The 72089-nt window shown below is 32.8% G+C and overlaps 7 protein-coding genes and 2 long non-coding RNA genes across 10 annotated transcripts in view; 4 read left to right on the forward strand and 5 right to left on the reverse strand.

Moving 5' to 3' along the window:
- Positions 1 to 1376, forward strand: part of LOC112800544 (uncharacterized) — a 2042-nt gene extending 666 nt beyond the window's left edge. The window contains exon 2 of the long non-coding RNA XR_011861890.1: positions 753 to 1376. This is a non-coding gene — a long non-coding RNA (uncharacterized lncRNA). The remainder of the gene's footprint in view (positions 1 to 752) is intronic.
- A 4468-nt stretch (positions 1377 to 5844) lies between these two features.
- Positions 5845 to 14429, reverse strand: LOC112800543 (uncharacterized). The gene is made up of 7 exons (XR_003201416.3): positions 14155 to 14429; positions 13970 to 14065; positions 12704 to 12782; positions 11926 to 12016; positions 8187 to 8465; positions 6749 to 6856; positions 5845 to 6652 (listed from the first exon to the last, which is right to left on the reverse strand). It is a non-coding gene; the product is annotated as an uncharacterized lncRNA (long non-coding RNA).
- A 5548-nt stretch (positions 14430 to 19977) lies between these two features.
- LOC112800545 (transcription factor MYB44) lies at positions 19978 to 22924 on the reverse strand. The gene has a single exon (XM_025842871.3). The coding sequence runs from the start codon at positions 21405 to 21407 to the stop codon at positions 20349 to 20351; it is 1059 nt and encodes a 352-aa protein (XP_025698656.1). The 5' UTR covers positions 21408 to 22924; the 3' UTR covers positions 19978 to 20348.
- Positions 22925 to 35406: 12482 nt separating this feature from the next.
- On the forward strand, positions 35407 to 36782 carry LOC112803200 (uncharacterized). Its single transcript, XM_025846713.1, has 4 exons — positions 35407 to 35923; positions 36067 to 36230; positions 36315 to 36386; positions 36561 to 36782. Exons 1-4 carry the CDS (start codon positions 35407 to 35409, stop codon positions 36780 to 36782), a joined length of 975 nt encoding a protein of 324 aa, XP_025702498.1.
- A 5940-nt stretch (positions 36783 to 42722) lies between these two features.
- Positions 42723 to 45603, reverse strand: LOC112800546 (cyclin-D3-2). Of its 2 annotated transcripts, XR_003201420.2 has the most exons (6): positions 44818 to 45603; positions 44548 to 44737; positions 44334 to 44464; positions 43782 to 44110; positions 43410 to 43561; positions 42723 to 42974 (listed from the first exon to the last, which is right to left on the reverse strand). XR_003201420.2 is itself a non-coding variant. In XM_025842872.2 (4 exons), the coding sequence occupies exons 1-4, from the start codon at positions 45514 to 45516 to the stop codon at positions 43817 to 43819; spliced, it is 1314 nt and encodes a 437-aa protein (XP_025698657.1). In that variant the 5' UTR covers positions 45517 to 45603; the 3' UTR covers positions 43618 to 43816. The 2 variants fall into 2 exon arrangements, 1 of the variants encoding a protein (XP_025698657.1); XM_025842872.2 differs by lacking the exons at positions 42723 to 42974; positions 43410 to 43561 and having other exon boundaries at positions 43618 to 44110.
- A 12103-nt stretch (positions 45604 to 57706) lies between these two features.
- Positions 57707 to 59644, forward strand: LOC112800548 (F-box protein SKIP2). The gene has a single exon (XM_025842874.3). It carries the CDS (start codon positions 57707 to 57709, stop codon positions 59270 to 59272), a length of 1566 nt encoding a protein of 521 aa, XP_025698659.1. The 3' UTR covers positions 59273 to 59644.
- Positions 59645 to 59807: 163 nt separating this feature from the next.
- On the reverse strand, positions 59808 to 65085 carry LOC112800547 (phosphatidylinositol 3,4,5-trisphosphate 3-phosphatase and protein-tyrosine-phosphatase PTEN2A). The gene is made up of 13 exons (XM_025842873.3): positions 64639 to 65085; positions 63875 to 64355; positions 63651 to 63752; positions 63512 to 63568; positions 63100 to 63165; positions 62287 to 62463; positions 62102 to 62188; positions 61948 to 62012; positions 61803 to 61879; positions 61237 to 61283; positions 60998 to 61128; positions 60746 to 60815; positions 59808 to 60513 (listed from the first exon to the last, which is right to left on the reverse strand). Exons 2-13 carry the CDS (start codon positions 64301 to 64303, stop codon positions 60019 to 60021), a joined length of 1803 nt encoding a protein of 600 aa, XP_025698658.1. The 5' UTR covers positions 64304 to 64355; positions 64639 to 65085; the 3' UTR covers positions 59808 to 60018.
- Positions 65086 to 65959: 874 nt separating this feature from the next.
- LOC112800550 (protein RER1A) lies at positions 65960 to 67942 on the forward strand. Its single transcript, XM_025842876.3, has 3 exons — positions 65960 to 66653; positions 67207 to 67387; positions 67519 to 67942. Exons 1-3 carry the CDS (start codon positions 66286 to 66288, stop codon positions 67570 to 67572), a joined length of 603 nt encoding a protein of 200 aa, XP_025698661.1. The 5' UTR covers positions 65960 to 66285; the 3' UTR covers positions 67573 to 67942.
- Positions 67943 to 67980: 38 nt separating this feature from the next.
- On the reverse strand, positions 67981 to 69831 carry LOC112800549 (UPF0481 protein At3g47200). Its single transcript, XM_025842875.3, has one exon. The coding sequence runs from the start codon at positions 69829 to 69831 to the stop codon at positions 68266 to 68268; it is 1566 nt and encodes a 521-aa protein (XP_025698660.1). The 3' UTR covers positions 67981 to 68265.
- Positions 69832 to 72089: the final 2258 nt, after the last annotated feature.

Here is a 72089-nt window from a genome sequence, read left to right on the forward strand (position 1 = left end):
TTGTGGTCCACATGAAGACTTTGGCTCTCTACGAACTTTTTCAGTCTCAAATTAAGCTCCATATAATTCTATTTGATTTCGACAATTTGTTTAAGACATTGTATGTTGATGCAGTTGAAAACTCTCCATCTTTCGTGTGCTTTCAGCCTCTTTTAGTATTATCGCCATCCAAATGTGGGAGGGGCATAGCTAAAATTTTTTGGACAATTGCATTAGGTGAGCTGACTCTGAGTTCTTCTCTGTTCCATTCTCCTAAGGTTGATCTAATCTTTCACCTTACTGTGGTTGTCAATGTTCTGGTTCAAGGCTTGGTCCCTGAGTAATCCTTTTTCACTCATCCAATTGTCATTCCAAAAGTTGGCTACTTTCGCGTTTTCTATAAATTATGTTGAATTCTCTTGGAAAATAGGTCATAATTTGATAAGTTTCTTTCAAAGATTTGAATCTGAATTTCTTACAGTTGTGCTGCTGCCAATTTGATTCCTTCTATAGTACTTATGTTTTAGGACCTTTACCCATAAATTGTCAAGTTCTTGTTTTATTTGCTATAGAATTTTAATTAGGAAAGCGTTGTTTATTTTTTAGAGCTTCCTAAATCCTATTCCCCCTTCATGTTTCGGAAGGCAAAACATTTTTTCAGTTGATCAAACATATTTTCTTTTGATTGACCTCTTTTTTCCATATGAATTATCTTTGAAGCTTCTCAATTTCTTAACAAAATATTTTTTGGCACTCTATCCTGTTGCATGCAGGGACGGACTTACACGCGCGCGCGCGAACGCGGGGGAGAGGGATTAATAGTAATGAGTTATTAAGTATGATTTAATTTTTTAAAAAATTTATTTAGTATTTAGTCTAATATAAATAAAAGTCCAGCCTAATCTAAATATTAATGATTTCTAATATTTAAAAAGTAAGTAACAATTTTAAAAAAAATATGAAAAAATATTATTCCTAATATTTTTAATTAAATAAAATTTTATAAATTTCATAAAGTAGATTTTTTTCTTCTCGTGAAACTTCTTATTGATTCATTTGATATTAATTTTTTCTGTTTCAACTACTACAACTGAGAGTTCTTTTTCAGCTATAAATATTGTGAAGAATAATTTACAAACAAAACAAAAGATAAATTTCTTACTAATTGTCTTTTAATTATATTGAAAAAAATTGCTGAAAAATTTGACACAAATTCTATTATCGATAAATTTTATGAAACGAAGAATCGACTACTTCGTTAATAAAAAGTACATACATATTTTTTATACTTTAAAATATATTCTCTATCAGTATATTTTTGTAATGTATTTTACATTATATAATTTTTTGCATAATTTTTTAATATTATATATGTTATTGGCCCCCCCATGATATTATTTCTGGATCCGTCCCTGGTTGCATGTGATAGTTTAAGGTCGGACTGATGGTGGCTTGGGCTAGGGTCAATATCCCTGGTTGCATGTGATAGTTTAAGGTCGGACTGATGGTGGCTTGGGCTAGGGTCAATATCCCTGCAAGGAAGAGACACTTATTCTTCTAGTCTTTTAGTTTACTATTGACTCTTCCCATCTTCTTTCCTCGGGTCGACCGATCTGTCGGCCAGAAATCTGTCACGTCGGCCATCTCTGACCAACTTTTCTATGACATTCTTCAAGTCGTAACATTCATTGGTAGAATGTCCATACAGCTTATGATACTCGCAATATTCTCCCCTACTTCCAGCCTTCAGGTGTTTAATTGGACGAGGGGGTGGAAGCTTCTCCATGTGGCATATTTCTTTGTACACATCCACCAGAGAGACCATTAAAGGAGTGTAATTATGGTACTTTCTGGGTTTTTTCATGTTCTGTTCTTCTCTCTTTTTGGGCTCTTTTACCTTTTTCCGAGGATAGTAGGGCAGGTTTGTTTGCAAAAAAAGTTTACTGAGTCGAAAATTTTTCTCTATGTTGATATATTTCTCTGCCCTTTCTTAAACCTCGTTCAAAGAAGTCAAGTGTCGTTTGGATGTTGACTGGGAGAAGGGCTCCTCTCTAAGACATTGACTAAGCCCGTGATTACGGCTTTAGTGGGCAAATTTTGAATTTTCAAGTAGGCGTTGTTGAACATTTTCATATAGTCGCGAAGGGTCTCGCTGAGTAACTGACTTCTTGCTTAACTCCCAACAAGCTCGGAGTGTGTTTGGTTTTGTCTGGGTGGTAGGTTATCGAAGCACCTCTGTTTTGTCGATGGTGGTTCGATATCTAGTGATCTGGGAGCGAAACCTACTCTTCTGTGCAAGTACCAGTTTTTTAGAAGTGTATCAAAGCGTCTTCGATTAGACCAATGTTGAAAATAAAGATAAAGAAAATTCATAAATTAATAAATAAAACATAGAAATTAAAGTTTTCAAAAACTAATTACATGGTAAATGAAAATGTTTGCATCAGAATTGAAAGAAAACAATAAAAATGCCTTTAATTAAATCAAAGAACTTTTAACATAAGCGATAAAATGTAGAAGGATAAATTAAACAGAGAAAGTAGAGAACACTTAGTAAATGAGATTAATTGAAATGTTAAATTTAGAGAAAAAAAAACAAATTGAAAGAGGAAGAAGGTGGAAAGAACCCTACAGAAAATGTAACTCGAATGCAAACTCAGGAATTTCCTGGGATGTGAGAGTGCTAGAGTGTTTTTTCTGAGTAAAAGTTCCAACTCTTATTCCCTAACACTTCCTACTTTCCTAGTATTTATAGGCTATCTTACATAACGGTCAATTAAATCACAATTAATTACAATTAAATAAAATTACAAATTTTGAAATGCAATTCCTCTTGGTAACCGTTTTCACTGCGTGATTGTTGATATTTCCCATATTTTTCTCATGTGATAGAAGCCACTAGCCTTCTCGCTTCCACAACTATTCGACCAGCACTTCGAAGGCCTTACTCGATTTCTTGAATCGAGTCTCCTACTCAATTTAGCTTACTCGATCAACAAAACAATCGAAACCCAAATCCACGCTGATTACTTTCAATCTTCATACTCGTACGCGTGTCTTCTCCAAAAATCACACTTGACTTATTACGATTAAACTTACTCTTATCGAAAATATTTTCGGTCAACAACTTCATAGCCTCCTTCGTTAGAGTAGTCAGGAAGGCTTTACAACAGGTGGCGTCGAAAGCATCGGCCAGGTACGTCTGCTTTTGAAATTACTGAGGTGGTAGCTTGGGTCTGATATTCCGTCATAGAGGTTCATGTCGGGAGATTTGAAATTCCTGGGAACTTTGGCCCTCATGATCTCTTCCGTGAACGGGTCTTCTCCACCTAGGGGGCTTTCTTTCCGATCTGTTCGATTACTCCTGTTTTGAAGATCGGCTTCTTGCTTTCGAAGCTTGTCTTCTAGCTCATTCCGTCATCTCACTTCTCTTTGTAACTCCCGGTCTACTTTTCATTGTCGTTCAGCCTCATGTTCGAGCTATTGCAGTCGATCCCCCTGGCCATGAACCAGGTCCAGGATCTCGATTGTATGAGGGCGGTCCTCATCTTCGGGATGGTGGACTTCATAATGGATTCTCCTTGGATGAGGATTTTCTGAGGTGCCTTCCCTGTGAGGCCCTTGGTGTTGTGGTGGAGGAGGAAGCACGAGGGCCCAGCCTTCTGGCTGAGCTTCTTGCTCAAATTCAGATGTCGTGTGGCCTTCTTTATGCTCATGGTCCACCATTTGTCAGAGAGAGAATTCCAGGTCCCCGACAACGGCGCCAATGTTACGAGGGTTACCTAAAACGTTAATTTGGGCCTGAACGTGAGATCTAGATCGCTTAGTATGGCAGCGTCCGACCTCTTTGGTGTCGAGGTGCCGCTTGTCTGAATTCCTCGTGAGGAGGTGGCGGGTGGTACCTGCAAGAGACTCCGATGTTTAAGTTAGCAAGGGTTTTAAGCAGATTTTTAGTAGATTAGAACGTGAATTATACCTATGGGATGCCAGTGTACTTATAGTAGAATTGATAACCACCTTTGTTGGAGTAGTTCCATCTTTTCTTGATGAATAACCGTTCCTTTTATCTTGGGAGTTTGTTGGGATCTTATCTTTTAGAGAAGATAGAGATAGTTTAAGAGATTCGGAGAGACAGTTACTTACTTATATAAGCATTAGCTGTCCTTTCTCATCGTAAAAAGGTCGGATATGTGGTAGAGGTCATCTTTTTAAGTGGATCTTTCATCTTTATTGAGCTTGGTTTTTATCTATTGGTTCAGAGTATGAACAATTATATTATTTTTAGATAAATGATATATGTTTATTTTATTTTTATTATTTTAATGTTATCATTGACTATTTTATAAAATTATTTTAATTTTAATATAAAAACTAAAAATTTATTAAATTACTCAACTTTTTAATAATAAAATAAGCGATTGAGCAGACTGAAAAAATAAAAATCAACAATAATGCAAAAAATATTGTCAAACGAGCATCGAAACTTTTCATGTGATTATCTTTAATTAGACAAGAGGATTTTGTACAAGAACGGAGTTGACTGATTTAAAATTCGAAATTTGAATCCAAATCTTGGCATGCTCAATTAACATATGACGAATGTATAGGTGACACATGTCATTCATGTTGCGATAGAGTTTGTTTATCTGTCAACTGTAGAATAGTCACCTAACACACAAACCAATTAGTTTCTTCGACTAAGAATTTACAACTTGATTGTTTGAGTACTGTTCTTTCTACCATCATTCCGATATCATTTCAATTCAATTATGTATTGGCTAATTTTATGATGTCTATGAGTTTTTGTCTAAATATTATTTAATTTATTTTTTATAATAAATTTTAATTTTTTAAAAATTATTTATTTTTATATTTTTTAAATAAAATAATAACTTTTAATTTTTTTTAATAAATAAGCACCATCTTATAGACACCATAGTATTTACCGTATGTATTTTACATTTCAGTTACATATTAATGTCTTGAAATTCTTATTTCGTTTCTTTATTTCTCATTTAAGTTTGATCTATATAATGTAAATAAATTAGTCTTGGTTTTTTAGAATTTTGTATGAGTTGTGATTTGATCACCATAATTCGGCGGTTATAATTTATATTTTAGATATTAGGCTAAAAGAATATTAAAATTTTTATGACTCATAAACAATCATTTTAATGTTGTTATGCATAAATCGACCATTATACCATAATTTTAGTCCTAAGAAAAAGTTAAAATAGACGTTAGGACGCTGCAAATAACAACCACATATATGTTTATTAAAGTTTGGTTTAGTTAATGTATAGAATGAGATATAGACATACACTACAAGAAACGTCGTTAAAATCGACGGTCAAATCGACGGCTTAGCCGTCGATAATATTGAAATTCGACGGCAAAATAGACGGTGCAGTTGGTCGCTATAAAGCCTGTCGATTTTTCAAAATGCTAATAAAATCGACGGCTTCCGTGGCCGTCGATAATAATTTAATAAAATCGACGTTAGTTCCGTCTGTAATATGGGTGTGAGAATTTTACGTTCTTAATAAAATCGACAACATTGCCGTCGATATTTCTATTTAAAATCGACGTCCACTTTGTCGATAATTGATTCAATAAAATCGACGGCCTTTTTGTCGATATTTAACTCAATAAAATCAACGTCACTTTTGTCTATAATATGTTTAATAAAATCGACGTCAGGGCCGTCGATATGTGCTTGAATAAAATCGACATCTTTGCCGTCGATTTAATTATTCAGATTTGTCTATTTTAACTTTTAAAAGCGACAACTTTGCCGTCGATTTTAATAGTTATATGTTTTATTTTTTTTATTTTAAAAATAGTAAACCATTAATACAAATAAACTTTTAAATATAAAAATAAAATTTATACTAAATATTAGATAATGAGTTTACAAACTTATCAAAATAATAAATAACCCTCTAAAAGACTCAAGACAAGATAAATAACTAAACTTAGAGTTATATTCGTTTAAATTGCAATCTACTAATAATATAAAATATTCAAAGTAAAGTAATTAAATAACCTACTCATACTCGTCTAAATAATCATCTGAGTCATCAAAATCATCAGAATCATCCTTCCTTTGAGAACTCTGTGGTTGTCCTGGTCGCTACAGAATAGGTGGGAGTTTTCTACCTGGGGTTGGGGCTGTGCTTTTCTGAGAGCTTGGGAAAGTAAAAGGAGGAGGTGGGGGAACACGTGATCCAGAACTACTAGGACCCATGGCTCTCACATACTCAGTCAAACTGCTCAACTGATGACTAAATTGATCCATCTGTGAGTTACTGGTGTTGAGATCCTCACGCAAGGATTCAACAGTCTGTTGCCACTCTCTTTTCTCCCTTTGGTAGCGGTCTTCAAGCTCTCTATATTTAGCGGCATGTTGTTCAACTTCCCTATTGAGTATTATGATTCGTTCTCTAAGATCCAAAACATCAGCACTAGTGGTCGTGGTTGGCCCATCAACTCGAGGCCGCACCATGGAAGAGTTCTTTACCTCACCCATGCCATATACCCTACCTCTTCGTTTTCCACCCACTGTCTCAATCCATATGCTTTCTTCAGAGACAGGCGGTTGATCAGTTACACCAGCCTCTATAGCAGCCTGCCGCTCTTGCTCAGCCTGAAACATACGCTCTTGAAATATATCCTACAATGAACAAAAATGATTGATAAACTACTATAAGTATCAATAATGCATAACAATTAGATAACAAAATAGTTACAATTAATAAAGGTAAGTTACCTTTGTCTTTCGGGAGTGTTCATCAACCCATTAAGTCCTATCCTCTTTGCGAGTATGAGTGTGCTCAAAAAACTCATCCATACGTGATGGTCTTCCAAGCGAATGATTCTACATAATGTAACCAAATTATCAACAAATATGGGATGTATTCATATAGATTTATTCAGTTTGTATGGGGCTAATAAGGTTGGTTGGTAGCTGGGTGGTAGTTGGGAATAATATATATGTATAGATCTGATGAATCATGAGTAGATAGATGCCACTATTCAATTGCTCACAACTACACACTCATCAATTACATGCATATTATTCATTGATCTTTGACATCAAGAAAACATCACGCAACAGAGAATTGATGTGGCTGAAAGCAAATAAACAATTGAATTCACATAACATGACTATAACTGGTGCTCACGGGACACTCATTTTAAAAGCCTAGTCCACTTCCAACCCAACTATGGGACGTGCTTTTCAGAGTTTATATATTAGATTCTCTTTCTCTTTCTCTAATTAGTCCTTTTAATGTGAGTCAAATCAATTTACTCATATCTGAGTCGCATTTGTTACATACATTGACTACTTTAACTCGTTAAAACCTACAAGTATCAAAATGATTTATGCGTATGCGTACAGAAACCAGAATAACTATTACATATCAAATTACCAAATAAAATGAAAATCGATAACATTATTTTTCAGCCAAGGTGTATTAATAAAGATGGTAAGTGATTTAACCAGAGCTTTTACGTTTGCATTTTAAAAATCAAAATATTTCTCCCTCACTTTAACCAACATGTTTACTTTTCTAATAAAAGGATTTCATTTATGTGTATATTTTGTTTGTGTGATTATTGAAATAAATCTATTAAGAACAAAAACAAATATGCTTAACTCCCTTAAATATAATTAAGAATAGCCATTGAGTGAGAGGAAGATATCACTATGTATATTAGCATTGTGCAGCAATAAAATACAAGGAAATAACAATCAAGAACTTAATATTACTGCTATGTAACTTGAATCATAGTAAGTACAACAGTACTTAATAAACTCTAATAATATCTATTAATGCAAACAAAAAACACGTTTCAGTTTGATTGCCCTGTTATTTTGACAGTATATAATATCTAAATCCCAAGCTGTTTCAGGTCTATCCTACAAAGGCCAGGCGAATGCATATCTAAACACCCTATTATGTCCAAATAACTGGATTCATTTCATAGTAATAAACATGGTAAGACCAGCCAATGCTTTATGGGAGCTTAATGATGATAGTCCAGGGAATCAGTGGAATCAGTTCATCACATCATTTGCATCCCCAATTATGCAAAGACAGGCAATACGTGTGTTTATTAGTATCATGGAACATAACATTTGCAACTATCACCATTCACAGAACAGCAAATATCATAATAAAGATTGTCTATAAACAACTTACCAAGCGTAACTTCGCTTCTGGAAAGGTGGTGCCTCCTGCAGTGTGAAGGAAAGTACCTCGAGTCGATTTCCTGGCAGCTGTATTTCTCGCCTGTAATTGTCTATAGGCATCAGTGTCCCAACGTCTCATCAATTCACCAAGAACTTCTGGTGGGATCCAATATGGACGGGCACCTTTTTTGCGAATGGCATGGAGCATACCTCGCAAGCGCTTGGCAGCCCTAAACCTCCAAGCTTGATAGATATAATCCTCTTCCGTATCAATAATGTCAAAGCATTTCTATTTTAAAAAAATCCCCTTCCGTATCAATAATGAGACTTAGGTATGGTAGTTTTAATCATTGGAATAAAAAAAATCACATTTTACAATATCACTTAAAATAAATGTTAAAATTGTTGAGACAAAAACACTGCCAAACTAACTAGTAAGTATACTACTAGTAGTATATCACATACCATAAAAGCTAAGATTACTTTTTTAGTGATAGAAGAAGAAAAGTTCTATTAGCAAGAGGGTCTATGATAGTTCTATTAGCAAGAGCCACAAATTCAAAATAGTAATCAGTTAGTTAAAGGCTTTTCTGCTATGATTATAACACAGCAAATGTCACTCTACACTATTTGAAGGAGAATTAGATAAATACTTAGTTGCAAGTAGTGTGAAATACAATAATGGTTGTAATATTATAAAAATCCTTTTATAAAGCATGTATCTATTATGTGTGTGGGTGTTGAACTTACGAAGCTTTTCAGTAGCTTCTTGTATATGACATCATACTCAAATGTTAATTTTCATGTCTTGTGCAGTTTTGGTTTTAAGAACTATTAATCAGATGTGAATGGGTATGCCTAATCATTTCTATGAACAAAACTCAATAAACAAATAGGACCCTTTCCCCCTTTCTATCTTTCTATTGGACATTGAACATTAAGCTAAAAAATAAGAATATAAAACAAAGATCTCTCTTAGACCCGGTTGTTGGCTCCCCCAGGAACACCCGGTTGATCAAAAATAGAAAGGGTAGGCTCAGATGAACTTACACCACCATCATCATTCCGATTCGGCCTTGTTCTCTTAGACATGACATGTGGCTCAAAGTAATAAGAACAATAACTTGATGTCTCTCTAGCCAGGTATGCTTGACAAATTGAACCCTCTACTCTAGCCCGATTCTTCACTGATCTCTTATACATGCCTATTTCACGCTCAAATGGATACATCCATCTATACTGAGCTGGTCCACAAACACATGCCTCATATGCCAAGTGAACTGGTAGATGCTCCATTACGTCAAAAAAGGCAGGTGGAAAAATTCTTTCTAACTTGCACAAAATAACAGGAATATTAGCTTCCATTTGTACAAGATCGCTAACCCGAAGAGTAGATGAATAAAGGTCCCTAAAATATTGACTTATTTCGGTCAACAGTTTCCACACGTGGTCTGGCAACTCTTTGAAGGCTAACGGAAGCAAACACTCCATAAATACATGACAATCATGAGTTTTCATCCCAAACAATTTTCCTCCCTTGACATCAACACACCTTTGTAAATTTGAAACATATCCATCTGGCATTTTCAACTCTTGTACCCATTTACAAATATTTTTTCGTTGTTGGAGTGTCAAGACATAGTTGCCTTTAGGCTTTGCCCAATGACCTTCGCGTACCTGCACCAAATTCAAATCTGGTCGCTTACAAAGCACAGCCATGTCTAACCTTGCCTTTTCATTGTCCTTTGTTCTTTCAGTATCCATAACGGTATTCATTATGTTATCAAAAACATTCTTCTCAATATGCATTAGATCCAAACAATGACGAACCAAATGATCTTTCCAATATGGGAGATCCCAAAATATACTCCTTTTGGTCCAATTGTGTTCCACCCCATATCCGCTCAATCTCACTTGTCCTCCTGTGTCAACTATTTTAGGATAGTGTCTAACTCTTTCCCAGACCTGTTCGCCACTAAGCCAAATAGGAGGTTCTTCATCCTCCTCAATATTCTTCTTAAAACCAACTTTATTACGCCTATAAGGATGACCTTCAGGTAAATATCTCCTGTGACAGTCAAACCACGAATTCTTTCCGCCATAATCTAACCAAAAGGCCTTGGTATCCTCCATGCATACTGGACATGCTAACCTTCCCCCTGTACTCCAACCAGACAACATTCCATAAGCAGGAAAATCGTTAATTGTCCACATTAATGCAGCCTTTAACTGAAAATTCCTCTTGCTATGAATGTCGTATGTTAGGACGCCTTCATCCCATAACTCTTTAAGTTCATCTATCAATGGTTGAAGATAAACATCAATTTTTGCTTTGGGATTTTCTTTTCCGGGTATGATGCACGTTAGGAACAAAAAAGGGTCTTTCATACACATATGAGGTGGAAGGTTATAAGGGGTAACTTTAACAGGCCAACAAGAGTACGGTGTGCTAAAATGAACATTAGGAGAAAACCCATCAGAACAAAGTCCAAGTCTAACATTACGCGGTTCGCTTGCAAAATGAGGATGCTTGGTATCAAAATGTTTCCATGCTTCACCATGGGAAGGATGTGTCATTACGTCGTCATTTCTGCGATTTTGGTGATGCCACAACATATGAGGGGCAGTACTCATTGATGCATATAACCTTTGTAGCCTTGGAATCAATGGCAAATAATGCATTCTTTTATATGGCACCTCTTTATTTTTTCCCTTCCTAGGCTTAAATCTCTGCTCCCCACAAAATTTACATTGTCTAAGATCTTTGTCCTCTTTGTAATATATCATACAACCATTGACACAACAATCTATCTTAACCTCCTTAAACCCAAGTTGGGAAACAATTTTCTTAGCTTCATAGTAATTAGCAGGAATTTCATTTGCAGTTGTTTGCATTTCTCTAAACAAAGTTGCCTACTGGTCAAAAGATCCCTGGGATTGGTTTTCCTCTGATTTTATACTCAGCATCCTACTGGCAAGTGACAATCGTGAATGGATACAATTTTCCCACAAGGGTTTACTAACTGAATCTAAGAGGTCATAAAATCTCTTAGCATCTCGATTTGGTTCCTCCACTGTTGGTTGCATGTACATATGAAATTCAGGTTGCAAAGCATCAACAACCATCTCATGATAACGATCAAAATTTTCTTCCCATGTAACACCACCTAATTCAGAGCTACTTTTAATATCTTCTTCTATCCTAATCTGATTCTCTGTGGGTATCTCTTCTCCATGCTCTGTCCAAACCCAATAATTAGGTTTAAACCCATGAGTATATAGATCAATCTTAATGTCGATCAACTGTTTAAATGTCCCACATTGACATCTGGCACATGGACACCTAACTAAACCTCCTCTGAGAAATTCATCAGTTCTAATACACGCATCCACAAATTCATTTACCCCTTTAATAAAACTGGGTTTAAGACCCCGCCTCTGATCATACGTTCTATCATACATCCAACTTCGGTTCTGGTTTTCCATTATTAATGAATTTAATTTCCTACATATCAAAGGGATAATATTCACTTTTTAATTTTTTTTTCAACGAGAAACCACAACAAATAAAAGTCTTATCATGAATATAATTTATACTTCCACCATGAATGGTTTACACAAACAAGCATATATAAATAAGTATAGATAAGCATGCATAATAATTTAACAGAGATAATAAAGATGAAGATAAATTAAAACTCAATAGTTTAACAGAGATAATAAATAAATAAAAAAGTAGAAGGTTAAACCTTGAATAGCTTTTCTGGAAATCTTAAGCTCTACCAATACTTATGATAGTGTAAATGGAATCTGTTGCTCAATCTCTTCTTCAACTCCTTTCTGTTATGAATTATGTCAGTTTTGTAGAAGATGATTATCAAAATTAAATATCAATTACATATACAATTAAATATCAATATAAGATGATTATCAAAATTAAACTCTAATAATGATAATCATATGTATTTAGGAGACCTTCATTGAGTCAGGACTCAATCCAAATATATAATTGAAAAAAAAATAGAAAATAAAAAAAGAAAGAGGAAGATTAAGGCAAGTGAAGAAGGAGAAAGCAACGCAAATTCCGTGATTCCAGGCTTGCATTCCAATCATGTAATATTTATCAGATACACAAACCGTTGAAACAAAGTAATATTTAGCACATAGTACTATTAAATATGAAAGTGAAATTAAGCTTTCAAAAAAGAGCATATTATTAAGATGATGAGATGAGATGAGTTTCATCACATCAAATAATTATTAAATATGTATAATTATTATTATTAATTTCTCCTCTGCATGTGTCATTTAATAAGAAAGATAGATGCAGATAGATGGTTAAATATGAATGGCAGATGAGATCAGATGAGAGTAGTGTGGCACAGGCTACAAAATTAGAGAGAATATAAGACCCATAGTTTCAAGACTCATTACTGGTTATCAACTCATACTCCATAACCTGATTAATCATTAAGTAACTGAGAGAATAACTAATCAACAAAAACAGAATTAGAAAGTTTTACAGACCTGTAAGTGTTAGCATCAAGAGATTCAAATGCTTGCAATGCCCTCGTGTTCAACACGGCTGCAATAGAAAATGATAGGCCTATGACCAAGAACAGGAAATTCATATGTATGAGCAAATGAAGAATTTATTTCCTATATGTGTTGACAATGAATGCCATTTAATTTATTGCAGGCCAGAGCATCTTCAAAATAGGCCAGAATAAAAACAAAATAATATGAAGATTGGAGAGTCAACCTATAGGTTATGGAAATTCCTAAGTTCCATTTCTAATAAATAGAAGGTCCAATAAGATGTCAATTTCAATACAAAGTAAGATACAAAAGAGAACTAATATGATATATCCTGTGTTTTAAATTTTCTTCCTAGAAGTTGTACTGCATCATCCAAACTAAACAGCCAACACAATGTTATAAGTTGTTGGGGCCAATATGATATATCTTCCTAGAGTACCTTTGAGCACTCAAACCAAACAATTCCATGTCTAAGAAATGGAGCTCTACCTATCCTACCAGAGTGAATTTATGAAATTTGGCTACTCAAAGATTAACCTAAAAAGCTTTAAAATGTGATTGCAGTAAGGTGTTTACAAATCATAAAAACAGAATTTGATATAGGAGATATAAAATGATTAAATATATAATATTTAATCATTAAAACAGTAAGTAAATTCCAAATGAGAATATATTCTCCCTGACTTTCTCCTTTATCTGTGTTTCTTAGCCTCTATATCCCTATAGCAAATACAGAACCTAAACACACGTTGTTGTTGTTGTAAGTTTTTCAAACACATCACATCAAAAGCAACACAAAATCTACCTACATACACAGATAGATACAGAGAGAGAATCAAAGAATATTTGCTAACCAAATTGAAAACTTAAACTTAATCAAGAGAGAGCTATTAGCCTAATAATATTTAGTATTTACTAGTGGATCTAACTACTGTGCATGCTAGTTTTTGGGTCAAAATCTTAAATTCCTAGCACATTTTTAGCAAAATATCAACAACTGAGATAACTGCAACAATTATTGGGTGTTCAGTTCAGCATTACAAATTCCCTCCCTCCATATGTTTTGTTAATCAATAAACAAACTAAATTAAAAAATCTAAATTTAAAACCTAATTACTAAATCATCCATTAAAAACCAATCAACAAACTAATTATTTAAAATATGAAACCTCAAATCAACAAATTAATTAGCTAAGTAGGGGAGCAGGGGAGTAGGGAAGAATCCAAACACAAGCAGGGGAGCAGGTAACTCACCCTCACCAAGCCATTGGATAAGCACGAGCTAGCAGCGACAGCAAGTAGAACCAGCGACGATAAGGGTTTTCAAATTACGTGCTCCTGCCTGTCATCCTTGACAACATTCAATTCTTATCAAATGCATGTTCAATCGAATAACTTATGAATAAACCCTAAACAAAGAAGAAAGAATGGAAACTGACCCTCGCTGGAGTTCTACCTCGCTGAAAACCCTTGGTTTGAGTAAGGCGTCGGAGTAGGGTTTATGGTTGAGAGAGAGTGTGTGTTGAGGAGCGCCGGCAAAGCAACCGTGACGGAGCAGCGACGGCAGTGGAGAATGACACGGGTTGGTGCTGAAATGGGGATTTTGGGGTAAAAGGAAATTGTGTTCCTGAATTCTCTGGACGCGGGAAGGGTTTTGGGTAAGTGTTTTTTAATGATAAAAATCGACGGCAGATTTGTCGATTTTAAATTAAAAACAATCGACACTCTATGCGTCTATTTTATATATTAAATCTATACCGTTTACTTGGTTTTAGAAAATGATCTAGACCGTTAAAATTTATCGACGGCAACTGTTGTCGATATTTTAATTAATAAAATCGACGTCACTTTCGTCAATTTTAAAATAAAATTATTTTCAGCCCCAAGTTCGTCGATAATGTGACGATAATATTATGTATCATAACATTATCGACGACCTCGCTGTCGATTTTAATATTTTATTTTTAATTATTTTTTTTAGCAATATCGACAGCAAGCCGTCGATAAATATTAACGACAGAAATAGCCGTCGATTTTTAACGTCGAGAAAAACGTTTTTTCTAGTAGTGATAAAGACGTAAATATTAAAAATATAAATATAAAATATTTGTGTTTATGTATTGTGCAAAAATAATAAATAAGACACACAAATATTTAAAAAAACTAAATTATCTTTTATTTAACCACAAATTTTATCATTATTATTGTATACTCATGACTCTAAATACTGCATGTCATCGTCATTAAATTTTTATTTCTTTCAATATTTTTATTTCTTCCAATATCATCTCAAATTATCATTCAAATATTACATATACAAACTTTTTTAAAAAAAATTGAAAAACAAAGCTAAATATTTATCAAAGATTAATCAAAATTTAAATAAATAAAAAAATTAAATATACAATTTTTTTTTGAAAAAAAACAGGAGGACAAATTTGATTGTAGAATCTAAAAGAGAAAAAGAAAAAAGAAAGGTTTTGGGAGGTAAGAGGACAAATTTTAAAATTTTAAAAATTGAATAAGGATAAAAGAGTAAAAAATTAGTGTCTCACCAAATTGGAGGTACACAAATTTAGTGTCTTTCAAAAATTTGTGTCTTACCAAATCAAACAGCAGACATAGACATCAACCAACGTTACCTAATATCTTGACAACTAAAATTATTCATAAAAGATCATCAGTCTATATCAGATAAAACTAGGTAGAAGTAAAATATATATGAAAATCTAATACTTACTTAAGTCACTCTCACTCATTTCTTAGAATTATTGCTGATTTGAGCGTCGGAATATTTTTTATAAGTACTCGCCTTGTCTAGTATTCTTTAGACTCCAATGTATATCTTATTTGCAAAAAAGAAAGGACGAGATAAACCTCGAACAATTCCTATTTATAAGAATATGTTGTACTGTTGTTTTTTACATGTGTTTTTTTCAATTTTTATTTGATATAATTTTTTAGTTGAAATCCCATGAAAAAATTAGTTATTGTTCTTGCCTGCTTGCGCCAAGGTATAGATTGTTCTCCAATGAAGGTCGGCAAATTCCCAAGGTAGAACACAGTATACGTCGGCAATGGAAGAACTGGGGAGGTGAGTACCTGCAATGACACTCTGATGCTTAAGTTAGTAAAGAGATATGTGTGTAGAGGTTTTTCTTGAAAAGATTGCTTACCTTTTGAGCTCTTGCTCCTCTCCTTATATCTGGTTGGATGAAGTTGATCATTTTGTCTGAGTCGTAACGTCTGAGGAAAGAATTAACTGCATATCCGACGTTATTGGATGAGAATGAATCTTGATTATTATGAATACTAGGTTACGACCGAGGATTATGCGTTACCGAGCTATATAACTCGTAACCGACTTTACTGGTCATATCACAGCCCCCAAGTTTGGCTTGACTTGGAGGAGACAGGTTGAGCTTTTAAATGGTTATCGACGAGTTATAGCTCGATATACGGAACCCCCAAATCAACGTGGCTCTTTTAAGTCTACCTTGGTATATGAAAAGGCTTGGGCGTGTGGAACAAATTTGAATTAATGCTTTTCATTGTCAATTGATGTTCCGATAAAAGTAAACTTTGTTGGATCTTCGATTAGGGTGACCTTTGTCAGATCCTAATTTAGCATGGGGCGTTCTTGAAAGTCGGCCCTCGAGTCTAGCTCTGCTAGGATTGGTTGTTCGGATTGTATTGAGTTGACACGTGCTTCGGTGTTCCTTTTGATGGACTTTAGGCTTATGTTGTAGCAATGCCGAGCTTCGTGTAAATCACTGTCAATGGTTGCGACGACGTTGTCCTACACAGGAAACTTGACACAAAGGTGAAATGTGGAAACAATGGCAGCAAATCTATTCAAAAAGGTCTTCCTAATATAACATTATAAGAACTAAAACAGTCTACTACGAGATATTGGATGTCTTGTGTCTTAGATAATGGTTGTTCACCGAGAGTGGTTTGTAACCACACAGAACCCAACACAGGAACTTGTTCCCCTGAAAATCCAACCAAGTCTTCTGAGTATGGCTGTAAAATGTTAGTGCTCAGTTTCATTTTCTCAAGTGTGGCAAAGAAAAGCACATCAGCGCTACTCCCTGGATCAAGTAGCACTTTCCGAACTATTAGGTCTCCCAATTGGATGGAGATAACCACAAGGTCATCGTAGTTGGTGTGGCTGCAATTAAAGTCGTCAGGGCGAAGGTCATCTCGGGGACATCCTGAATTGGTTGAGGATTATGAGCAGTATCCCCAACCGCTAACATAGCTCTGTAGGTTCGCTTTCTGGCCGAGCTTGTATGTCCACCTCCAGCGTAACCTCCCGAAATGCAATTGATCACTCCCCATGGTTGAGTTGGAGCTTTATCTTTCTCCCTTGACGATGGGACTGCTGTAGGTTGTTCAGAGCTGGATGTTGTTCTCTTCTGCATATGTCCTGCGATAAATTTGTCGAGATGTCCTTATCGTGCCAAACGTTCCAGTAGATCCTTGGCAATTACACATTCGTCAGTTGTATGGCCGTGTTTCAGATGAAAGGTGTAGTATTTAGATTTGTCAATATTTTTTGGTTCGGGATAACTGCCTGCCTTTCGGGGAGGTTTAATCAGCTTTGAATTCAGTATTTCCTTAATAATGTCGTCCCTCTTAGTGTTGAACTGGGTATACGATTCATAGCGAGGAACTGGTTTGAAACTCTTATTGTTATCGCGAGATTTTTCATCGTCTTTGGTGGCCAACTTATCTGCCTTTCGCGCCTGGCGGAGCTCTTCAATGTCTATCTGTCCCATGGCTTTCTCGCGAAACTCGGCCAAAGTTTTTGGCTTGGCAACGGCAATAGTCTCCTAGAATTTACCTGGGCGAAGACCGCTTTTGATGGCATGAATGTGAACTTCGGGGTGGAGATCGGGGAGTTTGATAGCCACCTTCGCGAAACGAGTATATAATCCTTTAGACTTTCTTGTGGTCCCTGTTTAATGGTCGTTAAGTAGTCAGAATCGTGGAGATATATTGCAGATGCTGCAAAATGGTCTTCAAATTGCTTAGCCAGCTCTTGGAAACGTGATATAGAATCTGCAGGCAAAGAGCAAAACCAGTCAAGGGCAGGACCATCTTAGAAAGACGGGAAATAACGACATAAAATAGGGTCAAATGCACCATTAACAATCATAATAGATCGAAATTTTTTAACATGTTGCTTCGGGTCGCCGAATCCGTCATATGGAGTTAAAGTCGTCGGAAGGGTGAATTGTCTGGGAAGTTGAAAGTTCATTATGTCGGCTGTGAACGGCCCTGCAGAATTGTCGAGCTTCTCCCCCTCATCATCGGGTTGGGCTCCTTCACTCTGATGGCCCCGGTCATTCCCACTCTGGGGTGTCTTAGAGACATGAGTTAGTACCGATTGACGTTCGTCATTCCCATGTTGCTCCTAGTGATCATTATTGTGCTCCAGGCGAGCATTAACTAGTTGCACGATTTGGTTTTGCATTCTTTGATTCTCCTCCGCCATCCGTTGGTTTGCTTGTTGAAGTTCGGTCACCATCCGTAAGAGCTCGGATGGGGTAGGGGGAGGAACATCAACCATAAGCGGCTATGAGGAATTTGGGGCTTACAACAAATGATATCTTAAATTGCGGGCTCCACAGTGGGCGCCAAATGTTATTGCCTGCTTGCGCCGAGGTATAGATCGTTCTCCAATGAAGGTCAGCAAACTCCCAGAACGCGGTATACGTCGGCAATGGAAGAACCGGAGAGGTGAGTACCTGCAAAGGCACTCCGACGCTCAAGTTAGTAAAGAGATATGTGTGGGGAGGTTTTTCTTGGAAAGATTGCTTACCTTTTGAGCTCTTGCTCCTCTCCTTATATCTGGTTGGATGAAGTTGATCGTTTTGTCTGAGTCGTAACGTCCGAGAAAAGAATTAACTGCATATCTGACGTTATTGAATGAGAATGAATGCTGATTATTATGAATACTCAGTTACTGGTCATATCAGTTATGTTTTTAGATATTAGAAATTGAATAAAAAAATAAAATTAAAAAATCGCATTTCAATTTAAAGAGAAAAATATCAAAATACAGGCAAAACGCAATCCATATAATGCATATGGTACATCATTGTTAAATTATAAAATAATCATGTTAATTGTATATTAAAATCAACTAACACTAAAAAATACATATTGAAATTTAAAATACAAAATATATAATAAAAATAAATTAAATTATATATATTTTTATTGACAAATGTATTAAATCAGCATTTAACCTTTTTATTACATAAATAACTAACATGCCTTGAAAGGTTAAAATTAGTATTTCGCCACGTTGATCTGCGTAGTATTTCACATCGCGGATAGTTAACTGTTAATGAATCACGTTAAAAACATTGCCAAGCAAAGTTAACTGCGATGTTCTTTTCAATCCTACGCGTAAAACTTAGTATTTCCCCAACTGTCAAGCGAATCCTTATTTAACTACTTCCTAGAAATACAGGTCAAAGAAGGACGGCGTATAAGCTTTTGTTACAAGCTATCCATATTTGTTTTCACATGCCTTAATTTGTTTCTTGACCTATTATTCGTAAAAATAAATAAAATATGCAAGCAGTGGTTAGAACAAAATGCTCCTCATATAGTAGGAGAGTGTTTGGAACTAAGCCTGGATTTATAGGCCCAGCTTCTACATTCTTCGAAAACTATAACAAATTAAATGTCTTGTCTCATCATTTGATACTTGAAGGTCCCCATTTAGTTCATAACCCATTAACCCTTCTATGACTTCTAACCAATACGTATGCATCTAACTGTTACCATAAGCTTTTGTAGCCCAACACTTAAATACTTCGTAGTTGTATTTAAATTGAAATCTCTCTCCTTCTACCTGTCCATGTAATTACTACCATCTTCTCTGACCTTATATATTGGATGTTGACCGAAGAAAATAAATAAATAAATAAATAACTGCTCGAAAGATATTTAATTTTGGACCACAACAGATAATCTGAGATCCTCTAAAACTGTATTTGTTGATATACATAGAGTTTATCTTTAGACTTCAGCCAACCTAACTTAAACTACCAGTTATTCTGAGTCTTTGCAAAGTTATCTGAGTTTCATATATTATAACCTTTCTGTTACCTAGATGCGCTTTGCACATTAAACTGAAAGAAAGATCATTGATCAGGTTATACTCCATTTCACTAATTCAACTACTAATATCATAAAATTTGGATTAGATGCACAAATAAGAGAAGAAACTTATCTCATCATAGTTGAAAATAATTTTATTCTATTTTTGTTTTTTCAACTAGGCCTGGAGTACAGGACCAAGAGACAGTAAAAAAAAAAAAGAACAGTTGTAGAATTTTCAGATTTTTCGTCCGGTTACATCTGAAACCTCTTTAGGTTTTTACTCTGCTAATGAATTTCTCACTCCCCCTCACATCCATCCATCCATCTCCATCCATCTCGATGCGAAGTTCTCTCTGTACATTAACTAACCATTAACCAAAATTATTGCCTAAAAAACAAGAGTAAAAGAAAACAGGGGATAAACACGAAGGTTCAATTTTCCCTTTCCTTTCTTTTTTTTTTCCCCTCCCTCTGCATCTGCATCTCCATTTTTCCCAAGTCAAGATATTTACGAATCGATCCTGCTAATCCCAATTCGCTTAACGGAAGCGTTCCTAAAGCCACCATCAGCAGCCTGAAAACACATCCCATTATTGTTACTTTGCTGCTCTAATCCAGCCATATAACTCCTCACTTCCTTCCTTATCATATCTTGCATCACCGCCAAAAGCTCAGCACTAAAGTTGAATGGAGCCGCTCCATTATTCTGCTTCGGCACCGCAGCCACAGCCGATGGATCGCGAATTTGCTGTAACGGCTGTGCAGCCAACGGAGCAGCACCTGGAGCTGTGGCAGTTACCGCTGGAACGGCCGCCACCGTCGCGGATACAGCAGCCGACATTATTGGCAACAGAGGTATGGCAGTCAACGGCGGCGCCGAGTGAGGCGACGGTTCGTTGCCACGATTCGAGACTTCCGAATTAGAGTCGACCCCAGGAAGGGAAAGGGACAATGAAGTGGGAGGGTCATAGGAAGACGACGTCGTTTCTACCGGCGGTACGACGCCGCCGGCTCTAGGCACAGGTCGGAAAACGTGCGATGTGGAGGCAGCGGGGACGCTTGACTCGCTCACATCGGATCCGGAGGGACTTCCGGGTGTGGGAGGGTTCATGTAGAGGCCCGTTGATACGGGTACGGCGGCGCCGGCGCTGACGGAGCGTTTGAGTGGCTGAGCGAAGTGAGGGTCGTCGATGGGGCCCATGGAGGCGCACTTGCGTTTGAGGGTGGAGTTCCAGTGGTTCTTAATGGCGTTGTCGGTTCTGCCGGAGAGGAGTCGGGCTATGGTAGCCCACTTGTTGCCGAAGCGAGCGTGAGCTCTGATTATGGTGTCGTCCTCTTCGGGGGTGAAGGCCCGATGCTCCACCTGTGGGGAGAGCTGGTTGCACCATCGGAGCCTGCAAGACTTGCCGGAGCGGCCCGGGATGGATTTGCTTATGAGTGACCAGTTCCTAGGCCCGTGCTTCTCCACCAGCTTCTGCAGAGCGTCGTCCTCTTCCGGGCTCCATGGGCCCTTGATCCGATCCATATCCTTTCTTGTAACTGCCGTTGTACTAGTAGCGGTATTCATCTCTCTCTTATCTTTTTTTCCTCCTTCAATTCAAAGAAAGGTTCATAAAATAAAGGGTGGGGGGCGAAGGTGGTTGTGTGATAGAATATATTTTAGAAGGAGGCTCCTTGGGGTGTTAGTTGTGTTGGTGGTGGAGCATTGGGTTGGTTTGGAGGAGGTTGGGTTGCTTATATGTGATGGGGGTAGGGAAAGAGGTTACCGGTTGGGCAAGTTAGGTTCTGGAGTTGTCAGCTAGCGTTATGGGCAATCGGTACCGCTTCTTCCAGGGAAGCGGTTGGCTTGGGATTTGGGATACAGCTGTCATCGCACACGCGTCACTCTTCAGCCGCTCCCATTTACACAAGTCACCTCTCTTTGCTTTCTTTTCTTCCCTCTCAATTTTATCCTTTCGTTATTACCCTTTTTTTTTCAAATAAAGATGAAGAATATCACTTATGTACACCTAAAACATTTTCCCATGCACCAGCGCGTCTCTTACACATACATAACGCTCCACTCCATTATGGCACCCCAAATTTTGAAACTTACCTAACCATTCCTTATTAATAGTACTCTTTTAATAGGTAAAGGAGATCCTGTTATGAATCACACGTACTAATATTAATATCACTATTTACTGTTATAGTGATTGGATGGTGTTAATTTTTTAGTTAAAAAGAAATGATTAATTGTTAACTTAGTGATACATAATATTATTAGTTTTGGAAAGAGTGTGGAATTGACGGATGGTTGGAGAGCGTGGGATGGTAGGAGAGTAGAACAGTTCGGGAAGTTAATGTAGACAAACAAGAGGCTAACAACCAGAATTTTTCACGTTAAAATAGCATTTAATTATTAGAAGAAAGAAAACAAGAAACGGAAAAATGAGATAACGATGATAACGGTTGGGGTTTGGGGTTGGGTGAGGTTCCTGGTGCTTTGGTTTGAGTTTGACTGAGGACTCCAGGCTGTAGAGCATTTTCGTGTGGGATTTTTAAGTTTCGTCCTTTTCTTGGGAAAATTTGCAAGAGTGGGGGGTCCACTTTAGGCTGAGCTGGCACAAAACGACAAGATCGGTCGCCGAATCGGAGGGCGAATCATTACTGCTTTTCTGTCAGTCCAGCCTGTATTCTATACCTGCCACCCCCCACCACCATCTCATCCTATAACGGCCTATCTATCCCCCTCTATACTCTCTACCCACACGTGCCGGTCACTTCTCCTTTCCCACACTCGCATAACACCTGTACGGAACCGGTTCCCCCCACCCCCCGAGGCATTTGCACCTTCCTCTCATCTTCCTCTCTTACACATTTCGGTTGCTTTTGTTTTGTTTTCGAAACTACTGTATAAAATATTGTGAAGCCCACGTATTTGTCAGTAATAAAATATGATTAATTAATCAATAATAGGAAAGTGGAGGATTTGGGGATGGATTAAAGAAAGGTATGGGAAAAGGGCGAGAGAGAAGATTGTCGGGTGGGTATTCAAATGGGAAAAGAAGGGATATTTTGTTATTATTTTGATCTAACAGATCCGTATCTATTTCTGTTACTCGTACATCGTACATATACTACCCACCGCATGGAGCCATGGACCTCTTCCTTCCTTTTCTATCTAAAATAATCACATATTCTTTCTCTTTATTTAATATCACTATTTCCTCCTCTTAAACCTTATTAACATAGGTGATTACTGATTCTAAATCAATGAGCAGTAGATTTTCTGACACCGGTGTATCTCTTAATTCATAAATAAATGTATAATTTAGATTTGTGATGACCAAGAGCATGTCTATAGGAAATGGATGTAAGGATAGTGGGATTGTAAGTGTAATTTACAGGATATGTGCGATCTGCTAAGACAGAATAATTAGGATATCCCAAATCCGTCATTATTTGTTCCCAAAATATCATCCCATTATGAAGTAGTACTCCCAAAACAAAGGCCGAAAATAGATTAGGGGTAGAGATATAGGGGCCAGTGGAATCAGCAATGTACTCCTCTTACATTGAAAGCCTTACACAATCCCAATAATAATCAGTTTAGATTCTTTTGCTTTCTTCTTTTTTCTTTTTATTTATTTATTTTTTTTTTTAGTATTTTGTGTTACAAACTTACAGCTATTAGATTGGTTAGTTTTTACTCTTTTTACCATCTAGTACAAGGAAACAGTATATTTTCTTTAAAATTTGACTAACTTGAATTCTAAAAGTACATTTTAAACATACAATAGTAGATATTTTAAACATTTTTGATACATTCAATATATTAAAAACATAAAAAATATTTTTAATAATTTTTATAATATTTTTAACCTATACTTTTAGAATAAAAATAAACAAAACTCATTTTTTACTAGCAGTGCATTCTTTTTTTTTTTCTCAAAACAAGAAAAGGAAATACGGAAATTTGTACTTTGGCAGCATTGAAACCGTTGCGTGGGGACAGCTGTAATTAAGGGCACTCAGCCACTCACTACTCGCCGAGCCCATCTTTTTCTTTTTCCCAAGTGAACAAATTAAAAAATAAACTTTTTTTGGTTCATCTACACAGCTACACTCCACCGCTCTAGTCATTTTTAATTTATGATTTTATTTATTTATTTATTTATACGGTATAGTCCGTTTGATAATTCTTTGACATGCGTGGAGGGCCAAATCACGTGCTTGAGCATCGCGCAAATCAGACACACGTGGTTCTTGCACCCCCTGAAGCGGCAAAGCAACTTAGCTAACCGATGTGAAATTACAAGAGTGCCCCGCATCCTGCTGTATTGTATTTATAATTTTGTGCTTACGTTTACTCGTCTCGTCTGGAATCGTTGACGTTGATTCATTCGAATTTATCTATCTTATGTTAAGTGGCAAAAACAAAAACGGTCCAAAACCGGACGAGAAGGGTACGGAGGGTGAAAATAATTTTGCTAGGGTGGCTCACGTGACGGGAAGGAATGGTCCTGGAGCTTTCGGCACCACTGTAGTGCTTTGCTTGCAAATGGATATCAATTATTATTTATTAACCCTATTGAAACTTTGAACAATTATTCCAATTTTATTCACACAGATTTAAATTACCATAACGTGCCTGCCTCCTGCTATTTATAGTTTCATTGCACTCTGGATATTATTGGAATTAGATAGGGCTATCTTTCTTAACTCACAAGGTCAATGTACAGTTGGTACGGTGATTGTGATGGGAGTGACTTTCAAACTTTAAATTCAATAATAGATAAAGAAAAATTATGTGCCAGGCGACGGTAATTTAGAAGATATATATATATATATATATATATATATATATATATATATATATATATATATATATATATATATATATAAATGATAATAATAAGCAGCTTGCACACACGCTCACTCAACTCCCAAACTTATATTTAAGGTTTATTTTCTGATTTAACGGTTGATGTGCAGATCTTGTCTCATTTTATTCTAAGTTATTGATTTATTCTTCTTCCCCTCGGTTGAGCAAAACTAGTTTGTTTTCAACATTAAAAAGAAAGAAAGAAAGAAATGATATACATAGACAACTTTTTGAAAAGTGATATGGTCGGTAAAACCTAATCAAAAAATAATAAATCGGCTTTATACGGTATAGTTTGATTGTCCACGTTATAATTTATGACATTCAAACGTCATAATTTGAATTCGTACAAGAATAAGTATCATAACGACTTAATATGATATTACTGTCCATCAATAAAAATGATTGTTAAAAACATAATCGTTCTGCTCTACCTCGTATATAAAAAGGTACGACATTTTATTTTCAATAATACAACACACAATACACAATACTAACTTACGTATTAAAATGCTTTTTGTAGGAATATTTTTTTTTTGTTCTCTCAACATCGTAATACAACCTCTGGACGAAAAACTCGAGCCTTCAAGCCACCAGCTCGAAATCAAGGAAAACAGCTCGGTGTCGCCTGGGAGCCGAGTTACATCCAATTTACTCACACAAGAACAAAAAAAAATATTAAAAAAAGTAAATTTTTTTTTACCACCAATGTAATTATCAAAGTAATATTATTACTTTATTGAAAAATATATATTGAGCTAACTTAATTGAAAGGAATAATTAAGCTTAGTGGCCATGATTATATACGTAAATTTAAATGTAAAATACTAAATTAATAATGAAAGTTGAAACTCTGCCTAACATTTATGAAAAGATTTATTTATTTATTATTCGTAAAATAGGCGGTTAGATTATTATATATAAGTGGATGAGAGCTTCCATTAACATAAAGGTAGTACTTTTGAATTTGCTTTTGTGCAACCAGAAACCAAACTCTCCCAGTCCCCCAAATAATTTTAAAGGCACAGCACTTCCATCGCTTATTATTTTTTGTGTGGGAGAGAGCTGAGTGCATCTCATAATGATGGGAGAAGAGATGAGTTTTTTATTGTTATAGTGTGGATAAATCGATTCCTCCGATTTGTTTCATTTTTTAAATCAACAATCACAAATTGGATGGTCTAATTTGTGTTTTTGAAAATAAAAAAATTTTTAATGTTAAAATCGGACCGTTCGATTTTTATTTTAAAAAATAAAAAAATTAAAAATACAAAACGGACCATGCGATTTGTAGTTTTTTTTATCAAACAAATCGGACCCTCCAATTTGTACTTTACTTTTTTTTTTTCAAACAAATCGGACCATCCGATTTAAATAAAACACCATATAAAAAAAACACCTAATCTTCCCACAACAATGTATTACACATATATTTATACAATATAAAAAATATTAGCCGCACTTCCATTGTGTGTGTGTTCTTTTTTTTCTTTCATTTGTGAAGTTTATTTTGAATAACACATACACTATATTTAATAGTTGTTCTAAAAATAGTTTTACGATAACTAAAGTGAAAATTTCATACTTCTCTTGATCGTCCATTATACTTTGGACTGATGTATAGCAGTATATATATAATAGCACGTTTTTTTTGTAAGTCAATTACAATACATTATATATATTATATTGATTAAAGACTTAAAAGTTACGTTTCATAATGGTTGCATATAGTTGAAACAGATATATTGTATGAGGAACTATAAAATCGGATGAGTAAGGAAGGCAGAGGTTAGGGGGACCAAAAAAAAAGCTTTTTGTAAAATTTCTAAACACTATTCGAACAAATACTAATTTGAACGTAGCTGGCAGTGTCAAAAAAGATCTGAAGAAATCTCATAGCACTTAAAATATCTCCATGTTATACCTCGAATGGAGTTTATATAAAGCAGAACATCTCTCGTAACAAATTTAAAGAAATAATTAATTTGGGGTTAGAATTTCTAATCCGTCCTGGAGGGAAAAAAATTGAATTCTGAACATTGCGGAAGATATTTAAGATATTATATCAGTAGTCTCAATATTAAATAATAATGTAAAAGTCAGATAATATTAGAAATATAAAAACATGTTACTAGAGCTCTGTTAAGTTTTAAAAAAGTAGAGAATAAATTTAAAGTAAAAAATCATACAAGGATATACATTTCTTTATCTTAATAAATAATAACAAATACCAATAAGTTATAATTCAAAAGGGTTATACTAGGTAATCAATAATTTTCTTGAACAACATGAACAATCACTAATTAAATCAAAGCACACTACACTACCAAATTATCCACCTAAATTTTAATATTAGAATAACTATCTGCATACCTAGTGAAATGAACATCTGATATATCCATTGGTCACTTTGTTTAGTATTTTTATTGTCTTCCTATACTTTTCCTAACTGAAATGGTATAGTCTCTCTATATTCACTTAAGAGATCCCAGATTCGAGTGTCTCTATTTTCGGTAAAAGAAAAAAACAAATAAAAGTGAATCTAAAATCTAAAATATTTAAGAGAAGAATGAAGACAGAAAAATAAATTATATAAAGAAAAAGGAAGTATAAAACAAGGCGTTTAATAATTTTTTATCTGCTACAACAATAAGATTCAAACTATCAATATTTTTTTTAAAATAAGTTAGTAAATTAACTATTAAACCAATTCAAATTATTAAGATCTATGATAAACTAATAAAAAAATAGAAATCGATTATAAAGAAAGTCTAATTAAAAAATAAAATTTTTTAATTGTTAAAAAAATTAAAAATATAAAATATAATTTTTTTATTTTTTATTTTTTATATTTTTTGTTTTATTTATAAAATTAATAATAAAAAATTATATTTTTTAATTATTAAAAAAATTGAGAAAATGTATATCAGTCCAACGGTATGATCCGTACCATTTCATGCAAGTAGCAAGTAGTCATTTTTATCCATTTTCATTTTTATTATTATTATTATTATTATTATTATTATTATTGCAAAAGGCATAAAAATATTTGTAGCACGTGAAAAACGACGGAGGCAGGGAGTGACCGCGCATCACAATCCCGCTAACGGACAAGCACGACAGTTGTAACGATGGATCCCTCTGCATACGTGTTCGTCTCTCGCCCCTACCACGTATCTCCCAGATTTGATAGTTCCAACGACAAAATTATTAATAATGTCCATAAATTCTAAATTTTATTTTTGAAAAACCGAATTTACGGGGACAAATTATCTTTTTTTATTTTTATATTTTTAAAAACACGACCAAAATTGATATGGCGGAATTTAGCTCTGATGAATTCTGAAATTAATCGTATTTATGAGAAATAATGATATTAAAATTAAAAAGTGAATGTTTAAAGGTAGAATTGAATTAACTTGGTTACTATAATCGAATGTGTTGATTTGGCACATAAACGTCACAAGTGAGCAGTAGTAGCAGGCATCTGAGTGTGAGTGATTAGTGAATGGTGTTGATTTTGTTAATAAGTTGCGTGATGTGCATGGGAGCTTGGTTTTTTATGGCGGAAACTGTTGCTCTGTCTCCTTTTCGAACCGTCAATGAGATAAGCCATGGCCCATCATCCTCTGCACCCAACGTCATGGGCCACCCATGCCAGCTATATCGCATTACCCTCTTTTGTTCCCTTCTCACTTTCCTATTTATTCTACAAACTACTACCTAGTAATCTTCAATTTTTCTTTCACAATTTTATTTTCTTAAATACTAGCCTTTTAATAAAAAAAATTAGAAATATAAATCTTCAAAGTTATAGTATATTTAATATTAAAAAGAAAGAAAATTACAAGTAATTGCAAGATAGTTGGTTAAGCTTTTTTTTTTTATTTCTGTTTTGGGGATTGATAAAGCATAATAATAGGAAATGATGAGTGAGAATGTGAGAGCGATAGCCTCGTATTCATATCCCACGATTCCCGTTTGCCGCTATATCCATGGTATGGTAGAGCTAATAAAGCACTGTCACTGTGTCCCTTATGCGGCGTCGTTTGTTGCGGCATCCTTCTATCGTGACTCCCTTTTTTCTTTTCTTACGATATTTTACGACGTCGCTTTTCCACTTTTAACGTACTATATATATACATGTGGGATAGGACTAATGCTTCTTTTTCCTTTGAATGCAGCTATTGCTAATTATGATAATCATGATGCATCTAAACGTCTCTATAACTAAGAAATTAGTGTAATTGACGAACTATATATTCTTCCGGTTTACCTTATCAAATCATAAATTCAGAGCCTCTCCTACCAAGATGGAGCCATGAGGAATCTAACATTAGCATATATATATACATAGAATATAGTATTAACAATGATATGTTTTTTAATAGGTTAGGTGAGATGTGATAGTGGTGGCTTAGTTTATTTTACGCTCATTATATATATGTATATAGTTTTATAATTTATTGTTCATTATGCATACACGAAATTATTGGACATCATTTGATTAGTTTTCACTTAAGCTCAAATTCTTACTGTGGTAAACGACCCAATTTTATAGCAGGATTCGTAATAGTAGTAATATATATATAAACAAAAGAGGATCCAGCACACTTTTCTCGTTTCCTTCTTCGTTCCCTTCTATTCGGATCCCCGCTCTTACTCGTTTAATTTATCAAGTCAACTACTTCTTCTTATTCTTTCTCTCTCTTATTTTCTTTTTTTTTTTTTTAAGATTACTAGAGAACCAAACATATTTAGTAAAAAAAATGTAATATTAATTCAAATATAAAGAAAAATTGTTAGACACCTAATTTCTTTTCTTTTTTTATTACCATTCCGCACTTTTGTGAATCTCACTTAAGAATACTATAAATATTAATATTTAAGTAGCGTATAATATTACCATAATATATATTGATTTAATTGCTCAGGTCGATTACTATTTTAAATATGGTAATTAGAAACACAAATATTAATTAAATAGTAACATAAATGTCATTAACCATCAGACAGGGAGTGGCAGCTTGTAATTATTTATGTAGCAACTACCAAGCGGCATCCATCCACCTGCTCCATGGTCCTAGCTAGTAACTGCAATTGCATTCTATTTTCTTTTATTTTTAATCTTTTTTATACACTTTGTTTGGTTCTTAATTATTGCCGTACACTGCTTCACAAAGCAGTGACATCGTCCAAACTAACCTATTTTTTGAATTCATGAAAGGATAATATTATAGAGACAACACAATCGATTGTTTTTTATCAGTAAAGATATTATGTTATTAGACTAATTAAAAATATTAACCAATTGTGTCATATAAATTATACTAATTAATGAGTTATTGTTATAAACGATAGATGGTATGTTGTAATAATTTATGAATATTACTAAGGAATAATGTGAATTGATTTGGCAATAAATGCAACTCCTACATATGATGATTGCATTGCAGTGCGGTAGCCGTAGCACTCTCATACGAGTTTGTCATCTAATAATAATGCTGATAGCTAGTTGTATGGCATTGGAATCACATTGAGCAAAGATCATGCCACTTTTCAATTTTATATATATAAATCACATCAATCTTAGTAACTTCTTTCCTCCTTTTTTCTTTCTTTCAAACCAATTAAATTACTATATATAATTCAAGCTTATGATGATTAGTAAAAATACCAAACTCTGCTTCATATAACTTTACCCTCTATCATTCATACTTTTCTTCTTTCTTTCTTTTTTCTGTCATGCTTTATTCGGTTTTTAAATTAAAGTGGCCATATTTCTGTTTTAAATTAAGCACGTTTGGAGAATGCAAGCACGAAAACCTTCCAATTTTGTTTCCAACAATTTTCACATCCTCATGTATATCAAAATTAATAGCCATTGATTTTTGACATATACCTGATTTCATCAGGGGATGAAAACCACAAATATCCAATCATTACTCTGAGGGACCATCATGGACAAACTCCGAGGCTCGAACTAATTAAAACGGTGGATATTAAAATGGAGGAATCATTTTTTATATTAAGATTTCTAGGCGGGTGTGGAACCAATTATTATAGATAGATGCATGTATGTCCAAGGAAAAACAAAACAATACAACCAAATAAAGAGCACCCGAAATTTTGGGGTTAAAAAGTATGAACACATTAAAATTAGGTTAATGATAGAAAAAAAATTATAAAGTAAAAAAATTAAATTTATAATATACTTAATTGTGTATTTATTAAAGCAAAAATGTTAGAAGTTCTAGTTAAATTAATATTTACTTAAAAACACTTATGTCGGATAGAAGATAATGAATAAAATAAAGAAAAAATATATTAAATATATAACTATAAATTTTTGAGAGAAATAATTTTATAATATAATATTATAATTTTTTATGACGTATACAAATTTTATACTTTGAACTTATAATTAACACAAGACTAATAGTTATTTAAGGAAAGAAAACTATTATTTTTTATTTACAATGTGGTGATTAAACATCACATTTAGATGTGAAAATAGCATTGCTCAAGTTTAAATTGTGACCTCCTGAGGCCTAAGGCAGTTGATAAATAAAATTCAACAAAAAATTGTACAGAACTGAAGTGAAAATGAAAGGTTATCTAAAAAAAACCAGAATTTCCAATGATATGGGCTTTTATGGTCAAAGGGTGGAGCCCAATGCTTCCTATCTTAGGTGGTGTGGTTTGGTGAAGGGTCACAATCCTTTCATTTCTGGGAACTTACTTGCTCATCATTCATCACTACTTTTTATCTATTAAAATGTTTTAACTTTCAGGGGTTAATCAAGTTGGGTAGTCTAATTTATTACTTATTAATCCATTTAAGTAAGGGTTGGTATTTGAATTCTGTTTTGTATGTATAGCAATTTATTAGCTAATAATAAATTTTTAAATTAAATTTCAATCCGTAATTAATTAATTCTTAGATTGTTGAATTGAGAAATACCGTAAGAAAAAAAAAAGTTTTAAGTGTTAACACAGCCCACAAAACAAACATTCTCGAAAGATAAGGTAAGATTCCGAGTTTGAATACTATGATTACCGTGGCTCTTCTTTTGGGAACCAATCATATCTCAGAACTACTCTTAGTAACTAAGTTGAATTCAATGAGAAATAATAAGTAACATAAATTATATTATTGGAGATAATATATATGATCTAAACCAGGTGGAACCTAGGTAGAAAGAAGAGCAAATTTGATTTTGATATTGATTATTGCGTGCACTAAGAGAAGTGTCAAAGCAACAAAAGAGGAACAAGGGTATATGATATATATGGTGGCAACAACCACATATAAAGAAGCCGCCCAAGTAAGTAACAGGGTTTCAAATTTTCAACGTTGGCTTGTTTTGTTGGACGGTAGGTTTGGTCGTGTGGGACATGCACGGCCATGGCCAAGAGAGAAGAAGAGTAAATTAAATGTGAACGGAAACATAAAAGTATAGCCTCTTTAGTTTTTTGTTGCTGTTTGGAAATAATATTAATAATGTAGGGCCTAATATAAATTCAAATACCTATTAGTTAGCCTTCCTCGATTTCTTGTTCCTTTGTGCTTCATGGGACCCTTTTTAATTTCCCCAATATCATTTTTATTTGTGTATTTGGTTTCTGTTTCTTATTCTCGATAATGACTACTAACTGTTAAGTTGCTTCTTCCTGTTTCTATTCATTTCATAAATGTTTTTATACTCATTTTTATGTTACTTTACAAAACTAACACGTTTTTTTAGTTTTTTACCAATGAAATGAATTAGCTATCAAATAAATCTCCTACTCTATCTAATAATAAAAGAAAAAAAGTGTGTATATTAATTTAGTGTACCTGATCAAATAATTAAATAGCACGACTATTTGCATTTTATAGAACAAGAAATGTAATAGTAGATTTTTTTTTGTTGAAAAAAAAAAGAAAAAGAAAAGAAAAGTGAAAGCATTTTACTTTTTCCCTTTTGGAGTGAGAAGTACAATGAATGACTCGGTCCAAACTTGGAGATAAGATTAAGAATTTAAGATCATAGGATGATATTGGGATTAATTAAGTTGTAACATTGAGTGACATCTCCCCAACCAACATATTTTAAAATAATAATGAAGTGGGATAGTTAATTAGCTACTGCTCCCAATTAATTAATTAATCAAAGTTAATTGACTGATAAGGGGAACTTGACTGTTCTGTATTTTGGGTTGAAAAAGAAGAATTCTGATGTGTAGAAATTGTAAGGTGATGAGCTTGTTAAGACAGGGAGTGTACGGAGAGATTCTTTGAAGGATAAAAACAAAGCTTCTTTTCCTGATAGAGAAGGAAATGGACAGAAGGCCAATATAAATCCAAAGCGTTTAAACTTTAAACTGTGCATGAATTGTATGCGGCTGATGGATAATATATCATGCATGCATCTTCTGTTTGATTTGGATAATTAACTTTCTCCTTGCTTTTTAAATTATTAATTTTGTGGACGTGCTCGAGCAACAAAAGAACATGAAACAAATAGGAAAACAAAAATTAATGTGCGAGTAAGTAGTGAATAATTAACGGTTGGAAATGTACTGCTAGATTCTTTTATTCTTTATTTAAAAGATAATCCATAATTTACATTTATTGAACACTATATTAAAAATATAATTATTTATATCTATTTTTTCTTTTCGTTTGAATTTTTAAAAAATATGATTTTATAATATAGTATCAAAATTTTTTTAATAAAAATTTAGAATTTTATATTTATTATCCTCTAAAAGAGAAAAAATAACATAAAATAAAAAAATACATAAATTTAAATAAATTTAAAAAAACTCTTATTTAAAAGATGTTTTAGAGATATAATTATTTATATATCTCTTTTATTCATTTAAATTTTTTAATAAGAGTAATTTTATAATACACAATTAATATATTATAAAAGAAAAACAATTATTAGTACTTATAAACTTTATAAATATTGACAGAAATAACCATCAAATAAAAAAATTAATGTTATACCAATAAAAAATAAATTTAATGTCATAAAAGTATTAAATTTTTTATTTTTTATTTTCAAACTCAATTCTACTGTCATCTATTTTTTCTCAAATCCCAATAAAGAGGAAAAAAAGTTATTATTGTAACGGGAAAGGTGATGGTAATAATGAAGGTTTTAAAAGTTCGTGATTTGAAAAAGAAGAAGATGGTAGTGAAATTGAAGTTGAAAATAAAGAATGAGGATAATTTTAAATTTTATTAAAAAATTAATAAAAAAATTAGATTTTGAATATTTTTATCACATAAAATTCATCTTTTATAGATATAACGTTAAATTTTTTTATTTGATGAATATTTTTAGAGAAAATGATAAATTGATCCCTTACTTTTTGGTCTATAGACATTTAAATTTTTTACCTCTTCAAAATCTGGATACATCGATCCCTAGACATAATTTGTCATATTTTAAAAACTCTCTCACATATACATCTGTATCAACCAGGTCAGCACAATAGAAATTATATTTAATTTTTTTTATTGAATTTAACAAACTCAAGTGAAACATGAGGATCGATATGTCTAGATTTTAAAAAGGTTAGAAACTTAAATGTATTTTCAAATTTTTGAAAACTTTAATATCTACGAAATAAAAAGTCAAAAACCTATTTATCTTTTTCTCATATTTTTATTAACATTTACAAAGTTTACGAATAAAAATAATTATTTTATCAGGAAGCGTCACTTTTGGTATGTATTCGGGATGACCTAGTTAACAAGATACAGGAAGAGGACGCTACAGACTTAGAGAGGATGCCTTCGGCTGACGAAATAAAGGAAGCAGTTTGGGATTACGAGTCATCTAAGGCCCCTGGCTGTGATGGCTACAATATGAACTTCATAAAGATGTGTTGGGAAAAAATTGGTACTGAGTTTACTGCAGCTGTCATGGATTTCTTCCAGTCAGCTACACTACCAAGAGATTCTAATGTTACATGGGCGGCTCTGGCCCCGAAGTTTGTGAGAGCAAGAAAGATTAAATATCTTCGGCCGATTAGCATGGTAGGGTGTGTGTCTAAGGTCATTTCGAAGGTGTTGGTGCGGAGAATGAGAAGGGTAATGCCGGACTTAGTAGGAAAGACTCAGAGTGCGTTTGTGTAGGGGAGGAAGATTCATGATGGGACTTTGATTGCGTGTGAAACTGTGCAATGGTTGAAGCAAAGAAAGAAGAAATTAACAATAATCAAACTGGACTTTCAAAAAGCTTACGATAGAGTCAAATGGAAATTTGTGGATATTGTACTTCAGAAAATGGGCTTTGGGCAAAGATGGCGATGGTGGATCAAGGAATGTATGTGCACGGCGTCTATGTCACTTTTGATAAATGGCTCGCCTTCTAAATCTTTTAAAATAGAACGGGGCTTACGATAAGGGGATCCTCTTTCTCCGTTTCTTTTTGTTCTTGTTGGTGAGGTCCTTCATAGGATGATAGGAGAGGCAGTAAGACATGGAATGATCTCTCTTTTGTTGGTTGGAAATGACAATATTGAGTTGTCTCACTTGTAATTTACGGATGACACAATACTTTTTTGCCCCCCGGAGGAGGAGACTATTTGCAATTATAAGCGGCTTCTACGGTATTTTGAGATGATGTATGGCTTGAGTATTAACTTTGATAAATTTAGCTTGATTCCGGTTAATTGCGAGCGAGAGTGATCACAAAGGATGTGTATCTTGTTGGGGTGTAAGGAAGCAACGTTGCCAGTCAAATATCTTGGTATTTCTTTGGAAGCGAATCCGAAATTGGTCAAGACATGGAAACCTATTATATACAAAGTAGAAGAGAAACTTAATCTGTGGAAAGCCAAAATGATTAATAAAACTGGTAAGCTGGTACTCATCAAATCTGTGCTTAATAGTTTGCCGGTTTACTATCTTAACTTATATAAGATGTCCAGAGCAGTAGCAGATAAGTTGATATCTTTGCCAAGGAGGTTCTTGTGGAGTAATGAGGACGGAAGGGATGGGGTACCTTTGGTAAGGTGGGATATTGTGCAAGCTCCAAAACGCTTCGGGGGTTTGGGCGTGGGCAATGCAGTGCTCCGGAATGCAGCATTGTTGTTCAAGTGGTGGTGGCGGTTTTCAAAGAAGGATTGCCCATTATGGAAGAAAATTGTGTGCTTCTGCAATGACTTGAAGCCAAATGTCCTTCTTTCTTGTCAGTCGATTCCTAATATAAAGGGTCCGTGGAGGGACATTTGTCAATTGTAGATAAGAGAACAGCAAGCGAGAGATAAGATGGTCAGAGGGTTATCATTAGAGTTAGGAGATGGTAGAAGAATTCGTTTCTGAAAAGTTAAGTGGCTACCATGTGGTGTGTTGCAGGATGTATTTCCAAGACTTTTCTCGGTTTCAAATCAAGTCGGATCTGTTATAGGGGACTGTGGGTTCTAGGATGGGCTGGAGTGGATATGAAACTTTCATTGGAGAAGGGTACTATTCCAATGGGAGTAGAATTAGTTAACCAACTTCATGAAGTTCTACAATCTGTCAGGTTAACAAGTGAGAGGGAGGACATAATAGTATGAAAATTTGATAGATCAGGAGTTTACTCTACTAACTCATTTGTGCAGGCTTTGCAGACTGAGACTCTCCCGGAGGACATTATGAGTTATAGTTTCACTAGATCTATATGGAGAGAACTAGTACCACCAAGAGTTGAGCTATTCACCTGATTTGTGTTAGTTGGTAGGGTCAATACTAAGGGAAGATTGATTAGATTGAGCATTATTGATCACAGGGATATGATTTGTGTTTTATGCAAAAAAGAAACTGAGAATGATTTCCACTTATTCATTGACTGTGAGTTCACGTTGCAGGTATGGTGTACTTGGATATACGCCTATGATAAATGTTGGTCTATTCTAGGAACCATTAAGCAACACTTTGAGAGTTTGACAGGAGCTCTTGTAAGAAAAGTCGAACATAACAAGTGGCTGATTGATTTTTTTGCTATTATGAAATACGTGGTTGGAAAGGAATGCCAGGATTTTCAAGAATCAAGAAATATGCGTTGCGAAAGTTATTACCAAGTTGATTAGGAGCTACAAAGAGTGGGTTGGCTTTGTTCAGTCTAGTTGTTGATGACAATGCCGGAGATAACTTAAATTTTTTGATTTAGTGTTTGTATTGTAACTCTGACTTTCTAAATGCTCTACTTCCTGTGTTGAGTTTCTTATTTCAAAAAAAATAATTATTTTTCCATATTATAAAATACCTTTCAAGTCACAAACGTTAAACTTGACCATTTTTATGTGAAATAAAAAACCGGAATGGGAAATTTTAAAAACCATGGGCAATATGTGACCACTCCATATCTAATTTTATCTATGTAAGCTTGGTGGAAGTCGTAATCCAAAACTAAAAGTCTAAATTCTAAACCAACCAAAAAGAGAGGGGAAAAAAATGAATAGCAAGAAATTACAAGTAGATTGATATTGGAGAATGTGTGAAAATATTTCTTTTCTTGCTTGCTTGCAAAGAATGTGAAAGCGTCCAACACTTTCAACATCAACCATGACGATAGCTCGCTGCTTTGGATAGATAACGCTTCCTCTCTGGAACCCAAGAAACCTTTATTTAATTAATTAATGGTTGTTATATGTTTTTAAATTAATAAATCACGGCATCAACCAACATAAGTCGGCCAATAGATTTTGAAAGCTAACGACAATTGCCATCATAAAAACAGAATTAATTGAATACCAATTATCTTTATTCTTTAATTACTCACTTATTTTATTATTTTTTAAAATAATATATTCTGTGGCTTTTAAATACAGCTTTAATTTTATTTTTCCGTTTTATTCTACTGAAAGCGACCAAAAACAACTTACTAGTAGTTAATATTTGAAATCCAAAAAGGGCAAGTGTATATTTTAAAAATATTATAATAGAAAAATATTTTAATAAAAAATATTTTTTATATTTTTTTTATATTTATTTAAGAGATTATAAATTATTTTTTTTATAAAGAATATATATTTTTTTATATTAGTACTGATTTTAATATCAAATAGTATTTTTATTTTAATATATAAAAAGTAATTTTGTTGAAAGTTAGAACTTAGAACACAAAATAATTAAATTGAAGCCGAGGAATGAGCAGAAAAAATGGATTTAGATTTTCTAAAATTTAAATTTTATTTTAGAAAATAAAATGTAATTTTTTATTATTTATTTTATAAATAGAATTAAAAATAAATATAAAAAAATTATTTAAAAATTAAAAAATTATATTTTATTTTTGAAAATATAAATTTAAAATTTAGAGGATGTAAATTTAGAGAAAACAGTAGATTCTACCGAAGAAATTAAGGGATCGGTGGGAGGGTGCAACGCAAGTGTCGTTTTCGGAGAGTCACAAGTGTTAACTAACTAAAACGGCAACGTGATGAATTGGAATTTGTGAGAGGGTGTAGTTAGAGATAAGTTCAAAATGAGTGGCTACTTGCATACATTGGTTTGTTAAGCAAACAGATTTTGATGAATGAGATTATGAATGTAATAATTGACCGTTTAAGCTGGCATCTATCAATGTCACACTCACATTATTAGTGAAAGTTCAAACTTAAGAGAAAGAAAGAAAAGATTTCAGCTGCAAAGTAGTTTTAATTATACGATTTTGCTATAGTATATTCTAATAAGTTAAACATACCATAAAAAATATCTTAATATTATTAAAATATCTTAATATTAAAATATTTTTTTATAATATATATTTAATCTATATTCTTAAGACACACGATAACAAATTCTTTTAACTTTACAGTCTAAGTGTATGTTATGTTATGGACAGTTCATTTCCCACTAATGCAACAATCATAACTGCCGCAGTGGCGTGATCTTCAACAAAACCTTCCCTTATCTCATTATTTCTCACGGAAGTGCAACACATATCCTTACATTTAATTAATTATTTTAGGGTTTATCTAACTAACTAAATGTCATTATTTAAGATTCCCATGGATTCGTCGGTCTCCATTTTCAAATTCCATCCAAAATCCTGCTAGAAACAGAGTTCAATGGATTGGTCCTCTAAATTCAAATGGATTAATTATGTTAACCGTCTCCGTTTGTGTAGCCATGTTGGTCTGACCAAAATATAAAAAGAGATCAAACTTGTTTTAATACTTTAATTTCAAGTACTTACATCACTTGACATTTTAAATAATATAAAAATATTTATGCAGTTTTTTTTTAAAAAAAGACTTTTACCCTATTATTTTTTCCATTTATAATGTTTTTAGTGTTATAGTTAAGTATTCAAAACAAAAAGCTAATATTTTCTTATTCTTATTCTTATTTTAGAATATATATTTTTATTAATTAAGAGTAAAAAATGTATCCTTAATCATTTTGGATATATATTTAGCACCGATAAAAAATAAAGGTATTAAGTTTTCAATATACTGTATTGGTTGAATGTCTGAAATAGTTTTCTTTTTATCACTCAAAATTAGATAAATGATAATATATATTTCTTAATATAACAATAAAAATATAGAGGTTATAAAATTATTTCTATTCTTTTATTCAAACATTTTAAAAACTAATTTTAGTACCTTATTAATTAATGTAAAAAAACATTTGTTCTATTACCCAATCACAATATTAGTATATTACACTGTCAATATGAAAAAAGTCTAAAATAACAAGTATGAAAGTCAAACACCCTTGTTGACCGTCCAAAAAAAAAAAAACAACTTTGTTGATATAGTTAAAATACTTGCGTGAAATATTTTTGAGTTAATAATATGTCAAATTAAATTTTAATTTTAATTATAAATCTACATGTCATATTTATGCGTAGCAGACTAGCGGCGAAACAATTATTTGTCAGAAAGTTCTCATTTGTTTTTGGTCGAACTTCGTAAGTTTTCTTCTTTTTTTTTTGGTCAGTAACTTGTCTTCGCTTTAAGTTTCTGGGTTTCGGCCTATCAATTTATTTGGGCCAAGAAAAAGTTTCAACCCACATTTGGCCCATTTTTCTCAATTAAGTCCAAGGCTGCTTCAGGTCATAAAAAATGGTCTAAGCCCATATGGTTACTGAACCTGTTTGATGCAGAATGTGCTTATTTACCATCCTGACATATGATTATTATAAGAGATATTGGATATATTAACATCATTATTAAAATTTTAATTTTAATTCTGATATACCATCAATATAAATTAATTTTACATATGCTCCAATTAATTATATAAAATTATGTCAATAAAAAATAACTATCTTTTAATGATCATTCAAATAATTATACAAAATATTTTATATTTTTAATGCATCAAAATTAAACTTCATAGGTAGAGATTATTACAGGACTATTATTTTGATTAGGACATGTTTTTGGACTATTGAGTTCACAAGTAGTAGACCATAGTTGAGTGCATAGACGTGTTCTTTCCCCAACGTTGCAGTACCTAATAGTGTAATAGAGCTACACCCAAATTAATTTGCAGACACGTAATTAATTTGTTTAGATAAATTTGGCAGTTTTGACTGCAATAAATTAAAAAGAGGCTAATACTTGGTGCAACAAAAGCATGCTCGGTCTTAAAGGGTGTGATGATAGGTAACTACTTTAGATGCATATTCGTGCACATTACCTGTCTCTTGCTCACACCCCATCACCCATTGTGGTCCCTATCACCATACAACTTTACAAATGTTTCTTCATAATAATATTAATAATCTATGACAATTCAATTGTTCAATCAACTACATCACAATCTTCTACTTTGTAGTGACATAGGAAATCCGAAATGGACCTTCATTTTATCTAAGTATTTTTTCTTTTTTTTCCCCAGTGGTTCGATGTCTTTACATTAAAGAAAGCACTGCATGCAACTACCGAATTTGACTCCTTTGAAACAGACTTATGATATCATATCACCAAATAATAATTGTTTGCCAGGAAACATAGCTGTCACTTTGAAAATCTCACGCCGTTGGCCTCTTCAAAAAACCATCATCGCAAGGGACATAGTGCTCATAACCAAGTAACCAACGCAAAAGAAAAACAAGAGGAAAAAAATTGGCAAATAAACAAGGACCACATCGGAAGAACAAAGCCAAACACCATACCCCAAATAAAAGTTCGTCATTTGAAAGGTGTTCATTCTCCGTTGACCAGTCTCACATTTTGGACTAAAATTTTTGTAAAGTTAAGTTTTATCAATTATCATAAACAAATTCTTAGTATTTTTGCTCTCATCATAGAATAAAAATTAACCTCAAACTGAAAATATGAATGACATAAAGTATGAACATTCATTTGCTAGCACACAAGAAATTTTTGTTTATATTATTATATCATCTTTGAACCAATTCAAGAGTTTTGGGATCCATAAATAGTAGACGCATATTGAATAAAGTTAATAAAACGGAGATTCTAATTCTTGGCTTGTCAGGTTAAGGAATATCATGGTAAACAAAAAAAAAAAAAGTTAATAAACGCTCTCTTATCGAAAAATTTGCCTAAAAATAATGTATTAAATTTGTGTAAAATCAGATTTGGAAAGCTTTTAGAAAGCACAAGTATATTATTTTGAAAATATACTTTTTAAATTTAATTTATAAAATTTTTAGATTTTTTAATATTACATTTATTTTTATTCTTCATTATATTTATATCTATTTTAAAAGTTAAAACTAAATCTATCAAATATAATTTTTGTGAATTATCCTTATTAAAACTTATAATAATTTTAAGGTTAAATTACACAATTGGTCCCTACACTTTTAGTAAAATTGCAAATTAGTTCCTACACTTTAAAAGTTTATAATTAGGTCCCTAAAGAGAATTAAAATTTTCAATTTAGTCCCCACTATTCAAAAAGTGTTTGATTTAACAAAATATTCTTTATTTTGAACATGTGACCTACACATGTTTGATAACAAGAATCAATTTGCAATTTTAGTGAAAGTATGGGGACCAACTGTGTAATTTAATCATTTGAAGTGACCAAAAACTCCCTAGGCTATCTGAACCTACCCGGTCCCTCCCCAAGTCTCACTCTGACTTTCTCATTTTCTAAAATAACACCCGAACCCCACCGCTCTCTATCTCTCACCTCAGTTCACCATCGCTACGTCGGATCCACCGCATTTGTGCTCACGAGTCAGGTCTCGCCTCCTTTCTCCATCTCGCCTCTTTCATCCGACAACTTTTTCTTCTTTTCCAATCCCAATACTGAACACCGACGATAAATGAAAGAGAACAATTCCAATTCCAATCATGCTCAAAGCGAATAATTTAATGTCTAAGAAAAAAATAGCAACAAATCAACACAAAAATAGCAACTCAATTTATTAGTGAATTCAGCGTGGTGACAGAGGCGAAAGGCACGACGATGGTGAGTTGAGGTGAGAGACAGAGAGCGTTGGGGTTGGAGTGCCATTTTGAAAAGTGAGAAAGTGAGAGTTGGAGAGGAGTAGGGTGGATTCAGATAGTCTAGAGAGTTTTTGGTTATTTTCAAATGGTTAAATTACATTGTTAGTCCCCATACTTTCACTAAAGTTGTAAATTGGTCCCTATTGCAAACATGTGTAGGTCACATGTTCAAAATAGAGAATATTTTGATAATATTCTGTTAAATCAAACACTTTTTGAACAACTGGGACTAAATTACAAATTTTAATTATTTTTAGGGACCCAATTACAAATTTTTAAAGTGTAAAGACTAATTTGTAATTTCACCAAAAATATAAGGACCAACTGTGTAATTTAACCTAATTTTAATTTGCTAAAATTCATTGTTACAATTTATTTAAAACTTTAATTTTAAAAAGTAAGAACTTTACAAATAACCATATAAATAGTCTTAAATAGAAGAATTGTCTTTTTGGAACCCATTTTGATTGTTCAAGTCAAGACAGTGCCTATGCCCTATATATATAGTCAACATTGTTGATTTCTCACTTTTCATTGTCAAGCATAATAGTCATCACTAGTAAGACAAGACCCCTAAAAGCTATAAGAGAAGTAGAGAGAGCCCATCCACTTTTCTTCTTTTATTTAAAAAAAAAAAAGAAATAGTCTTCTCAATCACCCATCACCTATATTCTGAGAGGTCAAGTACCATGATATATAGCAGCTATAAAGTTCCTCTTAATCATTCTTTCCTTACATATCTTTGCCTAATGCATTTTTTTTGTTTTGGCTCAAATCATCACTTTAATGTGACATAAATCCACAAAACAAGCAATGATGGAGTTCCCCATCTCCCTGATCCTACATTAATTGGAACAACATACCATTATTATTCCTGGTGCTCTTTTTTCTAACACAAGAATAGTCTTAAGCTTTAACATAACATAATAGACTCAGACTCATTCATAATATGGTATAACAACAACAAACATTGTATTAAATTATTTGCAACCACAGACACAAAACTGCTTAAAGTCCACACTATCATAATGAATTGTCAAACAGAAATAAAGTGTGATCTGACTATAGGATTACTGAAACATCAAGCCATTTGAAATTGGAATTTTCTTTCTGCTAATAATTTACAACTTAAGTTATTTACACCGAGTGGAATGCAGAACCGAAAGAAGAGTTTAATAACTAACAACTCTAAGAGTAAATAGCGAGAAATTTGGGTGACTTACATGCATACTTTTCAATATGTTGAGGCAAAGGGAATGAGTCAAACATACATACCTCAGATATAAACAGATTTGTAAATTAGGTATGTTATTGTCAAAACACATTCATGCATGGTATGATTTCCTCCATCAATGGCAATGTATGACTAAAGAAATTTCAGCCATCTTTCTTTATCTGTTAACAATCTCCAATATCTAGATCTTATTCTGCACAAACATGAGATAAGATTGGCAGATGATAGTAAGAAAGTAAAGAAACAAAGTTAAACTTAAAAACCACAATTCATCTTTTTACTCAATATCATATCCATGTTCCACTCAAACCTCATTGAATTTCAAATGTTTTAGCAGCAATGTGTAAAATTAAGAACATGATACAGTTCATTTGGATATCAGAATTCCAGATATATATGCCAAAGAAACCTACCATGTTGGAATTAGAATACAAAGTTAAAGTTATTATTAAGGAGGACTATCTATAACATTGATAGACACTCGATTTACTGTGGCGAATCGCATCTGCTGGTCCGGAGCTCTGCTCCTCTTAAACATTGGCTCCATTGATAGTGAAGGAGAGATCAAAGATGCTGCTGTCCATGAATCATTTGAGCTGTCACAACTGAATGATGCATCAATTACACCCCCGGGGCTACTTGGTTCGGATATCCGTTTGCGTTTTTGGCAAACATTGTAAATGCCTTCATGATTCAAAACCAGTTGTTTCACTATGTGTTTGTAGCACTCATTCACTTGTTCCTGCAGGATCACCACCACCATAAATTCTCCAATCGGTTCAAATAGTCTAAACTTATCTTATTTAACATTTATTTATTACAGGGTACTTTAATAACTAAATGGTTTTGGTAGTTTTTGGCTAATATTTTTTTTTGTTACCAAACATTTCTGATTCCCCAATTACTCACCAAATCCTTTGTTATATTTGACAAATTAACAATTGAAGTTAACCAAGAACACAAACCTCACTAGTCTTGAGTAACCCCATGAGTTGATTTATGTATTCCATTGCATTTAACGGTTCAATCTCTTTAATAACATGGATCATGGTAGCAGCAGCCAATGTAGAAGGGAGATAACCCATGAACCTTGAATCTGAATAGAAAGATAATAAGTAATAGTTACATGGAATCTGAATATAATTAATAGAAAAGCGTGTAGCATAAATAAATGCTTACTGGGAATGACAGAAAGAAGAACACGCTGGCACCTCCATAAGAACTCCCAATGCAAACCAATCCTTCTAACAATGTGTTCAAAGAAGGAAATTGGGGTGACAGGGTTCATCCTCCATTGGAGTGTAGACAACACAAGAAGCTCCATTCTCTGAACAGTCTTGGCTTCGAACAAGAACTTGGGTTCCTCCACCTATGAATAAAATAAAACCCCAGGTTCAGAAAGAAAGAAAGAAAGAAACTTGAGGAAGAGTTAGAGAAAAAGAAGCATACTTGGAGGTCTAAGAGAAGTGGGACATGGATCTCTTCCATTTTGGCAGCAAGAGATAAACAGGCAAGAGCAGTGAGCTGAGTCATCCATGGCTTGTCCCTCTGAAATGTTAGGCTTGTGACGAACCTGTCGAAGTAGTTGACTGCAAGTACAGTGGTCAAAGGAGTGAAGCCATAGAAGCAGCTAACTTTGGAAATCCAGGAGACGGCGTCGTTTCGTGGAGCCTCGAGAAAAGCATGAATGGTGTGAGTGTGTGTCTCTTTGGAGAGAAGAGAGAGGATGTGGTCGTGTTCCCGATTGTCCATGAGAAGGCTGCTTTGGTGGTTGTCATCATCATCATCGAGAATGTTCTTCTCTTCTTCGCAGAGAAGAGCATCGAAGAAGGAGGGAGAATCATCATCCTCCTCTTCTTCTTCTTCTTCTTCTTCTTCTTCTTCATCTTCTTGTGTGTGAGGCATGTTCATGTTCAAAGCAGATAAGGTGTTTGTGTTTGTTGCATTGTTTGTTGTTTGTTTCATGGCACTACTCTTTCTCTGTTTCTGTATCTCTGATTTTACATAATAATCAGAATTCAGAACGTTGCAAAGTGTGTTACTCTGCTTCTTCTGCTTCTGCAAAGTAGAGAGAGTAGGGAGTGGATAGTAACCAAAACCAAAAACAAAAACAAAAACAAAATTATCGTATTTGTAATATGTATGCATTCTCTTTCTCTCTTTAATTGTTTTGTTTTTTGTTTTCACTCCCTCCTTTTTCTTTTCTGTCTCTTTCTTTTTCCCGCTCCTCCCTTCTCTCGCAAAAATTATTATTATTTTATTTTACTATTTAACTAGTTGATCACATTTTTAATAATGCTCATTTATTTCTAATATATTTGACACAAATACTATGTAGTATATGTAGTTATAATCTAATTTAATTATTAGGGATTGATAAGAATCATGTTCTATATATAATATATAATTACAATTTAATGATTGAATATATAATAATATAAAATATTTTTATACTCATAGAATATTAAGTTTATTTATTTAGGTATTATTAATTATTTTATCCTCTATTTACAATTACTTTTTACCATACAAAAAAATATTTCAATTTACCTGATAAGTATTCTATCACACTATTGAATAAGAAAGTTAAGAAATAAAACTTGTATTCTTTCAATACGTTATTAATACATTACAAATTTCTAAATTTTATATTTTCTATTTAATTTTTATTTATAATATCCTTATAAAGTGTCATTATTTTTTTTTTAACCTATGGTATCTCTGTTAGACTAAAGCCTAATTTGTCACAGATTTCTGTTTACAGGTTTGTCATGTCAATAGATTACTACATACACAAAGCGAGATTTAAACTCCCAACACTTACTTAAGTGGACTAATAAACTAACTATTAGAGTAACTTAATTTGGTTTATAAAGTGTCATTATGATACTTGTGAGCAAGATCAAAAAAATTCAAAACTTTTTTTTAAAGAAAACAAAACAAAAACTGTAGTTTATATTCTAAATTAATTAAATAGATAAAAAAACTTTAAAAAATTTTCTGTCATCTTATAAAATGTTGTTAGAACTTAGAACACTTTTTGCATTTTCTTTTATATTATTGCCAGAACCATAAAAAGAAAAAAGAAAAAATACAATCAAATAGAATATAACATTAATTTTGTAATTAAAAATATATATGGTTTATACATTTGTTTTTTCTTCACAAAGAATGTAGAAGTGCTCCTTTTTAAACAAAATACAAACAAAAATATTTAAAAGTAATAATGTGGTAATGACAAGAGAAGGCAGTGATACTGGAAACTAGAAAGGATGTATTATGGGGAATCGTAAAGCGTTGACTATGACCACTCCAAAACGGAAGCTTCACCACTTCACCCTTCTCCTTCCTACTTGTCAAATAATTTAAAGTAATAGGACAACTTCAAAAACTACGCCAAAAATTTTATAAAATTATCTTTTTATATGACAACTATAAATAATGTAACCGATAAAACAAAAAAGCTATAAATTCTAAGAGGAATTAATTTCTTAGGCATAAGATTAATATATCTTTACCTAATATCTTCGATTTTTGAAAAAAAAAAATCATTACTATTTAAAAAGAAATGCAGTAACGGAGACCAGTCAACCCTTAATTGATATAGTAATAATCGTGAATGTACTTGCTGTAGGTAAAGAATTCATTATTCAAAATCAAGGCTTCACTGCCAAATCTTTTTCAGCTCCGTGCATCAGACACGAATCATTACTATTTAATATTGTTCGTTACTATTCACTCCACTCCACACATTTAGTATCACTAATTCTCATTTATTTTAATTAATCAATTAAATCATTACTATTTAATAAATTGATTTAAGTAACTTCTCAATTTTAAGTAAATAATAAAAATTTGAATTTTATTTTGTATATATATAAATTTATTATTGACCATCTACAAATTTTTAAATAGAGTATTTGTCGAATTAAGAGAATAAAAGAAAATTTTATAAATATGACTAAATTATTCGTTCAAGAAATGTCAATTAATCTAATTACAAGAACAATAACTAAGAAAATAAAAGTCAAACGTTTTACTATTTACAAAATGTATTGAAAACTCTTGTTAGTCAAGATGAATTAAATAAGTATCACTTTTTTAATATTTATTTTATGATTATTTTGGTTAGTTATTTTATGTTTATTTTATTTTATTTGTTTTAGACCTAATTATGATTTGATTTATTTTTTTTAATAAATTTATAAGTTAAAATTTTAAACTTAAGAGATATTAAAATTCTCTAAAAGATGATGGTAATTAATAGAAATGGGAAGGTATATTATTAGGGTCTGGAAGAAAAATGCATGGCATGCAAAGTGCCATAAACATATGTATGTATGATGAGAAGAATGTGAACAAAAAGAAACAAAGGATGTATGTGCTTGGAAACGACACTCACACCACAACATAGAATGAATAATTAAGCAAAGAGCTCATTATTCTGTCTTTTATTTTTGTTAATATTTGTGGTCGTCTTGTCTCCGAGCGAGGAGGAGCATGCTGCATGCATACGCCGTACGTAGTCTTCCGGTGTTATTTATTTATTAACCATTCAGTTAGTTTTACAAAATTGTTTATCACGTTAGTTTTTATCTTTTGTTAGAGTCAAATTTTTTATACAACAAGATATATATATATATATAGTATACTTTGTGTATTTAGGTTTTCACATTCTAAATCGTTTATTCTTTTTAATTAGAGGAATGATAGATGATCAATATTAGAAATATAATATTTATATATTTTTTTATTTGTTTATATTTTTAGGAGAAATGGGCTCATAACACCATGTCAGAGAATTTTTATATACAAAAAGTCTAGAGTTCAATTATTAATAAATTCTAAAAATAAAAAATTCAAAAAATTATTGATTAAAATGATGTGTTAAAGATATAATTATTCATATATTATATTAGTTTTATGACAAATAAAATTATCCTTTTTAGTACATACTTAATTAATACTCTAAACTCAAATTAATAAATTTTAAATTTTACATTTAATAATATAAAAATAAAATATTGACTAAATATTAATTAATATTAATAAAAAATTTGATCTATTAATATTTCTCTTTTAATTATTAGATAGACGGTAAGACTTAAATAAATTGGATCACATGTGACATATATATTAATTAATTAAAAACATTTAATTTGCATGGTTCTGTACTATACATATATTATAATAATAATAATAGTAGAATTTGAAGCATTAATGCGCACTCTGTGATAGCAGCTGCTACACAATTACTAAATGCTACTGGCAATCTCTTTGCGCCTAATTTAATTTAATCAACCACATATTTGTCTATTGCAACCATGTTACTAAATTTACAACTATATATTATATACATTTCGTACTGTGTTCCTTTAAAGCGACAGCTATCCTTCTTTACTTCTGCTACATACATGTACACATTAGTATTAGTATATACTCTTTCATCAAATATACGAAGTTTAGTTTGCTACAGTATTATCATTAATGTGAAGAGGGAGCAACCATGATTGTGGTTATTACCTCGTATAACTTCAATCATATATATATATATACTACTTTACATTGTCTTCTCTATTTTTTGTTCGCTTCTTAGCATAGAACTACTTACTACGAACGTTCAAGCTGTTTTGTATCTTCATAATCATATCAAGTCTTGCGTATGTGAACAACTATATTTGTGATTGCCGCATATATAATTATTTTTTTTTAAAGTCTAGGATCCAACAACGATGAAGAACCGCTGCAAAATGTATCCGTTGCTAAATGTTGATTTGCAGCAATTATTTTATCTGTCAAGAAAAATCGTTGCTAACGGTTTAGTCGTGCCTTACCTTAAAGTAGTTCACAAATTGTCACTATCTATTTTGTGACGGTCGAAAACCGTCGTTATCTATTGGCATATTTGTAGTGGTAGTTATTTCACTTAGTAAATTAAACTTGTAATATTATTAGATAAAGATAGAAATTTGCATGCAGTTGTATTTACGTAAAATTAATAACTGAGAACTACTAGATAATTTAATCAAATATATCAATTATTTAACGATTTTTAACTATTAATTTCACATAAAAAAAACTATATGTAAAACCTTAGTTTGTAGCCAATGAACTATAACTCAAAGGTCATAATCTCTTCATACTCATTTAAGATCTCGTGAATTCGAATCTCCTTATTTTTAGTAAAAAAAAAAAAGAAAAAACTTAGTTTGTAGATAAAACGTAAAGTTCACATATACCACTAATGAGAGAATATTTAACATAGTGTATGTATCGCTTTATATATTATGTACAAGCAATATTTATCACTATGTATTCGGCTTCTTGCCAATGGCAGAAACAATTAGGTCAATCTCATTTATATCTAGTGGACAACTAAAACATGATAGCACAATATCACATCATTGTCCTTTTGGTTTTACATGAATTGAGTGTGTCCTATGCCACATGCATCAGCAATTAATTTTCCCCATTTTAGCAACACACCAAGAAATTGCTTTAACACCCCCCCCCCCCCCCCCCTCTTTTTCTTCCTCATTTTTTTTATGCTGTAGGGAATAATCTTTAAATAGTTTCTAAAGTAATTAATGGGATTACTATAATTTCAGTGTGCAATTGGCACGTATATTATCAAAGCATGGTATATGGTAATTATTCTCATGTTAATAATTCAAATTTTTTAAGAATTATTTCAATGGATTTGAATGATATGAAATCTCATTTTCCCACACCAAATTATTAGTCTTATTTAGTTTCAGTAAACAAGAAAGCAGAAACAAGCAAAACACATTGTTTTGTACTATAATTAACGGTTTGATTGTTGTGGTGAACGATAAAGGATCTAAATTCTGAACTCTCAAGTGTGAGTTTTAATTATGGAGTTTATTTATTTTGTGTCTTAAAAATATATATTAAATTTATAAATTAAATTTTGTTACTAAAAATATAAAAATTTAAAATTTTTAATATATTTATTTTATATTTATTAAATAAAAATATTTAAAAGTTTTTATTAATAATTAATTTATCAAGTACATATTAGTTAAATCCTTAATTATATATATTCCACCATTTACTGTCTCTTCTTTTTTGTTTGTGCACTTTCATGTCTCTGGCTGCAAGCTAAGAGAAAGAGAGAGAGCAGTGCAATCCAGCGAAATCCAACTTTAAAAAAAAGGAAGGTAAAGGAGAGAGCACAATTCCGATGGTAAATTATATTAATTATTTTTAATAAAAATAAAAATATAAGATGAAAAAGATGTACACAAAGATGGTATATTATTTTTCTCTTTTAATTCCGTCCCTAGCTTTGCTTTTTATTGTGAACTGCGCAAATATGAGGTCTTTTTTATTTTAAATTTTTTGGTTACTATTTTAATACTAACTCATTTACAAAAACTATGCTACTTTAATAAATCAATACTAAAAGAAACTGACCCTATTTGCTGAAAGGTTAAAAAAGAAAAAAACACGACAAACAAGAAATAACAGTTTGTGTTTTGTGTTTGGATGACCCTACTTAGAAAGTCAACCAATCTCAATCCAAGAGATTATTATGAATTCTTGTGCCATTTTAGTTTAGCATGAATCGATCTAGTTGCCTCTTGTGAACTTTCTATTAATATAAGATTGTACACATATCACTTTATCTTAATAAATATAGATATTTTAAAAGGGAGAGCTAGGTAACACATATATTCATTCTAATTCTAATATAACTATATAAGTGTTGTTAAAATTATTAAATTAATAAAATTATTTTTTATATTTTAATAAATTTTTTAAAAACATTCTTAAATAATAAAAAGGCGTTATTTTAATTTTAATAATATTTTTTAAAATAATATATTTACCTTAACATATTAGAATGACTCAGATTGAATTGACCTTGTTGTATGTACGTATCATGCACTCCATTATGTTGGTCAGATTAGGGCATGCAAACATCTTTTGGACCATAACCCGTGATTGGTGATTCCTTCACATAAAAAAGGCAAATGGGAAAAAAGGGAGGAGTTAAGAATTCAGAGTTTATGGACCATTTTTGAGCCCTACAGATATAAAAAACGTTTAGTACAAGCATGGCCGATTTGATTTTGACTTTTCTTTTTTGTCTTCGATTTTCACGTTAAATGTAAATAGCACATGAATGGTTTGTAGGTTTCTTGGGCTGAAGGGATTAATAATTGAAGTTCCAACAAAAAATATTAATCTTCTGATCAGTACAAAAACCCACAAATATCTATTTATTGCATTTCAAAACTGAGCCAGACATACATACCCAAGACCAAAAAAAAAAAAAAAAGAAAAATGAGCCATAGCCCATATGTGACATTTAAAAAAAAATAATTATAAATAATTAACTACTTTTAAATTAAGATAATAGAATATATATTTTATAAAAATTATAAATTAATAATGATTAATTTGTTGCTTTATTATTTTATTAATTTTTTTACTTCAGAGGATTTAAAGCAAAAAAAAAAAAAAACACCAAATCTCAAAATTATGTAATATAATTGCAAGCTGCTAAAAAAAATTAAAAAATTATAAGATACAAATTTGGTAAAAACTGTTGGTCCGAACGTGGAGAGCTATCGACAACCGGGGAAGAATCAAGTAAGAGAACATAAAATGAGAAGACACCACATCTAACTCAAAATCTTAAGGTATTAAGTTAATGGGTCTCTCATCTTTTAAATTCCTCACTTTTCCATACTTTCTTAGATGTGGGACTAATTTCAACATTCCTCACACTTGTAACACTAACAAAAACTCCAATATAATTAATTTTATAATTAATTTTATGTGAAGTTAATAGTTAAAAAATATTAAATAATTTAACTAATTTAACTAAATTTTTATCTTATACTTTTAATTATTAATTTTACGTAAAATTAAGTGGATCTAAATTTCCACAAGCAAACTTTTACAGTTTGTTAGTTCGTTCTCTTATTATCCCCTTTATCATAACTATTGTCTAATAAATCCTCGTCAAAATAAATACATAATAAAATTATAAGCTGCATAGTGCAAACTTTAGTAAAATATTAGCACGTTATCTAACAAAATGAGATTGTTATCTTCCGCATATGTGTGTATTAACTTGAATTTGAAAAAATAAAAAATTCAAAATATAAATTTACTTCGGATGCTTTAATAAAATATTAGTATTATATAATACAAATTACACCATCAACCATCTATTTTTTTAATTTCTTTTTCTCTCTTTCTTCTTTAAAAACAAATATGCCATATTTATATGTGATAAAACTTAAAAAGATTAAAAACACTCAAATATGAGTTTTATCTCTAATACGTCATGAGATTAATTCTTACTTTTAAATTGTGATTGGTTATAAAAATAAAATAAAATAAAATACTAAAAATAAGATATAAAAAATAAAATATAAAAATTAATATTTTTACATTTTATTTAATAATAAATTAAAATAAATTATAAAAATTTAATTAAAATAATAAAAAATAAATTATATCTTTTGTTAATATTTTTAAACATAATATATATATATATATTATTTATCAAATATAATTTTATATTTTTATATTTTTATTTTAGCATTTCGTATTTATAAATAAAAGAGTGCTAGGGGTCAGCAAATCTTATGATTTATAACCATCAATTAGTTATTATTGATATTTTTAGTGGTGTGAAATTTTATCCAATAATATAGAATTACTCATTTTTCTTTTGCTGATTAAATACGGACAAAATTTTAATAAAAGTGATGACCCCTAGACTTTTTCTTATAAATAAACTATTTGACAAACATAAATCAACTATTTGACAAAATTTTTCAAACTTAGCACAAACCCTCATGGCAATAAATTATAGCATAAACAGAGTAAAAAAAAATAACAAATAAAAAATAAAAATCCAAACATAAACAATGTCAAACTACAAGCTCTAACATAAAAAGGTGAAAACTCATGTACAGTCGACTTCACTGAATTTTCACCAACAGAAAATCATACAGTGCTAACAGTTTAAATTTGTTGTTGTATTGCATTTCAACAACAGATTAAGTTAATAATTTCAAACCTAGAACAAACTTTGTGCTTAAAAAAGATGAACATGAACAAGAAGATGCAAGGAGGGAAAAAGATGAGGGAGCCAACACGAACACAAAACACAACTCGAGCAGACGTGGAGGCAAGAGACGCGCGAGCAACCGAGCTCAGACGGAAGAGAGGGGCCACACGCGACCACACAACGTGAAGAATCCGAACAGAGTCGCAATGATGGCGGCGAAAATGCAATGGCGGTGAACCGAGGTGAGCTGTGATGATGAATACAAACGCAAACGATTTCCTTCTAGAATGAAGAGTGTGGTGGTCGTGCAAATCGAAATTAGCAGCGAGACAACGCCGATGCTGATGGAGTCTCCATGAATTTAAAGAAAAAACTCGCTAAGGATTGATTTTCATGGAGGAGAGTCTCTCTACTAGGTTTCATATTTTTTGAAATGAATTAAAAAAAAATCTAAAAAAAAAGGTTTCAATTAAATTAACAAGAGTGTTTTGATCTTTTTACTTTATTATACACATTCTATTTCTATTAGAATTAAAAATAACCAAAAAAAATAGAAATAAAATTTAAGAATAAAATATATACAAAAATAATTTTTTAAACCTTAAACCAAACACGAAAATAAAATATCTCCATCTCAAAATTCTTAGAAATACACTTGTAACTATCTACACATAGCCTCAAGGTAAACAATCTTCTAAGTTACGCGTGGATACTCCAAAGAAGACTTGAAGCAACAAGACAAAGACAGGTTCGGGTTCTAGACCCTTCTCTCTCCAATTTTATTTCGGTAATCTCCACAAATCTATGCTGATTTTGTTGTGATTCATGAGTTGCACTACTGCAACTAAACATTTTCCAGTGTCAAAAGATTATACTTGATTAATAAGTGACCATTATTTTCATTCCACTAGTGCAACAACAAAATGAACATTACTCTAATCACCGCAAAGATAGATTCATGCTGCCTTTTGTTATCCACCGAATAAAGTTGCATCATGGATCGTATACCCGTTCAAAACTCAAAAAAGTTATGTCTAATCATAGCTTTCACTCAAGGGAAACTTTACAAGGATGGCCTTGAACGGGTCGGGGAAAAAAAAATTACTCAAATAAATAAAGACGCCGAAAATATTTTTTAAGATATTTTTTAAAAATTAAAATTTAATACATATAATTAATTAAATTGTGTTATTTTTGTCAAAATTAGGTTAAACAAATTGATTTAAACAAAAAAAAAAGTGAATCAAATATTGAATTAGTCTAAATTAATATTATTTTTTATAAAAAATAACTACAATACACTTATTATAGAAAATAACTAAAATACTTCTATTATATATATATATATATATATATATATATATATATATATTGAGAATCTTAAATTCTAATCCTTTATTTTTTTTTGTCGTAGGATTAGGATTTAGAAATTTTAAAATTAATATATATATAATAAGAGTATTTTAATCATTTTCTATAAAAATTAATATTAATTTAGACCAGTTCAAGATTTGATTAACTATTTTTTCGGTCAAATCAATTTGTCTAGCCTAATTTTGACAAAAATAACACGATTTAATTAATTATATGTATTAAATTTTAATTACTAAAAAACATTTTTAAAAAAAGACGTTTTAAGCGTCTTTATTTGAGTGGCTCCAAAAAAAATTGGGGATTTATCGATCATGGTAATAATGTGATCGGACGAAAATGATATTTATAAAGACATTTCGATACTCAAATTAAAATAAATTTAAAAAATATAGGTGCGGATTAAAATTATGTAAGGTATTAAAAAGAATCTTTTTTATATAATTTATTTTGTTATTTTATTTTATTTTTTAAAATAAAAAATATTTATATATAAATATTAATTAGAGATAATAAACTCAAAAAACTAAGACGTTTTCAGCCATTTTGGAAATCTGAAAATCGAGTGTGAAACAAAAATTAAACATAAATCATTAGAAAAAAAGTTACCAAATAAATAATTAGAGATAATAAACTCAAAAAACTAAGACGTTTTCAGCCATTTTGGAAATCTGAAAATCGAGTGTGAAACAAAAATTAAACATAAATCATTAGAAAAAAAGTTACCAAATAAAAAAATTGTAAAATAATAAAATAAAAAACTAATTATCAATAAATTTATAATATTTATCATGTATAAATTTAAATAATTAGAATTTTTTTAACTTTACTAATCTATTTTTAAATTTGGCATTGCAATTCCTTCAGTTACAAACTTATAGGTTTTTTTGGTTGAAACTTTATTTTAAAATACTACTCATCGCATTTCAAAAAGAATTTTTTGACATTTTTTATCTCCATTAGTAAGTGAACTAATTTAAAATTAAAATTTGTATTAAATATAATTTTTAAAATAATACTGATATTAATAAAGAGAGATTATGTTATCTTAGAAAAAAGATTAGTGAAATAAACATTGTAACGTTATTATTGTAACTTTATAATAAAAACTCAATCAAAATATATTCAAATAAATAATGTGTACTCAATTTTACTCTTGTATTTCATTAGTCTATTTCGTTTTATTTTTTTCAATTTGATAAAAAAATATATCCAAATCAATCCAACTTTTTCACTTATCTATAAAATTCCAATATTTTTTTTTCAGAATTTAAATGTACAAAATTTTCAATCTTCACATTCATAAAATTCTAATTTTTCATTGTAATATTTTTTTTTTCAAATCCAATAAGCCAAAATTAAAATTCTAATTGATGTTATCTTTGTTATTGTTCTATGAGTAAAGTATTATTTTTGTCCTCAATGTTTGGGGTAAGTTTCAAAGTTATTTATAATGTTTCAATTGTTCTATTTAAGTCCCTAACGTTTTAAAATTAGCTCAATGTTGTCCTGGCATTAGAGTTCCGTTAGCAGAATTGACGACGAGATAAAATTAAGATGGTTTTAAAACGTTAGCGACTTAAATAGAACAAAAACGTTGGGGACAAAAACGATAATAGAACTAAATTTTAATTTTATCCTTTAATAATATCAATTTTTTATTGTATATAATATTCAATTATTTTTTAATCTCATCTAAGTAAATTACACTTAATCACACTACTTTCGTTCAAAATAATTCTTTTTATATTTTTTATATTAACTTATAACTTTAAGTGTAAAATTATAAAAAAATAAATTTATTTAGCATAAAAGTATTGTGATTAAATGTATTTTACTTAGATGTGAATATGTAATTAAAAATAATTGAATACTATGTACAGTCAAAAATTAATATTATTGAAAGATAAAACTAAAATTTATTTTTATGTATAGTTTTTTCTCAACGTTTTCGTCATATTTAAGTCCCTAACGTTTCAAAATCGTCTCAATTTTATCCCGCCATCAATTCTGTTAACATTAACAGATCCCTAACGGCACGACAACATTGAGTAAATTTTGAAACGTTAGAGACTTACATAAGACGATTAAAACGTTAGGAATAACATTTTAGGACTTACCCCAAACGTTGAGAGATAAAAACGATATTTACTCTTGTTTTATTTATGTAGTGTATTTTTTTAACATTGTTATGTTTAATTAGATAATATTTTAAAATTTATTTTTATTAGTGTATAATATCTTTTAAATATAGTATATAATTATAATTTTATAATTTTATATTTTTTATTTTAGTTAAAATATTTAAATAATTAAAAATAATTTAAAATATAAATTAAAATGAGGCCAAATATTAGAATAATAAATCTTACATTAAATCTCAAATTATTATTTATAGTATGTAATTTTATAAATATTTATGTGATAATTTATAACATTCAAATGAAATTAAAATAAATTGAAGATGCTCTAATAAGAGAATTGAAGAAGCAGAAGCATGCATCATGCATGCATAAATGAAAACAACATGATGCCTCAAATATCTTAAGGAGTAAGGACTATTATGATCTGTAAATACTAAATAAAAGAAAAAGAATAGAAATAATTCAGTAAAATAATCACACACTTTTCCTCTCTTTATAGAAAAAAAAGGAAAACAAAAGAGAGTATGAAAGGTCCAACATGAGAGAGACACGCAAACCCACTTTGACCGACACGTCCCTCTGCCTCATTCAACTCAACTGCACCGAACCTATACGCTAATTTCGCCCATTCTCTTCCCACGCGCCTTTCCCGTGGGATATTTCACACGCGCCTTCTATTTTTCACACAAACACCATTCCATTTAAAATCCTGTAACTGTAATAGCTCTCCGTCCCCGCCGCAAACCTAACCACAAACCCTTACATTTTCATGGGGCAATCACCATCCACCACCGTGCTTTCATCCGAATTTAACCGCCAACAATTTCACGATTTCGATTTTGATTTTGATTTTGACTTAAGAAACCCTATCGATCATGACTTCACCGCATATCTCCCCGATGATTGCCTCGCCGGAATCTTCAGCCACCTCACTACCGCCGACCGCAACCGATGCTCTGTCGTTTGCCGCCGCTGGCACCGCGTCGACAGCCAGACTCGCCGCCGCCTTTCCCTGAACGCCAAGGCGGAGCTTCAGGATCACCTGCCGGCCGTGTTCACCCGATTTGAATCGGTCACGAAACTCGGTCTGAGGTGCGACCGCAGGTCAACGAGCGTGAACGACGAAGGTTTGATCCTGATTTCGCTCCGGTGCGTTAACCTAACGTGGCTGAAGCTCCGTGGATGCCGTGAGATAACAGAGGCAGGAATGGCCGCTGTTGGCGAAAACTGCAAGGCGTTGAAGAAGCTATCTTGCGCTTCGTGCGTGTTCGGCATTAAGGGAATCAACGCTGTCGTTAGCCGTTGCCAGGGTTTGGAAGAGCTCTCCGTTAAGCGGCTGCGTGGGGCCCACGATGGCGAGGAGGTGGTTGGTTCCGGAACGACGTCGGTGACTTCTGTTTGCTTGAAGGAGATCGTGAATGGCCAGAGCTTCGCGCCCCTTATGATTGGGTCGAAAAGGCTTCGATCTTTGAAGGTAATTGGGTGTTTGGGGGATTGGGATGACACCCTTGAGAAGATTGGGAACCTCCACGCTGCGTTGGTTGATGTTCACCTTGAGAAGATTCAAGTTAGCGATGTGGGTCTTGTGGGTTTGTCTAAGTGTTTGAGTCTGGACACTTTGCACATTGTGAAAACCGCTGAGTGCTCAAATGTGGGTCTCAATCTAGTTGCTGAGAACTGCAGGATGTTGAGGAAGCTTCACGTTGATGGGTGGAGAACCAATAGGATTGGTGATGATGGTTTGATTTCTGTTGCCAAACACTGCATTAACTTGCAGGAACTTGCTTTGATTGGTATCTATCCAACATCTTCGAGCCTTGAGGCAATTGCTTCCAAATGCAAGGCTTTGGAGAGGTTGGCACTTTGTGGGCTTAATACCGTTGGTGACGCTGAGATTGAGTGTGTTGCCAACAAGTGTGTTGCGCTCAGGAAGCTTTGCATTAAGGGGTGCCCTATATCCAATGTGGGGATTGAAGCTCTTGCTTCTGGTTGCCCCAATTTGGTTAAGTTTAAGGTGAGGAGATGCAGAAAGGTTACTGGTATGGTTGTGGAGTGGGTGCGTGAACATAGGGAGTCCTTGGCGTTTAGTTTTGATAATAGTGATTATGAAGCATTGAATGCGAGTCAAATTGATCATGATCATGCAGTGAATGATATGATAGCATTTCACAGAGAAAATGAGGAGGTGGCTGCTGCAGCTGCAGCAGCAGAAGCATCAAATGGTTACAATGGATTGGCAATGTTGAGAGCAACATTTGGGTTTTTGGCTAATAGAAGTGTAGTGCAATCAGCATTGAGAAGGTGGTATAACAATGATAATGTCCCCGCTCAATAGTAGCATTTTCATGACCTTAGTAAGAAAGCAAACGCGTTTTTGCCAAAGTCCTCATTTGACAATATGAGAAGGTGAATTCTTTGGTTCAATTTGCCTTTTGGGAGTTTCAGTTTCCTGAGTAGGTAGTAGCTTTGTTGCTGCTGCTGTTAGCTAGCTGCATTTGCTAATAACCTCTATTGGTTCTGTTCGGCTGTTCTTATTATTTGTGTTGATGGTGATACTAGCTTCGTATTACAATTAGTATATTATATTTTTTGTTTCATTTGGAACACTGTTGTATCATATTTGGATTAATCTTACAAATATTGGCGTGTAATGTGATCACTGATCACCGGAACCTCTTTTTAACGAAAGAGCATTTAAATTCTTTAACTTGGTATGGATGATGAATGCTGCTCTTCAGTGTATTTATTTTCAAGTTTTAACTTTAGGATTTGGATCATTTATCGATTCGAGAAGTTGTATATATTTTTTACTTTAATGTGGTTCCTGGAATTTTCAAGACGACCTCGAGGACAATGAATCACCTAAGCAATTTGGTAAGCAACCATGGAAGTGTTTGTCGCCTTCAAAAATGAAACTGTAGTGGAAAATAGTTGGCAACAATAGTGGAAAATACAATAAATTTTCACAATGCATAATAATGCCTTCCAATTTCACCTCTTAGTGTGATCTATATTTGGAGAGGGCTATATAAAAGTCCTCAAACAATATCTCAGAACCGGAAGTGTTAATTCCCTGTACTCTCAATCACTTTCAAAATCTTCATCTCCAAAAGCAAAAACCGAAGCATCTGCTGCAATTGCCTTGATTTCACTTGCCCCTACAGACTCTATGTTGGTGGTGTTACCGGATGCATGAATATTATTATCTGTTGTTGATTCTTGAGAAGCATTGTTTTGCTTACGTTCCTCATGCAGGCGCAACTGATTCGTTGAATGTGTCAACACTCCTACATGGTCTGAAGTATCCCCAGATCCTTGAGGTGCCGCTAACTTATATTCAGTTTCAGATTTTCCGCTCTGTCTATCCTTCTCTTCATCACTATCTGAGAATACATCATCATCATCACCATTCTTAGGGACCTTGCTCTTCGACGCAAGTTTTGCACCAGCTTGGACCTTGTTTGTGTTGTCTTCGGGTTCTGTGCTGGCAGGACCGGCTTTGGTTCTTGCTGGTACGGTGCCATCATAGTCGACCATTACAACCTCGACCTGGAATCCTGGAGTGGGGATCTTTCTCTAAAGGGCACAGTTATAATAATTAAATTATCAGTTATCACCTAGGGTAAAGAATAATCAATATACATGTATAGGGGCAGAAGCTGCTGCTACTACTACTACATCATTTAAAATAAGGTAAATTACACTGACTTTCCTTCTAAGGGAGTAATGGAGAGATGACAAATCTAAAAGTGTTGTGTATGATAATTTGTCCTTTAGAACTAAGTCTAGTAAAAGGTTTATATTTTACCTTGTCAAAGCCATCGAGATCCGAGCCATCTAAAATGGTTCGATTTTCTGTCATTGTTGTATTCATCCAACTGCCAAGAAGAAAATGATGTATCAAGAGAAATATCAATGTATGCTTAAACAAACAAAACTCTGTTCCATAGCATGCAAATCGTGGTAGACACCAGCTATAGAATGTACAGAGTAATTGGGAACCAAATTATTAGTCAAGCTTAAGAGGAGGGGCCAAAAGAAGTATGTGTTGAGAACAAACCAGTAGAAATCTCCCTGCCCATCATTGAAGTGAATTTTGAAGTCCCCAACCAACTCTGTCAAACCAGGCTCCCCAGGTAGTGCAAAAACTACTACTCCTTTCTTCCGTATACTGATCCAGAAATCTTCGGGCTGAAAAGAAGTATTTCAGTAATCAAATTCACATATACGCATTAGCACAGAGGCTTAGGGAAAACAGTTAAACCGATCAAAATCAGCCATGAAAACTAGCATGAGTACCATTAGATCCTTTGTCTTTGGATGCCTTTTCGTGCTGAATAGAATTCCTGAGAATAAGTGGAAGCATCAGCTTCTCTCTGAATTAAAATTGAGAATTTTGGTTGTAATAAGAACTGAAAAAGTTGCATTAGAAAAAGTAAACTACAGAGACTTTGTAGGGCTAGAAATACATGTCAAAATACTCAATATGGGAAAGAGGTATTGTCAACTTGTAAAGATGGTATTGTGTGTGTGTGTTTTTTGAATCTCCCACTTAAGTTGTACGCATTTATTCTCTTTGTTTTGCAACTTTATCAGGTAGGACATTAGTTGAAACAAACATTTTCTTTCTATAAACACCATTATCCATTTTTCTTCCTCTCATCGCAAAACATGGAACTAAGTTATTTTTTGCTTGCACACATAACTACGTTGAAATTCCAGCTAAAATAGTCATTTGATAAGCGAAAGCCAATTAACTAAAAGAGGAATGTTTTGAGGCTGTAAAATACTATAATAGTACTCGTTTCTAATATTAAAGAAATTAACGAAACATGAAAGAGGAAGCAATTAGCCTTGTTGCTTACCACTATGATCAGATATTGTAATTGATGGCCTAACCCAATAAGGGCAATTATGAAGCCGAAACCCTCTTAGCATGCACCTGCAGAAAGTCCAAATTCAGAACTTCCTTTGGATTTGGTACATTATGACAGAATTTTTACCTCTTACCTTCGTCCAGGTGGGACTTCGCCATCGAATTGTTTCAAAGTCCGTTCAAAATATTTGACATATCTCTAATAAAGTTAAAGAAGCAATCGAGTTTAGAAGCATATATCAAGAAGGACATCTTAAATAAAATGGCAAACTAAAATAAATGACTGACGATTTGACTAGGAAGAGTTAAGCCCTTTCCATCTATACATCTTTTCTGGTTGAAGTAATCTATGGCTTCCTCTGCAGTTGAGAAGAACTGCAAAATAATTCCGAAAGAATAGTTGGCAGTTAATAATTGAAATTTCATAGGAAAACAAGTGCACACTGCACAACCAGCAGAATATGAAGACTTACCTTCAGAAATAAAAGAAGGCTGCAAATCATTAATCCTGTCCTCCCCATACCAGCTTTACAATGAACAACTACTACATTTTGAATATCCTCCTTCAACCATGAATGTGCACTTTCACAAAATGAGGCTATAAGTTGAATAGGAGGGCAATTATGATCTGTAAACGGGAAAGTCGCAACCTAAACATGATCCCAATAAGTTAGCAGGGTGGTAAACAATGAATCTTAAGATAATTTGATGATTTCTTTTATTTCAAAGCTACAAAAGTAGACTAATGTAAGAAAGTATAAAAGTTGTTGTTTACACATTTTTATCTAATTTGTACCTGTTCAACACACAATGTACCTTGACAAAGTCCCAGTCTCGTAAGCATAATTGTTCATAATTTGTTTAATAATGCACCACATATTGTGGGTATTAAAATCGTAATGAAGACCTGGATGGAACTGTTGTCTAAAATTAAATTTATGGGTTTTTTTTTTTTGTAGCATGGCCTTTTGGATGAATGTTTTTTTAACAAGAAAAATCTGAGTGTGCTATTTGTCTCCCTTTCAGATTCTATTTAAAGAAACATGGTTACCATCATATGCAAAATTTAGAACATATAAAAAATCAAATTCTGGAGATGCTGCATTGCAAAATTAGCAGCTCCTAGTACCATCCACTTGAAATTAAATATGAAGAACACGTACTGTGAGCAAAATAGAGTAGAACTAAAACGATACAAGATATGTTCTAGAAATCTACCACAACTATTACCCATATATACCAGAATATGAATTAATGAAAATAAAAATGAAGCGTGAAAACTATACCTTCCCCTGGAATAGCGATCCATCATATAACCTCTCTGCACAAAGATTGTATACTTTGTACTTTCCCTGTACAAAAAGGTTTTAGGATATTAACATTTTCAAAAGCAACATTTTCAAAAGATAATATACAAATTAACATCAACAATCAACATACAAAGATTAAAACAAAAAGTTTTATTGTTATAGCAAAATGGATATCATTCCTCAGATATATTGTTATGAATTGTGTTTCAAGGTTAGTATACCATATAGAAATATTTAATTCTTTCTTTTATATTTTGATGTTAAATAAAAGACACTACTCTTAGACTTAGGCTCACTTATAGATTCCATTGCTTATCCTTTTGTTTCAATTTTAATATTATCAGAGAGTAGGATCCTTGGATTCCAATTTCAGTGCAAAATCTTCTACCTTATGGTGAGTTTCAAAGAATTTTATTACTTCTTCCATGTGATTCCGATAGAACCCCTGCAAAACAGCTTTCCCATAAATCAAATGATGACAGAGCTTGCCAAGTTGAACATCAGATAAAAACTATGCTTAGACACACCTCAATGTATCCGAAAATTCCGGAGCTAATATCACCGCCTGGAAATCCCATAGCAATTATATTTTCAGTGATGTATGACATATCCAAATCAAATCCATCTTCCTGTAGAATGAGTTTGTTAACCACAATTTACTTACTTAGAGATTGCATATAAACCTTTCATTACTTTAGCAATGATTATCTGTTTCCATTCTGGCACTGAAACTGAGCCACTGAGAACTGACCTGGTATCTACGTTTATTTTGAGAGACCATATGGCGAGCTTTGACCTGCACTGCCTTAACTGCACTCTTGGAAGAGTCCATCAACCCTTTGGTGAATGATTCAATTAAATTAGGCTGCTCACTGCCTGAATTAGTAGCGGGAGCAGCCTCATTGGAAGGCGGTCGCAGTTTTAGACTTAGATTACTAGTGAGGCGAGCAAAGGTCGATCCGCCATTATTTTCAGCCTGCGGCGAAAACGAGTGTCGGAGTTTCAGATTCTTTGCCCAAGACGATATTCCAGAAGCAGGCAAAATGGATGGTGAATCATGAGCAGTAGCAGATTGTACAGAGACTTGTTTTGAGGAGTGAGTTTTCGTTTCAGTGTTGGAAGCCAAAGGAGTAGGTTCTTTTGTTGATGATGAATCAGCAGATGCTTGTTGTTGTTCCATGACCACTACCCCCCGGAATGTAGTTCTATAAACTCGTACTCAAATTGTAGAACTGCATTTGTTTTAGAAGAAAATAAATAAATAAATAAAAATAATACTAGAGCAATGAGCATGTAGCAGTTTAGGCAGCTAAGAACAAATGAACTATGTGAAAGCAATGGATAAATCATGATAGCAGAGAGTCACATCTTGAGCTAAAAACGAGATTCATAATTCGGATCTAGATATAATTTGAATAAGTTTCAGAGACAGGGATCTGAAAAATGCAGAGTTCAGTGATAGAGATGCAATGTGTTTAAACAAATAACAAAACGGAGGAGGAGTGGATCGCTTACCGGTGACGGTGATTCGGTGACCGGAGATCCACTTTATTATGATTATTATTATTCGATCTGTGTCATGATGATTATGTATCGCAGGGAATGAGATTACATCAACGATTTTCAAAGTTTGCGATCAATGGTTGCAGGTTCATGAGAATGAGAATCACAACGAGTGCGGTGAGAGGTGATGTCATGCGATTTGATTTCGCAGCTCGCCAACGTAAAATGGAAAATGAAAACTCCGATAAACAGACAAACGAGCCGTTATTTACTACTAATTTGGATTTGGATTAAACGTAAAACTTAGAAGAAATTTGGATAATCTTACATTTTCATGTACATCTAAATTCACTATTAGTTTCAAAAGTTTTGAATGTAGTTGACTATTTTACCCCTTTTTTTGTGCCAATGCATGTACCTTCTTTCACAATCCCATGTGCTTTACTTAATAAAATACATGTGAAGGGATTAGGATAGAAATATTTTTCCGGAAAAGCCAAAACAAGAAAGAAAAAAAAATCACAAATATTGTGTTTAATGATACGTGAGCACTTGATAAAATCATATATTATTCGATATAAACACCAAAAATTATATATTATTTATAAAAGTTTATAATTTTTAATTAAGTTCTTATTGTTTAAGAATTTGTAATTGAATTTTTATATTAAATAGAACTTTTAATTATTTTTTTAAAAAATACAATATTTATTTTTGTATTTGATATAGGTTGTGGTTGATATGATATGAATTATAGAATATTTAAAAATAAATATTTTAAAATTATTATATTTTTTCAAAAATAATAATTTATAATTTGTATCTAATATAATAATTTAATTATAAATTTTTAAACTGTAAAAATTTAATTAAAATTTTAGTAAGATTATATGTATTAACAAAGTAATTAAACATAAAATATAACATATATTAACTTGAGAAAGGATCTTTATAAATGATATGTGATTTTTGTTAAAAAAAAGAAAGAAAGAGTAATAGCATTTAGTGAAGGTAAGATCTTGAGAAAGATCTTTTCATATTGATTTATTAATTTTACAATGATTTAAAATAGAGTATAATTTTGATGTACTAGTATTTTACATAATTATGTAATTATATTTAATTTTTTAATGATTATTTATGCGGTTGTAATTAATATAAAAAATAATTATTTTTATTGATATAATATTATATAATTAGATTTATGTGTAAAATTATTTTATATTGTGTCAAAATAAAATTCTTTATTTTTTTTTGTTTGCACCAAATATCTATCCCAATGATTAATCCTTTATTATATTATATAGGCACAAAATGGGTGACCTTTCCAAACAAATAAGCTCTATTTCTATTTTTTAGTGACTATGAACTCGAGAGATGAAATTAAATTCTTTAAAAAATAAGAATAATCAATAAAAAGGAAAGAAAAAAATGGGATACTAGTGGTTTGGCTTGATGGATTTTGCCATACCCGGTTGAAGATCCGAACCGGACCCACACCCACCCCATAAACAATAAACGTGAAGCTAAGGAGCAAAGAGAGCCGAGGCCTCCTAGCTTGTATTCTGCATCGCCGCCGGAAGCCGGAGACACGCACCGAACACAAAACCGCTATCATTTTTCCAAATCCCCCGTCGCAACTGCCACCGTTTCCCACCAATGGACGTGGGATCAACCGGAGACACCTCCGCCGACTATTTCTCACCGGATGGCGCCATATCGCGATGGAAATTCACGGTGTCGAGGCAGTACCAACATTTCCTCGACAAGACCACGCCGCACATGCTCCGCCGCTGGATTGGTTCCTTGATCATCGCTTGTATCTACGTTCTGCGCGTATACTTGATCCAAGGCTTCTACGTCGTCTCCTACGGCCTCGGAATCTACATGCTCAACCTCCTCATCGGCTTCCTTTCCCCTCAGGTTGATCCCGAAATTCAGGAACTCTACGACGGTGCCACTCTCCCCACAAGGGGCTCCGATGAGTTCCGTCCCTTCGTTCGCCGCCTCCCTGAGTTCAAGTTCTGGTACCCTCTCCTTCCTCCTTTTCTTTCCTGTTTTAATTTCATGATTCTCTAATTCTTAGGGTTTCCTAATTAACTACCTGGAATCTGATTCGATCAATGTGATTCAATATGAGATCGATCTTTGTAATGTAGACAAGGTCATGATCGCAATTCGTAACAGAGTTTGATGATCCTAATATATTATAATTGTTGGGTTTATGTACGACACGAAATCTCAGGTTTATCAGAGAAGTTTAGGTTTTCTATTCAAACAAATTATGGAATTTTTCCAAACGTGTATAGAATCTAAATGCAGATATGACGCATGAGCTCTGAAAAGTTAAGATGCTACTTTCGAATAAGGAGGGTGCATTCGTGTTCTATTGCATGATTCATTTTATATGAAGCAAGTAACATTTTAAATGGAAAATATTGCCGAATGAGGTCTTGTGTATTTTTGTTGCGTAAGTAGCACAATGTTTACTTAGGAAAGCAATTATTTCTTCCATATTTATACCTTCAGAATTGTTTTGTTTGCTTTCACTGAAGCTACTTAATTCTCCTTGGTGGGCAGGTATTCAATCACGAAGGCATTTTGCATTGCCTTTGTGATGACGTTCTTTAGTGTGTTTGATGTTCCAGTGTTTTGGCCAATACTCCTTTTCTACTGGGTAGTCTTATTCACACTTACCATGAGAAGACAGATATCACATATGATCAAATACAAATATGTGCCATTCTCATTCGGGAAACAGGTAGATTCATATTCTTTTTCATGTTGTCTGGTACTATGGTTAATAAATCATTACATCAGGTGGTGTTTCTAATGTATGATTATATCTTTGTTGCTAATGTGGTGTTCTGATTTTGTCCTTTCTATTGTTAGCGCTATGATGGAAAGAAAGCATCGGCTGAAAGCGCAGGCCATTCAATGGACTAAAATTTTCGGCTTGATTGAACTTTAATGGCTTCAGGTCGCAGCCTTGCTGGTGGCTTGTTATCATCTGCAGTAAATTTTAACAGGTTGAGAATCCGACATTGATGTTGGCATCTTGATGTTCTACTTCCAAGTGAGCAATTGTTTGGACATCTTTGGAAGTTTTGAGGCCCCAGTAATGTTTTAGCTTTGGGGAATATTTGGGGTTTTTGAAGTCCTTTACATTCTCCTTTCCCCTTAGTGATAGTCCTTTCATAGTGTAATAACGAAAATCAGACACAAAGCTTGTGGACAAGGAATCCCCTCATTATTATATTTGCAAATTGCAATGGGGTTATACTGATATATATTTTACGTTGTATTTTGTTATTCATTTGCTTCTCAAGAACCCTTAAATATGATGCAACTGACTAACTGAGTAATCTGTTCCCCGCATTTTATTATAAACAGCATAAATGAAGCCTAAGTTTTCTAACTTGCCAAACCTAAAAAAGATGTATTCAACCAACATTGTTTCCCAAGCATGTGAATAATCACAAATGGAGGTTGTAATAGCCAAACACAAATACTCACTCTGCCACAAATCAATCAGATTTCAATCTTCCCAACACACATACTCACTCTCTTAAGAAATGGGGACAATGCTAGAAATGAATTGATAAACATAAAATAAAATGTAAGACCCTGCAATGACACTTACTGTGGTGGTCTGTAATATCCATATATAGTATAATATGTTTGTGCAAAGGTGAGCAGCAACAATACAACAGCAGCAACCAAAGAAATAATGGCCCAAGGATTGCTGAAATAATTGTGTCTCAAGCTTGCACACCAAGTGTTCCATCTGTGGTTGTAATACCTATTCACATCCTCTGACAATGGTGAAAGGTAACTGTTATTGATGTCAAATACTACCTCTTGGCATAAGCGATTAAACAGGTCGGCTACTTCAGCATCACTTCCAAGCCAGTGCTCAATTATCCCACAGTAATGAAGGTACCCTACGTCCCCTGGAGAGTTGATCAAGTTGTCCATGAAGATCACATAAGAAGTAATGTCATTGCTACAATCTAGATGGCACTGCTCAAAGGCAATGAGGTTGAGGAACAAAGACTTTGTGCCATCGTGGATCAAGAGCCGTGGCATTCTCAGAATACCATCCTTGAATTTGATGTCCCAGAAGCGATCGGTCTTCCTCTTCTTGAATGTGATTCCAGCCTCCTTAAGCTCTGTGACACAATGTATCAGTTGCTGGCGCCGTTTGTCAGCAACTCTATTATTAGACCTGCGTTTGATCCAAATTCTTGGTGCTGGTTGAGGCCCTGTGCGCAAGAGACTTCTCCTGAACACATCAAGGCAGTGAAGACCACCTTGATCAGATAAAGGATCAAAGGTATCAGTGCTTCTAAGCGACGATGCCAATTTGTTTCTGTCACTTTTTGTTAATGGCTCATCTGTTGGCATCAAAGGGTCAAAGAATCTGAGTGCTAGATTGGCAACAAGTCCTTTCAGGTCAGGGTTACCTAGTTGAATTCCTACAAGGCGGTCTAGCACAAACAAGGGAAGCTGATTTTCTAGCATGATCATGTCTCTCTGAATGGAATGCATCGATCCACGCATTGCGAAAACCGGATCGTTCCTAGAATAGCCGAGTTGTGTGAACCCTTCAGTAGCTCCTCTAAATAGCTCAAGGACAAAACAACCATCAAGAACCAACATCTCCACAAACTCATTGCTGCTCAAACTGATTGGCCCTTCATAACAGGCGCGAGCTTTCTCTTCTATCTCTTTCATTGAATCAAGATAAAGCCTAATGTCCTGCTTGGTACGCTTAAGGACACGATTAAGGGAACGCCATTTGTGGCGGTCCATTTGGCGAAGGCGCCTTTTGCCATGGTGGTAAGGTCCTAATGACACAATTTGTGGTGCAAAAGCTTTGTCATCGCCACCATCTCTTATGTAGTGAGGGATTTTGTATATTGATAGTTTGGCCCATGAACTCGCTGCATCGTCTTGATTAGCCTGTTCTAGTTTTTCATTCATGGAGATCACCCATTCAGACTCTGCTGACTTCTCTTCATCTTCATTGATGGCAATCTGCAATGGTTCTGCAGCCTCCTGCTGAAGCTTGTGCTGCTCTGGAAACTCAGTTGATCCTGTACCTTCATTAGGAGAAGCTGGAATTCCAGATTCTAAGGTTTCTTTGAGCTTCAGGGTGATTAGGTACCAGCTCAAGAGATCTTTGTTGAACACAGCTACCATTTTCTTTTTAATAGTAAATTTCAATGCTTCCTTTACTTTGTGATGATTGGATGAAGACTCAGTTGTGAATCATAAAAATGAAGGCATTTCAAATCAAACTATGGTGTGAAAGGAGATAAACCAAACATTTCTTTTTTTTTTCTTTCTTAACATGATTTATGTAATTGACCTGAACTGATTGTGCAGCTCATATGGGACCCCTTTCAACCCAAATAAATAGCAGTAGTTAATGTTATTTAATTAGTATTTATTAGAATTATTTAATATATATAAATATTTATTATAAGATATTATATTTTTATTATTTCCATTTAATTATAAATATCTTTGTATATTGTATCATCTTGTACAATTTGAATATACACAAATATTTTCTCTGTTATTTTCTTTTACCTTTCTAACAGTTAATTTTCTGATAACACTTAACTTTCAAGCATGATATAGTTCCAAGTTTATTACAATTATAATTCGTATTTCCTGTCGTATAGCACACCAGAATGGATAAAATTAAAGTTGCTTCGACATGTTCAAAATGGTTAGAAATCGTATGCACGTGATGACCAATTGTTATTATATTTAATATAAAAAGAACACAAGTGTGGTATGGATTAAGTAAAGGGAGGAAGAGGCAAACGGAAACGTTAACATTTGATGGTGGGAGAAACGTGAAAGAAATTCATAGTCATTGGATATTTAGGCTTAAGCTTCATTAATCATGACTTGTAGCGTGACTTAACTATTCATTTAAACATAAAAAAATGGGAGAAAAAATAATAAAATATGCATATGATTTTTGTGTTTAGGGTTAAATCTTTTAACTCCAAAAGCTAAGTGAATCTCTTTTTTCAGACATGAGTTCCTACCTCGTGCTTCAAGTGCAGCTAGCAGACATGGACCCCCCATCGATGCTCTTTAGTCTTTACAGCTAAAACTTGATTTCAAATTTAATTTGAGCACAGTTATCCATGCCAAATATGAGCAATTAATCTGTACTCCCAAGATTAGATGTGTTTCTTTTTTTTTATTATTTGATAAACGTCTTGTATTTTATTACTATATAATAAGGATTTTTCAATTTGATAAGCATATATTCAGTTCAGATGTCACATGTGCGACTTTATTTTATTAAAGCAATTAAAATATTCATGCTAGGCTCATCAAAATGTTAAGAACATTTATAATCTATTCATGCTAACATTGGCAGATGAAAATTAAATGTGTGTAGAAGGGACATGAAATAATAAAGTAGTTGGTGTGCTTATTATCATCTATCACTAGTAACTAATCATGGGCCACCTAAAGTTTAAATGGTGAAATTTTTTTATGCTCCGAAAATAAAACGTGTTGTTTCAAGACATGAGTGGAATGCTCTGATTAGAATGATGAGGTGAATTGATAATAAGAGCGTCGATGATGATTGGATATGAGGCCATCATTGCAATTCCACACTTGGCAGGAGTTAAACCCAAAATAATTTCTGAGATTGGCATCTTGTACTAAAATTGTTATTGAGATTTTAATTGTACTAATTATGTTTTTGAGATTGACAAAAATACACCACATTAATTTTCGACTAATTTTTCGTTAACGACGTGATGACATGGCATGATGGCGTTGGCTGTTACTAATACGTGTCACTCCATGATTTGACTATGTGTAATTGTATGATGATGTGTTGACCAGTAACACGTGGCATACTAACGTGGATAGTTGTGCCACGTATCACATTACTATTTGGTCACATGTCTTTTTGTGTCACGTGTCACAACAATATTCATCAACGTGTCATTCATTATGTCATCATTGTAGATGCACCAAATTAATCCCTCATTTTGTGTTAAGTGACTCATTTTAGTCCTTTAAATTGAATGTCGTGCACCAAACTAGTCCTTTTACCAATTTTTTCTCATTTTTTAAAAATTTAAAAATTTTAATATCTTGGATACACTAATTTCAATTTTATTTTTTCACATATCGTTTAAATACAAGTACTTTTATCAAAATTTTTAAGATTTAGTTTTAATTATATAATTTTTTCTATAATAATTTAACATTGATAATTTTGTAATACATATGTATGTTATTATAAAAAACAGTATTATATGATTGATTAGACATATTTTTCAATAAAAAAAGTATTTTTAACAAGAAATCAAGAATTAAAATACACATTTTTTTGGTTCTTATAAAATGCATGTTTTCGTTGTGTGTAAATGGGTTAGACTGAAGGCACTTCAAGCATCCTCTCCGACCTCTTC

This window comes from Arachis hypogaea, chromosome 5 (genome assembly GCF_003086295.3).
Source record: "Arachis hypogaea cultivar Tifrunner chromosome 5, arahy.Tifrunner.gnm2.J5K5, whole genome shotgun sequence".
Taxonomy (NCBI): Eukaryota; Viridiplantae; Streptophyta; class Magnoliopsida; order Fabales; family Fabaceae; genus Arachis; species Arachis hypogaea.

Bases quoted from the DNA above. Each gene is read 5' to 3' on its own strand.
- LOC112800545 (XM_025842871.3), bottom strand. From the start codon at position 21,407: ATGAATACCGCTACTAGTACAACGGCAGTTACAAGAAAGGATATGGAT.
- LOC112803200 (XM_025846713.1), top strand. From the start codon at position 35,407: ATGTGTATCTTGTTGGGGTGTAAGGAAGCAACGTTGCCAGTCAAATAT. The intron at 35,924-36,066 runs GTCCGTGGAGGG...GGTGTGTTGCAG, and splicing joins GTCGATTCCTAATATAAAGG to GATGTATTTCCAAGACTTTT. The intron at 36,387-36,560 runs GTACCACCAAGA...TTCACGTTGCAG, and splicing joins GATCTATATGGAGAGAACTA to GTATGGTGTACTTGGATATA.
- LOC112800546 (XM_025842872.2), bottom strand. From the start codon at position 45,516: ATGCATACATATTACAAATACGATAATTTTGTTTTTGTTTTTGTTTTT. The intron at 44,738-44,817 runs GTATGCTTCTTT...TTTTATTCATAG, and splicing joins CACTTCTCTTAGACCTCCAA to GTGGAGGAACCCAAGTTCTT. The intron at 44,111-44,333 runs GTTTGTGTTCTT...GTGATCCTGCAG, and splicing joins GGTTACTCAAGACTAGTGAG to GAACAAGTGAATGAGTGCTA.
- LOC112800548 (XM_025842874.3), top strand. From the start codon at position 57,707: ATGGGGCAATCACCATCCACCACCGTGCTTTCATCCGAATTTAACCGC.
- LOC112800547 (XM_025842873.3), bottom strand. From the start codon at position 64,303: ATGGAACAACAACAAGCATCTGCTGATTCATCATCAACAAAAGAACCT. The intron at 61,880-61,947 runs GTAAGAGGTAAA...GACTTTCTGCAG, and splicing joins GAAGTCCCACCTGGACGAAG to GTGCATGCTAAGAGGGTTTC. The intron at 60,514-60,745 runs GTAAAATATAAA...TGTGCCCTTTAG, and splicing joins ATCTCGATGGCTTTGACAAG to AGAAAGATCCCCACTCCAGG.
- LOC112800550 (XM_025842876.3), top strand. From the start codon at position 66,286: ATGGACGTGGGATCAACCGGAGACACCTCCGCCGACTATTTCTCACCG. The intron at 66,654-67,206 runs GTACCCTCTCCT...CTTGGTGGGCAG, and splicing joins CTCCCTGAGTTCAAGTTCTG to GTATTCAATCACGAAGGCAT. The intron at 67,388-67,518 runs GTAGATTCATAT...TTCTATTGTTAG, and splicing joins CATTCTCATTCGGGAAACAG to CGCTATGATGGAAAGAAAGC.
- LOC112800549 (XM_025842875.3), bottom strand. From the start codon at position 69,831: ATGGTAGCTGTGTTCAACAAAGATCTCTTGAGCTGGTACCTAATCACC.